General features: G+C 42.7%; 2 protein-coding genes across 2 annotated transcripts in view; both read right to left on the bottom strand.

The window, feature by feature from the left end:
* Positions 1 to 1,946: 1,946 nt before the first annotated feature.
* Positions 1,947 to 31,091, bottom strand: LOC113973402 (gamma-aminobutyric acid receptor subunit rho-1). Its single transcript, XM_027695459.1, has 10 exons — positions 30,827 to 31,091; positions 17,686 to 17,739; positions 15,861 to 15,967; positions 14,447 to 14,514; positions 10,866 to 11,089; positions 7,352 to 7,434; positions 6,037 to 6,177; positions 5,439 to 5,591; positions 3,550 to 3,746; positions 1,947 to 2,710 (listed from the first exon to the last, which is right to left on the bottom strand). The coding sequence occupies exons 1-10, from the start codon at positions 30,946 to 30,948 to the stop codon at positions 2,423 to 2,425; spliced, it is 1,437 nt and encodes a 478-aa protein (XP_027551260.1). The 5' UTR covers positions 30,949 to 31,091; the 3' UTR covers positions 1,947 to 2,422.
* Positions 31,092 to 60,676: 29,585 nt separating this feature from the next.
* GABRR2 (gamma-aminobutyric acid type A receptor rho2 subunit) overlaps positions 60,677 to 62,151 on the bottom strand; it is a 34,524-nt gene continuing 33,049 nt past the window's right edge. The window contains exon 9 of the mRNA XM_027695439.1: positions 60,677 to 61,748. Within this exon, the coding sequence (XP_027551240.1) occupies positions 61,440 to 61,748 (309 nt within the window). The 3' untranslated portion in view covers positions 60,677 to 61,439. The remainder of the gene's footprint in view (positions 61,749 to 62,151) is intronic.

The raw sequence follows: 62,151 nt of genomic DNA, 5'->3' as shown, positions 1-62,151 counted from the left end.
AGTGTTTCTAGAAATAAATAAAAGCAAACAAATCTCTCTGATTCATTTTGGAAATGGAAAGGAGCAGAGTGTTAATGATTGGATACAAAAAACATACACTGAAAGGTTAAAAACCAAAAAAATGTGTTTGTAAATATGTTTAATGAATACAGTTGTTGATAGCAAACACTGTATATGACATATCATGTACTTATAGAATACATCTATTTACACATTTATATAAGAAAAGGCACTAGAGTTTCCCAAGTAAAACACGAGTAAATTAACAGTATAAATCCAAATACTGAGGTTGGGGAATCTGGTTAGGGAGTTGTACTGCAAGGGAAACTTTGAAAAATTCTCATGGTAAGTTAGAAACCAGGTTCCCACTGAAAGCCAGGGAATTCATAAGTCCAGCTCCCATTTGTATCTTCAAAATCTCCCTTAATATACTGATCAGATGCCAAATAATGTATGTAGTATGAGATTAATGAGTCTATAAAGGAATGTACAGTACTGCAGCAAACATTAACATAACATTAAGCTTCTTATGAAGCTGAAGAGCTTACTATAGAATCTGGCACTCCTGTTCGTGCTATTCTTAAATTGTAGAAATAAATGGGTTCTTAAAATACTGAGAATCTAAATACATTCCTGTGCAAGTAGTGCCCAAGAAATCTTGGAGTTACTGGTCATGGAGGGTGCCGTTAGAATAAGGAAAAGGTAGGGTGGGCAAAGCTGGTGGCCAACCTTTGATCTGCTTTTGCCAGTGACCTTTCCACTTTCATTTGATTGAAATGTTTATGGTTTAAAAAAAAAGGTATGTTTTTAATATATTGAAAAAACTAACAGGAGAATAATATGATATGAAGGGAACTTGATAAAATGAAGCTATGAAAGTTTATGTATGTGAAAAAAGCAATTCTGTAGAAATGAGTAGTAAAATCTTATGAGTGGGTGTCTTCTAATGATTTTTAGCTTTTGTGATTTTACTGCCTTACCTGTGGAGTGTGGGCTATAAGTGCAAGATGAGTGTAGGTACTTTTTCACGTCATGATTTTAGCAGTTGTAAGAAATGCTGAGTATGTTTGAATGACATTTATTTACATCAGAAATGACAACAACCAGCAGTGTTGAAACAACTGCAATGTCTGTGTCACGTGCCTGATGGCAGTGGCAGAACAGGCAGGCCAGGGCAAATGTCATGTAGGAAGATTCACTCTCCTTTTGAAGTCACAATTGCTTTGGTCTGATGCTCAGAGCAGCTTCACCTGTAAAAGGCAACAGCATCTGTTGTGCAGGGAATAATTTGCAATTGTGTGCAAACTGCATCTGCAGTTGAGCTGCTGTCTTACCGTGGAAGCTCTTTCTTACTTAATTCCAGAGTTTTTGACATAGTATCTCTAGTAACTCAAATATAAAGTCCTTACAACGGCTTTGTCAGCTGTTGAGCACCTTTCTATTATGCTTTTATTAAGAACAGATGAACTTGGCTTTTCCCACAAGCGAGTACAATTACTGGTAGCTTTACAGGCTGCAGCAGGTTCTCAGGCTGTACAGACTGGTAATGCTCAGATTACCTCAGAGGAGAGAGGCTTTTCCTGGAGTAGTTTGGAAGGTTTTTTGTAGACACATGATTGTCTTCACTGGATTACTTTGTAGAGAAATCTGTTTCCTCTCCCAGGAAACTCAAGAGCAAAACTTCCAGTGACCCAAATAAGCACATCCAAGGACAGCTCCTGTGTTTCCCAAAGGATTTGGTTAGCATTGCAGAAGTCTGGCTTTTGTTCATTCCTTATTAAATGTGCATTGCAAGTCATATTTTAAAAAGTTAGTCAAAACAGTCTGGAAATATTTCCTCGTTTTAAATACAATCAAGACAAAGCACAGATCTGAAAGTATTCCTACTTGGACTTGTCAGTACAGTACTGCTAATGCGGCATGCATTAAGCTGTGGATATTTTGTGTTTGTAATTACCATTTCTGACCTCATCCTGCAAACATGCAAGTATTTGCATTTCTTGTATTTATTGGTATTGAACATGATAAGTCTACTGAGTTGAGAGATGTATGCATGTGCTCAGATACTCAGAGAATTAGGATTTCAGGAGCACAAAATGGAGGATGCACCATATATAAGCAACTGGCAATTATAGTCACTTGTTAAAATAGTTTACAGTGGCCTGCGAGGCACAAGAAGGAACATAGCACAACTTCAAATAAGTATAAAATTTTAGATTGTATATCCTATATTTTGCTGACATGTGAAACTTGCACAATTATTTATGCCACAAATGAGTTGCCTCTAATAAAAAAATTAAATCTTGAAAAAAGTCAATCTTCCTTCCAATTAAAACAATTCTCTATTTTCTTTCTGTTAGCCTATAAGACTGTACTTTCATTTAATGTCACAATGCTCTGTGACTACAGAAGTTATGAATACCTATGAAAAAATGGACCAGTATATCAAATTAAATAGAATGTATGCACCAGGGAATATTATCCTGGAGTACTTGTCGATGGCATGGGTGTCGATCCGCATGCTGACGTATCTCTGGTTTTTCCTCCTGCCCGAGCCCCTCTCAGACCCCAGCGCCAGCTGCACCATCATTCGGTCCTGTTTGTCTCCGTTCTCAGACATGTAGTGCCCCAGCTCATTCACGTCCCCATCGTTGTAGCTGCCGTCCATCATCATGGCCCGAGGCTGAGGTAGGCTGCATGCACAGGCAGGCTGTGGGCACAAACAGGTGCAGGGTGGGTTTGAGTTGTGTCCAGATATACACACATCACTTTCCTCCTTACAAAAGCAGAGGAGAGGAAAGGCTGGGAAAATTCAGGCAGCTGGAACTCAAAAGGGAGAACAAGAGGGTGGAGCTGAACAGCAGCTTTCTCTGTCCCTATTTTCATGTCTGCAAGACACAGGCACAGTCAGGGAGCGAGTAGGGTTGTCTGTGGAAAAGCTCATTTGGCTTATGCAGAGGTTTTCAGGGTGTAAATAAAGGTTGGACCTGTACCTTGAAGCTGAGAAAATCAGAGAAGAGGACAGAGGGAAACCACAAGAAGGAATGTATGAGGCTTGTCCCATTTGAAGAGAAGATTTTAGGCTTAAATTTTAGATCGTTAAAATTTAATGTAATGTGGGCAAAAGGGGGAAATTGTGACCATTGTGTAAGTTTAGACTGGGCATGGAGAAAGGTGGGGCATATCTGCCATGTTGACTGAAACCCAAAACACAGTGTCCAACTAATTCTATTCACGTTTGGATCTTCAGTATAAAAAAAGTATCTAAAGGTAAAATCCCCAAACCTATCTCATCTATACAGGCAGTGGAGGACTATATGTAGAGGGAGTTTGTGTCCATAGACTCCAAAGAAAGAACAGAGAACTTGGATGTGGGTTGTTTGTGGCAAATCTTTATAACCTGGAATGACTTGGTGCTGATGTTTTTACTGCATTCTCCCCCCGACAGCTGAGAGCAGCACACCGTAGTTGCAAAGTTTTGAATACTTCCAGACTTCTGCCACACCTTTTCCCAGGGGTATGAAGCTGTTTGGAGATAGAAAACCTCACCTTGTCCCGCAGTTTCCTCTCCTTCCTCTCTTGCACTGTTGTCAGGTAATTCACAGCTGCATATTCCAACACCGAGAGGAAGACAAACACAAAACTGACCCACAGGTAAATGTCCACGGCTTTGATGTAGGAAACACGAGGCATGGAGGCATTCACCCCAGTGATGATCGTGGACATGGTCAGCACAGTGGTTATCCCTGGGAATACACCAGCAGAGAGACCATTTTCAAACCAGACTCTTAATCACAAATACAGCTGTTGTTACAATTTCCTGACATCTGAATTTACTTTGCAGAATTGTTTTTCTCATTTGGGCGATAGATTTCACTGCCTGAGGACAGTCCAGGCAGCTCTAATCTCTGACAGGGGTTTTCTTGTCTTTTTGGTGAGCACAGTTATGCTAGCCTGGTTGCTCACCACACCACCAGCCTCCCACCCCATGTCCAGGCAGCAGCACTTTGACCCCATGCTGGCTTCACTCCACTCCAGACTCAGGACAGTCCCTGGAGGGGTACAAGTACATGGATTTGAACTCAATGATCCTTATGGGTCCCTTCCAACTCGAATTATTCTACGACTTACAAGTCTGAGTATCTCAGCTCCTGGTTCAACTCTTCCAGAGTGTGGACACAAGCAAAGCTGCTGCTTCCACCAGTTTCCCCTGTGTTTTCTATATGCTGAACTTCTCCTGGGAAGTCCTGCTTCACGGGAAGTCGCAGAAGTCATCAACCGACTCTTACACTTGGTCTGTGCCCTCACTGGAGCAAAAGTAAAGAATAATGGAGCTCCACATGGCAATGCTGCCCCACGTTACCCCATAGATGAGCACAATGGGCCCATCAGCAAGGACAGGAGCCCTGTAGTTCAGGGTTATCCTGGCTCTCAGAGAGGCTTTCTGTGGCCCTCTTATTTCAGGGACTAATTATGTCACATTAGTGATCACTTTGGAAGTTGAAATTATGTATACAAGCACAAATGACTGATTCTACAGGAGTATCTAGGTGCTACAGAGCTGCTAAGGCAGTGCCTGTATCTTCTGAAAGGCCATGGCTGAAACCCTTGAACTCCTTTTATTTTCTTAAGGCAATGGGTGCTGTTTCTAAATTCAGATGTGGACAATTGCCCCATTTCCATATCTGTTATGCCTCTATTTATCCTCTCCATTGAAGAATATGATTTTAAGAATAAATAAAATCCTGAGGTGTATTGCCTAGAATAAGAGGAAGCAAGCTTGAGCTGAGAATCTGCAAAAACACAAACAGCACTTTGCTAAGGGCAAAGCATCCACTTAGAAGATTTCTGCCTATATCATAGTTCTGCTTCCATGATGACTCCTCTGACATACAGCTTCATCTGTCTGAAAGATGCTGCAAAAGGGGAAGCTGAATCCCTCACATTGCAGTGCAAACTCATTTAACACATTAAATGGCACAGCTCAGTTGGCTGTGTTACCTCCACCCTCCCTCCTCTAGCAAAACTCAGTAAACTGAAATTTTGTCAGGGCTGCTGATACTGATTTTCACCTTCTCGCTCACTGAGGTCTCTGAAGGATACTGAACACCTTGGCTCTATATGTGCCCTATCTCTGTTTAGAGCAATAAGAGCAGAGTGGGATCTTTGCTTCCTGATTTGTACCATGTGCCTCTAGGGCTTGTGTGAACAGGGAAATTCCCTTGGCACTGCAGGGCAGATGGAGAGTTTGCACCAAGGGGAGTTCCCTGCCCATGGGAGGACACATGCCCTGTCCCTGGGAGAAATGTGTGACATAGCTGACTTCTGTGCCACAAGGCAACATGAGGGCAGTGCATAGCACAGGGGATTTCATTTTGGTGGAGGCTATGGTTGCAGCAATTGTCTCTTAGGTCTGCTAACTCCAAGATTGTTTTTACCTAGCGGTACTCTGGCAGGAACTGCTCGTCGATCGATCCAGAAGGACACCCAGGACAACATGACCATGAGGGTGGCAGGGAAGTAGGTTTGAAGCAAGAAGAAGAAGATGTGTCGACGTAAAGTGAAGTTTATATAAAGGCGATTGTACCACCCTGTATGACAAAGAGAATGAAAATATCAAACTACTTTCAGACAAGGTGATGTTGCATCAGGAGAAAAGTGTCTCGTTTTCTTTTAGAAAAACACAGTTAATGACTGCAGATCATGGCAATTTACAGAAAAGACTCCTTACTGAACCAACTATCAAAGTCAAAACATCTCTCAGGGCGATATATTCAAGAGAATACAGCCTGTGCAATTGGAGAGTTTAATTAATGTTAAGGCTTGGTGTAATCTTGAAGAAGGATTGTCTTTCCAGACCACAACTCTCAAGATGGAAGTCTGTGGCAGGGACAGCCACCTTGGCATAGAAGAGTGACAGGTCTGATGGGCCACAGAGAGAACTCCCAGTGGACAATCCTCCAAGACCAAGGTCAAGAAAGACAGTTTGCACCCCTTCTTCCCCCAGCGTACTCTGGCTAGCACTCCAGTACCCACCTGTGCTGCTGTAAAAGGCAAGCTTCGTGGTGGTGTGAAACTCCTGAATGAGGAACTGGGACAGTGATATCCTCTCATCTGTTTTTAGGGAATCGTTCCCATTCTTCCAGTAGAGCATAAGGTCGTCTTCAGTGTAGGCATCTAGGAGAGCAGAGTAAACCTCAGTATTTTGCACTGAGACAATTGCTATCACCCCCACATCCCAGGGTGTGCCCACACAGCCCTCCCAGCTACCTGAGAGCTCCTGGCTGAAAGGATCAAATACCCAAAATGCCACCCACCTGGGTGGTGAGTATGGTTGTGGCAAGGAGTGGACTAGCTCATTGTCACAGCCCTCGGGCCTGATGCCTGGTACGTTTTGTAAACCCTTCTGTTTCTCACACACATGATGTGTGTGTCAGGTAACGCACCGCATCAGAACTTGAAAAATTATCCCTTATAAATCTCCTAAAACCAGAAACAAAAAAAAGGAGACTTAGAGGAAAGAGCCTGCTTGGGGTAATGGGGCGAACAATCTGTCAATGGTCTGAGGCATGCAGGAGGGAAAACTCTTGGGCAAACTTTCTGTCTATGATGCAGACATGAACATTACAGGTCTTGTTTTTTAATGCGGAAATAATAGGAATGTTAATCCTTTCAGATGGGTTTAGTAGCAGCTCTTTAGAGACAGGGAGAAAAAATCACATGTAAATGCATTACAACCAAATTAAGATTATAATTTCTTATTGCAAGCTTAAGAAGAAGAAGAAAATAACTTGTAAAAAGTTTAAAATGTTGTTGTATGAAATCCAGGCAATTCGTATGTGCATTATACTTGGGACAAAGGGTATAAGCTGGGTTTATCTCAAATAGGAGTAAGAAAAGTAAGAGGAAGGTGATTAATGTCTCTGCCCCGCTGTGGTTTCTGTACCACAGATGAGCAGACGGTGCTCACAAAGGGCGTAGGGCCATTTATATCTGTGTTTGAGGGCACCGGGATAAACAGGTGCTATTGGAAACTGCTGGCCTGCAGGCAAGTGGCCCAGGTCCTCGTGGGGTGGGGTGGGGTGGCAGCTTGGCTGGCACTCAGGGACACTGGCAAGATAGTGCTTATAGTCAGTTTTTAAAAACACTGTGTTGCTGCAAACACCATCTAGTTCTAGTGAAAAATATGGCCAAGGAGTTTTCTTAGTGTTGAAGTCTGCTGGCTTTGGTTAGAGCTCCCACGAATGTAGCAGCAGTTCAATTATTGATCTAATTAATTATTGGTATAATTAAATGCAGTTTGGGTGCCCATTGGGTGCCCTTGGTTCCTCAGCATCTCCACTTTACTTACAGCTTTCAATCTCCAGGGAACATGTCTGTGTGTCCAGGGGAAAGCGACTAAAATCCATGTTGCACATTGCTGTTACTGTAACTCTAGGAATAACAAAAATCACTTCATTAAAAACTTGTCCTCTTATATGACTGAAAAATAGTAAAGCTGTGAGTTTGGTCTTTTATTAAGCAACTACGGCCAGTACCAGACAACTGAAAATAAATCCCTTCCATTCAGCTAAAGGCATTTCACTTTAGTTAAAGCCATTTCTTCCTCTCAGCAAACTAGTGTTAGAAAACATGACTAGAAAGTTAGGCCACTACAAATTGCTACTAGATGACAAAAATATTGGAGAAGAAAATGGAATAATCTTGGAGAGGACACTTTTCCCCCTGACAATCAACAATGTCTCTGCAGACATCTGTCCTTTCAACAGATGCTTTTTACAATAAAATAATTTCCATTTATCAAAGCCATCCTAGTGCCATGAGGGATCCAAGTAATTTTCTCCGCACATCGTGAATTTCCAGCTGCTCGGTGAGAACCCAGTGTTCACACATGGGTATCAGCCACCAGAGGGCATAGGCAGTGCCTCGAGTTAAGGCTGGTATGCAACAGTGACCACCGAATGCTCTGCCTCATCAATCAAAAGCTCTGGTCTCGCTATAGTCTGATTATCTCATTTTTAATAGCATAATTTTGTGTTTTAACTGGAAACATCCATAAATCTTGACTCGACTGGCTTGAACTCCAGGGAAGTAAATGAAAAGAAAAGGATAATTCGTAATGGGGAAAGAATTAATGAGTTACAGAAGGGCTAATGGTAGACAGATGTCTGTCACATAATGATAAAAATACAATGTAATCCCTTATGTTAGTAGTCCTGCACGTGTGGGTTCTGTCTGATGTTGCTTTCCTATCTGGATTTAGACTTTGAGTGAAATTGCTTGGCTCAGATTGGTTGTTTAGGTGCCTGTGAGGTCTACACTGATATCCAAGAAAAGAGAAAACAAAGTCTGGCAAAGAACCTTAAAAAGGCAGGCACCAAGGAAAAATACAATCTACAGGCAAAGGCATTCAACAAAGGCAGACAGGCAGTAATGAATGACCTGTTGGCTCTTAAGGAGAGACCAGCCTTTGTATTTCCCTATCATTCATAAGGCACTGCAACCTGCAGTTGCTGCTGAATAAAATACTGACACTGCCAATTTGCTATTGAAGACATCCGTGACCATTTTGTACAGGGCAATTGTTTAAGCACAAGACTGTACATGGTAGGGTCTGAGTAGTTTGGTGTTCTTCTGTTCCCATCTTCTTTAGATAATCATAAATGCTTGCAACACAGATGCTTGATATCGTGCTGCGAAATGAAAGAGTATATAGGCATGTATGCTATAACTGAATGTTACATCATATTATTGTCCTTTTTTTATTGTACTGACGACCTGAGCAAACTTTGGAAAGGCCTAAGGAACACCTGAACCTTGTCTAATATGCTGAGTGAAGAAAAACCTTTGATAATGAGAAGGTAGACACTGTTCAGGCTGTGAATCCAGTGGACAGTAAGATAAAAATATCAGAGAAAAAAGAATTCTTGTCAAACTAATGCCCCCTAGGGAATCAAGAATTTCTTAGCTTGACTTACTTTCCTAGAATCATAAAACACCTCAGCAGGCTAAGAAGTTGATCTCCTCACTTTGTGGCAGGCTCAGCTCTACCTCTGCCACTACTGTCATTCCCTAAAGACCTCCACAGCTTTCCCAAGCAGTATATTCTGCAACTTCATCACTAGTTAAATCTATGAAGCTTGGTGAAACTGACCTTCTATCAGTCAGATTTTCCTTCTTTTTGTCCTTCAGAATATATTATCTATCATCTGATGCTTTCTTTATCTATCAGGTATTTTGTTATTTCATTGTTGTGGAGGTGATGTCAACATTCTTGCATCAGAATATTGTGCAGCAATTTCCTCTCTAAAAGGTTTTTATGGGTCGTTTGGCAATACTTGTTTTCTAACTGGATGGAGCTGCAGCCAAGAAAAACAGAAGCACAGATTTTAGGTTTTTTGGGAGATAGACATATCATGCTGGATTTGTCTGGTTAATTTTTTTCACAGTATCTAGTGTGGGGATATGTTCTGGATTTTTGTTGAAAACACTGTTGATAATACAGGGATGTTTTTGTTATAGCTGAGCGGGGCTTGCATGACATCAGGGCTTTTTCTGCTTCTCACCCCACACCACTAGTGAGGAGGGTGGGGTGCACAGGGAGTTGGGAGGGGACACAGCCAGGACAGCTGACCCCAAGTGACGAAAAGGACATTCCACACCGTATGGCGTCATGCTCAGTATATAAAGTGGGGGAAAGAAGAAGGAAGGGGTGGAAGTGTGTGGTGACGGCCTTTGTCTTCCCCAGTCACCGTTATGTGTGACGGAACCCTGCTTCCCTAAGGATGGCTGAGCACCTGCCTGTCCATTGGAAGTGGTGAATGAACTCCTTGTTTCGCTTTCCCTTTGTGTGGGGTTTTTGCCTTGCCTATTAAGCTGCCTTTCTCTCAACCCACAAAGTTTTTCACTTTTACCATTTCAATTCCCTTCTCTATCTCACCGGGAGGGAGTGAGCCAGCAGCTACATGGAGCTGAGGTGCCAGCTGGTGTTAAATCATGAAACAGATGCTCCTCACATAGCATCTCCAAGTATGAAAGTGTTACTTATTAAAAAGAAAAAAATGCTGGTTGAATAATGCTCAGATTTACATCAGCTGATTAACCAGCTGGAAAATAAGGGAGCAAGCCTGGCCTGGGATCACTCCTCAAACTAGAGGACAAAACGTTTACAAAAAATATCCCCTTCAAGGGGCTTTCAGGCATTTCACATAAAAAGTGAGAAAAAAGCAGGAAGATCCAAAGTCAAGTCTTTGGGTTGTTCTAGCCATACATGCAAGTTACCAGGAACTATATACACTTGCTCTGAAGCTTGTCACTTCATATGCTGGAGGATGTTCCTTCTGTTTTCTTGCATATCATAAAGCTAAAGCTGTGCTCGGTATAATTTATATTCTTCTTAATTTCATATAAGAATAGAAATTGCATGTTTTGCTAGTCACAGAGGCTTGTAAAATAATGAAGTGGATAACTATAGCTGCCCTGGGCTTCTCCTTGTTACCAGACATTGCCCTTTTACTTAGATTGTGCCCTGCCTCTTCATTGCAACCCCCTGGTCCCTGTTGAGCTGCCCTAAGAGACTGCCACATTTGACTGCAGCTTCCCAACAGGAACAGGGGCTAACCATGCATACAAGGCAAAGGTACAATGGTGGAATCAACAACATTGGCACAGAAATCAGCACAGAGGGCCTCCTGCAATCAGCACTTAAATGAACTCGGACTGGGACTCAGATGTCTGTGAGTAGTCAGCACATTCTTTTTTTTATGTTTTTTTTTGTATGAAGTCATGCAAAAACACAATATAGGAATCAATTAAATGACTTTCTCACTCCACTAATGGCTTGCATTGACCAAATGCAGCTTTACCTGAGGCTATAAAGTACCTTCCCATCTGGCTGGACCCGCAGCATGACATTGTCTGTGGTGGTGTCGTGGATGAAGGAACGCTTGGAGTGAACAAAAAACATGTCAGGAACCCAGATCTTCTTCACCAGTCTGCCGTCAAAGGTCATGCTTTGGTTGTTGGTGCTGGGGAAGGACAGCCTCTCATCTTTCCAGTAGTGCCTCAGATAAAGCGTCATGGTGAAGTCCTGCAACAAAGAGGCTTGTGTCAAAACTTATACCTTATCAGCATAGTAGTGATTGCTTCTTTCTGGGACAAACAGTGAACTGGAAACCACTGTTCTTGAAGGCACATCCACTCCTCAACTGCAAGGGACATGACTGACTGCAGCTTGTTTATTCCTCAGGTCAGACAGACTTATGGGGTTCAGAAATCAGAGACCATCCAGGTGGCAAATCCACCTCTGAATTGCAAATGTTGCATTTTAGTGTCTGAGAGCCACTCCAGGGGCAAAAATGAAGACATGTCAAGGCAGCAGTGGGTGTGGAGTGCTGCTGACTGCCTAATTCCCCAACCATGAGATGCTGTGTTCCTGGAACAGGGAAGAAGCATTTGCTGCCTGCACTGCCATCTCTGCTGCTCCAGCAACTGCCTTACCACAGGCAGCTGGAAGAATGTGCTGCAGTGGGACTTCTTCCTCCAACCTTGACTCTAAAGTCTTTTTGACTTGATATTTGACCAAAATGTTTTGGGTTCTTTTTGTTCTTTCTCCCCATGTATTGTACTCTTAGATCTGAGGCATGCTCCTTGTCTTTGAGCTCTATTGTATTTGGAGTCAGACCCCAGAGATACATACACTTGGGTTTGCCTTTTCCCTTGTTTCAAAGGAAGCTGTCACATATCTGAAGATAAGATCACAGAGTTGTTTATAAATATGGTCTTTTTGAGTGTAGTGTAATATGTTGCCCATAAAGTGGGGGAAGTGTCTGTCTGAGCAGTCTGCCCTAGTGTCTGGAGTAGAGGAGGTCAGATGGGTTTGGGGTGGAGTATTTTGACATTTGATTTTTTTTTTCACAGCACTTTCCAAACATTTTGAACTATGGGGAGTTCTGCTGTCTTTTTTTCAATAGAAGTGATTTTTTCTTGCAGCCTATGCTATTATTATTACACTAGAGGCCAATATAAATCTTGGAAACACTTTACATTATATCCAACTGAAACTCCCAAAGCCACTGATCATGTATTATCTTCTTTTTCATTGGATTCACTCTCTAGCATTTGGCAACAACTTTTCCCTGTTTAATTTAAAGATGTTTGGTCTGGGAAAGAAGTTTAAAGATGTTTGATCTGGGAAACCTTTTACCTTGTCTCTTGTGTGTTAATGTGTCCTTTAAACAACAATAAATTGACAGATACTTGTTCTTTACTGAGAAGCTAATGCCTCACTTTTTTGCATAAATTTGTAATTATGGTTGCTGTGGAAAAATCTGGTATTGTCAGCCTTCATTAGGAATGATTTATTAATACTAGTTTTAGGCTATTAAAGTGGGAACCACAATATTTTATAACACATCATCTGAAAATCCCTCAAGCAACAACCATATATCTCCCTTCTTCTTTTGATCCAGTTCTCAGCAACATTATTAGCTCTTCCTGTTATGTTTGTAAATGAATTTCCAAAGCTGAGTGACACTCTGTTTTTTCCTTCTTGTTGTCTTTCATTCAGATAATACAGCTGCCCCACACAACATGCAAAAGCTCTGTAATTTCAAGATCATTAGCCTATAATAATATATAGATTATCTATAATAATAGATATTTATATAATTTTAAATTAGTTAGGAAAAAAATCTGACATCCTAATGAAGTTTTATAATATCCTCTATTATTTTATCACTTTTTTGTAAATAGTCAGAAAGTAACAGAAAAAAAAGAAAAAATGATGTAACTAACTTCTCAAGCTTAAACTTAGTACAGAATAGATAACTGTCCCTGATGTCTCTTCATTTAAAAAGCAAGCAATGATCTTGCAAAGTACCATGGCTTTTTTTTTCTATAAAGCTGCACGAGCAGAAAAGAATTGATTCTGACAATATAAAGTCTTCTCCATCATTATTTTGCAAACAGCCAAAATTGATCCTGAATGGAATTTTTTTAACCCAAGGCCATACAGTTTTGCTGAGCGTTGCAACATGATGTTAGAGGAGGAGCAGGGGCAGTATTCAAAAGCCATGAGAACTAATACAAAATAATAATGTTTGTTTAAAAAAAAAAAAAAAAAAAAAAAAAGAAAAGGTTTGTGGTTTGGGTTTTGTTTGGTTTGGGTTTTTTTTACCTCAAAATTTTCAGCACTAAGTTCTTTCCCTTTAATTTCAAGTCCCTAAGCTTTTCAGGCACTCTCTGGCCACCTTCACAAGCTTTCTCCTCAGCCAGGTGGGCTGAACCCATCCGAGGAGAGGTGAAAGCTCAAAATTTCCGTGGCTATCTGTCGGGGTGCCAAGAGCACCAGAGACTGGGGGGTCAACTGGACGGGTCCCCAGCACTAGGGAGAATGCTCACCCCTGATGTGTTGTAATCTTGCTGAGAGCAAGTGATGGGATGATATCCCAGCCCACTCAAAAGCTGAAACAGTTGCAGTGAGAGGAGCTGGTCTGCAACCAGTGTGGCTGATGGATAGCAACTGTGCTGCTACACGGACATGTTCCTGGCTTAGACATGGGAGATCAGGTGCAGGCTCTTTAACTCTCTGTCTGTTAATTAGGAACACAGAGAATCTGGGGCTTTCCGAGGAACCTTCAGAGCTATTTGGTACATCTGTTGAAAGATCAAAACATTTTTAAAAGTATTCTGTATTGGGGAGTGATTTTTTTTCTCTGTCAAAGCAAAAGCTGAGCTACTGAGAGACTCTGGGGATCATAGAATGGTTTGGGTTCGAGAAGTGACCTAAAGATCACCTAGTTCCAACTCTCCAGCCATAGACAGGGACATGTTCCACTAGATCAGGTTGCTCAAAGCCACATCCAGCCTGGCCTTGAACACTTCCAGGGATGGGGCATCCACAACTTCTCTGGGCAACCTGTTCCAGTGCCTCACTACCCTCTGAGTAAATTTCTTCCTTATATCTGCTCAAAACCTACCCTTTTTCTGTTTAAAGCTATTTCCACTTGTCCTTGGAGCTCTCTGGCCCCTGACCACCTCAGAACATGGCCAAAGTGAGACTATATCTACAGTACATAAAAATGCCTTAAAGCTAACACACTAATTTATCTCTTCAGAGCTTTTAACCGTGTTATCATTTTTTAAGAAAATATAAAAACCCAAATCCTTTGAGACAGTCTTAGCAGTGTTGTATCATTTTGTCCTAGAGAAAAGAAAGTGTCAGATTTCTTCCTTCTGCTTCAAGGGACATGAAATGGTAGCATGAGGTCAATAGAAGTCATTGTCAGAAGATTCAGATCAAGCCTGAATCTGCCTCCTGGAGGCTGTGGAATGTTTGTCTTTGGAGGTATTCAAACCCCGTGGAGACAAACCCAGGTAGCCCACTGTAGCTGGCCCTACTCTCAGCACAGGTTTGGTCTCCAGAGGTCCCATCTGTGACTCTTACCATGTCCACCTCAGAAATACTGTCCAGGCTTTCAACTTGGACATCCACCCCAACAGGAATTGCAGGGCCTGAGGGGAAAAAAATTCAAAGTTGACAAAGTACACATCTAGTGAGACAAAGTAATCCCTTGGCTTTAGTATCTTAGAGATAGAAATAGATGCTTGGTCTGAAATACAAACAACAGTAAATGAATTGAAATTAAAAACCATTGGAATTAATAAAAAAAGCCCCTAATAACAATTAAAGTCAGTAATGAGACTGACCTATTAATGACTTTTTCTTTTTATTGTGTCATCCTACATGTGTCCCTTCAAAATTTAAGAGCCATTTTAATTGCTTTTAGCTCTAGTGCTTGGGTCCAGAACTGGCGAGACAGATGCCTGGTGGCACATCTATTCTGAGGGAAAGCAGCGGCAGCACGACTAAGGAAATGTGTGACAGTTACTCCAATTTTTTCCCTCACTTCTACCCCCCCTTGTAGGCTAATACATCCGTGAGAGCTACTCTGTGTATTTGATTCAGTGCCCAGCTGTGGAAAAGATAGGGTGACAAAAGGGGACGCATTGCAGGGCACAGGCATGTGCCACTGAGCCTGGGGTTCCCAAGGGGAAGGATCCAACTGTGACCCCCCGTAACAGGGATTTTGATCTTTTTTCCCTCCTCAAAGCTTTGACTAGTCCCTCCTATACCTCTGGCAATTACAGTAGAGGAGAGCTGTCAAGACAAATAATGCCCACATTAGCAAACTGCTGTGAAACTGAAACGTTTTTAAATTAATTGAACATGCTGGCATTTGGTATATTGAGCATTTAGCAATAAAATCTTCTTTCATCAGAGTATATAATGGTATCCTGGATTTGAATGACCATCTGTCAGCCAGAAAGGGTAGATAAATTACAACATTCTCTAATCCGACGGGCTGAAAAGAAAACGTGTTCTCCTTCATCCATTTCCCTGAAAGCTTAGGTTGGTCTCACCATAGCCACAAAACTGTAAGCAAGCATTAACACGGGGCAGTCAAAATGGTTTTTTTGGGTTACAAATGAAACGGCCAGTCAATAGGTGTGGTACGTCATTTGATTATGCACACACATCATGCATTTCTGCATCATCCAGAGATAAACATGAGGTGTATTTGCAGATTTTTATCAGAGGAAAGTGTCAGTCCTGAATACCAGGAATATTATATTGTAATCATATTTCCATGCCTTTGACTATGCTTTGACTCATCCAGAAGGCTATTTCTCTGCACCCTATCCCCCTTAGCATATCATGAATCCACAACCCAAAATAACAGAAATTAGAGGCAGAAAAGTCTCTGCTTGCCAATCTGCTTCTTAACCTCAGTACATGTTACAGTACAAAGAAGTGACAGTGTAAAACAGAAACGGTGACAAATGTGCATGCTTCATACCTCCAAAACCTGGTCTCATGCTGAAGTCATGGTCATCTATTCGCAGCAGCTGCTCTGACTTCGTCAGGGGAGATTTGGTGATGTCAGGGCTTCGTTTTAAGATTGGGCTACCAGGAGGAGAGAAGCACAGCTATGAGCTCTGAGCAGATCCTGCGAGAAGTATGCACTCGTTTCATTCCATTACCCCTTAGAACTTTTAGAATATTTACTCCTTAGACCACAACCATGCGACTGCTTGCAGTGGTTGGCAGCGTCATTAAACAGTGATTCCTGCACTCAGCATGTAGCTTAGGCACCTGTGTGAATTCTGGCACTGAGAAAACATTTGTTTGGTGACTTTTTGTCTGTAAAATTATCTCTGCTTACAAAACTTTGCAGACAGTCATTCAAAAGTGTGGGCTGGAGGAACAGTATGTATGGATAAGTGGGGAAATAGAAATGGGGGAGAGGCATTGCTGACATGTGATGGAGTGTGAGGCTAGGAATTAGGGAAACAATATATCAAATAAGCTACTGGCTGTTGCCCAGGAACAAAATGGAGACAATCTGGGAACCAGGCCAGGAGGCAGGCCATCCTGTAACTTGGGATAAAATTATTAGCTCCTGCCCCAGATTTCTATCAAGGATAAAAAGGAGCATTAAAGACCTGGGAGGTTTCTGAGCATTTAAGAGCCTAGGAGGGTCATTTCAGAAGCTTTTGGAGTTGCACCAAATGCTGGAGAGGATGCTCTGTTCCCCCTCCACATCCAAGGTGCAAACTGCTGTTCAGAGCTCCAGTGCTTTGGCTGGGATGATGGTGGCAGCAGCTCCTTGGTTGCTCCCTTGTGTAGGCGAAGCCTTTGCTGGCCTCAGAGCCAGCTGCACACCAGCTGCTCTGGTGGCAGGAGGGCTCAAAAACAGGAGGAAAGGTTTTGCTGGTTCTTGATTTTAGAAAAGATGGCACACTCAGAGAGACACTTGTCTGAATATACACAAGACAAGTGAGGAACAGATTAAAGGAAAGCAGGTCATCAGAGAAACTTGATGGGGAATATATTCCTGAGATAAAGCTTCTCTTAAATGAGACTGTTTAGCCATGCTGTAACTCACGGGCAGTTGTACCACAAGAAGCCAATACAACAATCTCCTAAGAGAGGCCAGCAGTGTTATCAGTAACTCCTCTCTCAAACCCAGAGCTTTATCTATGAAACATCTTGGAAAGATTCTCGGTCTCAGTTCCATAATTTCTAGGAGAAGTGAGTTGTCTACCTTCACCAGTGAGTTCTAGTCATGAATCATCCCTCAGGCATTTTAAAATGTGGACCCTGCTCCTTCTTTAGATTTAATTCAGCCTCTGAAAGACTTGTGAGTTTACATGGGGAAAGGTTTATGCCTGTCTGAGATGGGGAAACAAAGTTAGCAGGCTACTGAGGAAGCCAACATTTGTGAGCAGGTTTGACTGTGCTCAGAAAGGTGCTTTCTCCCTGGCAGTGGCAGTGGGAAGGACAAGTGGAGAGCCTGTGGAGTGGGCTCAACTCTGCAGAACAGATTCTTGGAGGGAAAGTGCCTGCTCACACAGCATGGGCAACACAAACTGCATATCAGTGCCACATGAAGCCCAAAGGGATATGGCAAATGGTCGTAGCATCACACCTCACCTACATAAGGGTGTCAGGCAACAGGACTTTCTCTGGGGCCTGCTGGATCCTACTAATGCCATGACTCCTACCTAAAGACAACTGGCATGTTCAAGTGGTGGCCCCTTCCCCTGCCACAGCCTCAGCCCAGCCATGGGGATGTGGCTGGCAGGGCTAGGCCAGCAGCAACCACCCAAGGTTTTGCTTACCTGCCTTGCTTGTGCGCCTCGCCATGGGCTTCCCGTCTCTGCCGCTGCGGCCGGCTGCACACAAACAATAGGAAAAGGGAAAGCTGAGACAGGTGGACATAGACAGACAGGTGACGATGTTAGGAGGGAAGCACCAGATCCCTGCAGCATTACCTTCTGAGACAGGCATGAAATGGTGCTTACCTTTTTTTTTTAACCTTTTCACCAAAGTCCGGTGCCAGACTGGGCATGGCAGAAGGTGGGGAATATGGGCATGCAGGGGACTTGCAGCTGGGACAGGGCAAAAGGAGCGGACTGATGATTTTTGTAAGGTTGGATGCCCCTGCTTTTGACTGCTTGGAAAAAGACCAGGCAGGAATACCTCCCACCTCCCCAGCCTTGCCTGGCATCGTCAGGGGCTTTGGGGAGAGGCCGTGCTGCCCAGGGGCCTCTGCCAGAGGGGGTACAGCCATTACAACTACACACCAGAGGCAACTGGGTGTGTTCATGAGAAGAAAATCTTTCCAAAGTATTCTACAGGGAAAAAAAATTAAAAAACTGTGAAAATATTTGTTTCTGATTTCATACTGTCTTCCAGCTGGCTGTCAAGAAAGGTTCTCTTGGGTCTTTGGGCCATATTTTATTTAATCATTAAAGGTAAGAATATGCTTTTGGCAATGTAAGTGTTTTTGGCTAGCTTGAGCAAAAGTAACATTTCAAACATTTAACACTTCTAACTCATCTTTAATTAAAAATGAAAAAATTAGCTTCTCTCTGTAACAAACACTAACTGTAATCAACTCTACTAATGAGGCTTTTTACCCATTAGCATACATCTCAAATCCCTTTGTAGAAATTTACAGCAGCAAAACTCCTTTTGCAGTAATGGGTGTCACCACCTGAGCACCATCTTCCCTTTGGTGAGCAGTGGAGGAACCTCAGGCCTTGCGGGAGAGTTCCTCCCTGGGCTGGAAATACTCTGAAAACCAATAGTATCAGAGGGTGGTTCATCCTTCTGCTGCCACAGACAAGCAGATAGCCAGGCTAGGGGTGGGCATGCAGGGCTGTATCACTGATTTACCCTGAAGTAAAGCATTGGCTGTGGGATTGTTTTTTCCGGAATCTGCTCTATGACTTCCGGAGCTGGGAATAAGCCCATAGGCAGACCACTGTCTGGGAGAGCCTTGGACCATGCAGCACCATTTTCATTAGAGAGAGTAGCTTCTTTGGCACTGCTTGGACCTGGGCAACACACAGAAAAACACTTGCAAATGCAAAATGCACTTTCTGCAGTCTTCTGCCTTGGGCTGCTGCTGATACGTCTCGCTACTGCCTGTGTCTCATCTGCTGGTTATCAGGAAGTAATTTCTCATGTTTTGGGCATAAGCAGATTCTGGCAACAAGCTGACCGATTTACATGACTTTAAAGTGCCCTAGTAAACTCTTGGCTGTTCAGGAGTAATTCTGCTATTCAAACAAGGATGAAGCAGGCCATGTTCTTGCAATTTCTAATTTTCATTTCCTTTGTAGAGCTTATCTAATGCTTCATGATGGCCCCGGCCCTATCCTGCCTGTTGAGGGAGACTTCAAGGCATGGCCATCAAGGATTCATGGCCAAATCCTCCCTGTCCTCAGCACTCAGCAACCCTGGGTGGTTCCTTTTATTTCCTTCAGGTGTTTCTCACCACCTCTAAACTGAACTTTATTTCCTTGTCAAAAACAAGCATAAAATGTCCACTGTACTCCAGCCACTGCAGAGTACTGTGTTCATTTGAGCTTTGGTTCAGGTACTTCACTTCTTTTTACCAGTCCCATTCCACTTGTCACAGCTCTGGGGTTACGAGCCTCTCTTACTTTCCTGCCTCCTCCTGTGGCAGCAAAACATTTTTACCTGTTACCCAGTTACCGCAATTTGAAGTCCCATTTATTTCTACTCAATAAATAGCTTTTCTGGTCTGGTTCCTAGGGAGTGCTCTGCTGGCTAAGTGATCAATGACAGCTCCATCATGGGCCCCCATTACTCTGCCCATTTGGGCTGTAAATCAATGGAAAGCTGCTCTGGCTCCCCCTCACATGTCTGCTGTCTCTGGGTGTTTGTGGTAGACATTGGCACTTGGGAGATTCAGCCCAGACATTGCTCACAGATTGCTCAGCATAGCCCTTTGCCACTGTGGCCACGCACTGTCAGTGTTGCTCCTGCCTTTGCTTGGGTGACAGGCTGTCTTTAAACTAAACAATAACTCCTGAGGTAAAATATACTGCATAATGAACAACTTCTTTTTTTTCCAAATGTCAATATTTATCTCCTGTTACAGTGCCAAAAGGCGTTTCATGTCTCATGAAGATCACAGAGACACTTTGTGAAAAAGCAGCAACTGGAACAGGGTGACATTTATTCACAGTGCTCCCTGAGCATTGCTAGAGAAGCTCTCAGGCTGCCATTGGCTGCTGAGGTGATACAAGCGCTTCAAAGTCATTGTACTCCCTCCGATCTACCCACTGCTTCAAGAGATCTTGAGATGCCTCTGCCTCAAAGGCTAAGTCTTGCTGGGGCTGGGAGGCAATGAGGCAACTGAAGCTTAGGATAGCTAGGGAAAAAAATCAGCAGATCCAGTTTTTGATCACTATTGCTATAGACACAAGGCAAAAAGCAGTTATTATTATTATTTGCATTTTAAAGCACGAGATTTCCTATGGCTCTTATAGTGACTCCAACACAGCAAAAAGGGTAGCAAGATTAGGGATAACAGTGTCTGATTTTCAGAAGAAACAGTCCAACCATGACATCTGAAGGTCCCAGCAGGCATTTCCAAATGCCCAGCTTCGCAGGATTTGTGCCAGAGGAGCATCATGTCCACACTTGCAGTGTGCGCCAGAAAACCCATAGTATTCTTCAACTTTGAAATAAGAGCTTTTGGAAGCAACCAAAACAAATGTGAGAAAAGTCATTGCCCATTGTAGCATTTTAATTTGTAATTACTTATGCAGCACACATTTCCCACCTATAAATGGGAGGCAATATACCTGTAGTAGACAGTGACCTATTTCACACTCTTAGTAGAATAATCTAATTAGGATTTGAGAACATTTCTTCCTTGAGGAGTTAAATCAAGATACAATTTCTGTTCAGGAGAAAGCAAGCCCAATGTATTTTCCTTGAGAGTAAAGTGAAAGTTGCTGAAGTAATACAACCAGATTCACTCAGTCTTTCCTGGGTCCAAGGGCTGACATCCTTGAGGAGCAGTGCTGATGGGTTTGGTAGACTGGGCTAATACTAATGTTGTTATTATTATCAGATTTCATTAAAATCTGGGGCAGTCTGCTCTCTCCCTCCCTTCTGGTGTTCTTAGGTCTGCATGAAGGATAGCAGATCAGATTCTGTCTCAGGAAGTATTGTTGAGATGCGGCTATTGCATAATCTTTATCCCTTTATTTACTTGTGTCATTAGCAATATTTTGGCAGGGGGCTGTAGCTGCAACTCCCTTGAGTGGAGGTGCCTGCCACCACAGAAAGCCTGGCAGCCAGCAGCTGGGGCTGAATCTCCCAGGGGGCCCATTTCCTTTCTGCTTATCTCAAGCTTGGGAGATGCCACCACCCCTTCTTTGGTGCAGAGACTGTGGAATCCCCATCATCATCATCCTCTGAGACCACCATATGCTTAATTTTGTCAGGTATGAGCTCTGTAGCTCACTCTGTGCTGCGGTGCAACTGATCCATGGCCTCTCCTACCACTGACACAAAGCAACAGGGAGTGTGGAGCTTGCAGAGCTAGTTTTCAGCAGGACTTTTACCTGGAAAGTAATGAAAGTGGTGAAAACTCCCTCCTCCCTTTCAGCTGTGCCATGGTGCTCAGCTCTGGGCTCCCCATCTCTGGGTGGACAGGGATGGACAGCTTGTGTGGTGCCTCCTGTCCTTCACCTGCTGTGCTTCACAGCCCACATGCCATGCTGAGCAGGGGAATGCCAGGAGCTGTGTTCTCCTTGGTTTTCCCATCAAATTATGTCAGGGCAAGGCAGAAGAGGGCAGTGGAGGCAGCACAAGTCCATGCAGGGAACAAAGTCTTGGTGGGGAGGACCTGGGATTGGCGAAGATGTATTGTTACTAATAAAGAGCTGTGAGAAGTTTAAATGTCTTATTAAATACCTATACCTACATATTTGACTAGGTTTTGTTTCTCCCTCTGTTTTATGAGCAGTTATTGGCTTGGGTTCATACCACATCAACACCATGTTAAAGGCAGAAACCAGGCAGGGGATGCCTTGACTTCACGAATTAATTGGGAAGACCTTCTCTGCAATCAGGAGATGCTGATAGACAGGTGGTGCAGCAGGTCCAGGTGAAGACTGAGAAGCAGTCCAGAGCCCAGAGAAATGTTTTGCAGGAGGGGGAGAAGTGAGGTAACTAAATGGGAAGAAAAACCACACAGCATCTGAGGGAGGAAAGAGCAAACTTGCCATAGGTGGAAGCTGCTTTTACCCAGTGACATGCACTGCATCAGACATGATCCACTGTGCTACACATTATTTCCCAGGGATAATGTAAGATAGAAACCCACTAATTTGTACTCAAATTGAGAGACTTACAAAGTAGTGAGCTGTATCACAAAATGTATTTTATTTTGGCATTTGTCAAGCCCAACTATGTTGGGTCATATTGTTCTTATGATTAGTAGGTTTAAAGATGGTGAAGAAAGATGACCTATTGCTATTACGGGTTGTTAAAATTATGAAAAGAAATTGGAAAATAACACTATTTTTGATGTTTACATCACAAAGTCTGAGAAGCAATGGGATTTGGAGCTCTTACACCATATTTTTTAGTGATACAGAAAATTCAGTGAGAACTCCATTTTAATCCATTATTACTTGAATATGAGTCAGTCCTGGAATGCAAAATATGCAGAGGCAGGAGACATATATACACCTTTTAAATTTTGCACTTCTTTTGTTTGTCTGGACATAAACACTGGAAAAAGAAAAAATTAAACAAGCCTACACATATTGATTATTCACAGAAATGTCATGCCACCTGAGGTGTCTTGGCACAATATCTGATGTTGCAAAAATGGAAGTGCCCCTCTATGGAAGGAATTGCATCCAGTGGGTGGGTGCTTGTGGGGGTTTTGTATTATATATGTTGAAAGGAAGGGTTGGAGGAAGCAGAATGAGAATGACTGAGGTCGATCCTGCCAGCCGAGGAGGAGGCAGGCGTGGTGCCAGGGCTTAGTTAGACAAGAAAGGGAAATGGACGAAGGGAAGGCGAGAAAAAATAGGGCAATGCAGAACGTGCTGAAAGGTTTCATGTCTATCCCAGTCTTTGAAGAAAAGTTGACTTGTAAACAGATATCAGCACAGTGCAGATCAGAGAAGGAAGTTGGAGTTTTGACATTTGGAAATAAATTGTGACAAACTCCAGTGATCCATTTGTCTGCCCCTCCTCTAGGGAATAATGAGATTATAACGATCACTCAATGTGAATCTTCGCAATAATTGACGTCAATCCAGTCTAACGTCCTGTCTGACAGTGTAACTGGCTGCCTTAGTGTAAGCAGGACGAAAAGTAGATTTGAGTGAGGTTTTTAATATTTCATTACTAAACAGGGGAAATACGGTCGAGATGAAACTGTGACTATGAACATGGTTGAAAGACCATGGTTAAAGTAACTGCCATTAGTTGCTGTTGAGAGACATTAAATAACAGCTCACAGATCTGCTAGTCAATATTTCCAATAATAATGCAGATAACAGAACTATAAAACTTGTGCACAATGGCATGCTTGAAAGAGAAACAGGCATTTGGGGATATAGGAATCCAAAATTCAAAGCAGCCTCAGCATGTTGGGGAAAAGGTCTGATGTTGATAAGATGAATTTCAGTGAAAAAGAATACAAAGAACTGCGTGGAATACTGAGAAATAATTGCACAAATTATGAATGGGGAATAACTAGATAAAAAATACAAATTTGAAACAATTCAGTTCTGCTGTTGAGGCAAGGTTAAGATATATATTGACACAGGACCAGGGATAGATTTGAAGTAAATGGACTGAACAGTAATAAGCCACCAGGCTTTTACCCAGAAGAAAACCAAGTAAGAAACTATTGAACCAGCATTTAAATTGTCCTTGGTGTCACAGGAGAGGAAGGTGATAGCTTTCCACTTCCTTGGAACTCTGAGAAGATACACTGGACAAATTAACTACAAAGATAGTAAAAAACACCAGTATTGGACACCAGATAAATACAATTTATATTGAATAAGAGCAAAAGGCAGTTTGCCTTTTCTTTAAAGGATGTTATGCACTATAGAATCATGGAATCATTAAGGCTGGAAAAGACCTTTAAAATCAAGTCTGACTGTCAATCTAGCACCACCAACATGTTCACCAATAAACCATGTCCTCAAGTGCCATATCCACATGTTTTTTGAACACTTCCGGGGATGCTGACTCCACCACTTCCCTGGGCAGACTGTTCCAATGATTTATAACCCTTTCTGTGGGATTTTTTTTCCCCTGGTATCAAATTCAAACCTCTCCTGGCACAACTTGAGGCCATTTCCTCTTATCCTTTCACTTGTTACCTGAGAAAAGACATTGACACCACCTCACTGCAACCTCTCTTCATGTAGCTGTAGTAATTATAATAGCCTTCTCTAAAAAGCTAATGACCATGTAGACAAGGGTGAACAAGATGATACACTATATCTCAAATTCCAAAAGAGTGTTGACAGGTCCTTCTTGTAAAGCTTCCCAAATGTGAATGGTTGCAAAACAAGAAATGGAGGAATAATGGAGAATTTTCACCACAAATGAAGTTCTTCAGTATAGTCCCATGAAACCTATGATAGGATCACTATTGTTCAATAGCTTTATAAATTATTTTGGATAAAAGAATAATTACTGTAACCAGTATTTACTGAGGATATGTAACTGTTTAAGGTAGTTAAAATCCGAACTATGGATGGGGAATTGCAGCAGAATCTCACAATGCCAAATGACTTCAGAAAAATTCAGTGTTAGTAAATTCAGAAAAGTGTACATTGTTTTCCATTGTGCTTTCACAAACAATGTTAAGATGCTGATGACCTCCAAATCAGCTGTTGCTGCTGAGAAAGGAGGTCTCAGTATCATTGTGGTATTTCTCAGTAAACATCAGCTTAATGCTGCACAGTGCTCAGCAAGAGAAACCGGAGATTAGGCATTATTGGGAATGGAGAAGCAAAACAGAAAGCATTTTGATGCTGTTAGTAACACCAAGGCATGTCTACATCTCACGTATCCAATGTCCAAGGCTGGAAAAAACAGCAGAGGGAGAGAAGAGATCTTGGAGGTGGGGAGGTCTTCCAGGCAGCCTGAGCAGGGCTTTCTTAAGTGGGAAAGGAAACAATGGCCAAATGATACAGTGCAAGGATTATATCCTAGTTTTACATAATCAGGAAAAGGTGAACAGGAATCTGTTGCTCAAGACTTTCCACTACACATACCACAGAGAAGATATTTGAAACAAATTACAGAAACACAACATGTTTTCACTCTCACCAAAAGCTGTAGGTGCTAAAAATGCAAGTGAGTTTGGAAGATGACTGAGCATTTAATAGAAGAAAGACAATCACCATTTCAGATATGAACCCAACTCTGGAATGCTAAAATCAATTTATATTCACTCAGGAGGGAGGAAACTACCTTGCAGCATCTTTGAGTTGGGCTGGTTTTGCTTTTTTTTCTTTTTTTTTTTGGCTGTGCTGCACACAGGATTTTGAAGCCTGTTATGTCTTCTCACACCAGCTCATAAAACACATTGCAATAATGGTGGGCCAGAAGACAATGTAGAGCTGCTGATTCTGAGCAAATTACATGGTGGCATTGTTGACTGAAGATTTTACCATTGGTGTCCCTGTAAAGTTGCACAGTACATGGGTTTATGAACGCAGCTTCAGAAGTACCAGTAGAGACTATGTTCTGCCATGAATCCCCTGAAGAAAAGTAGGAAGCTATGTGAAGCATAGACCCAAAGTAAGTTCTAGAAGGGATAAAAAGAACCTGGTGATAATGATGAAAGTAGAAAATATAATTTTCAAAGCATCGTCATTTGCAATGATAAGCAGACAGAGGACAGTTTTGGCTGGGCCAAGAAAAGTTGTCATGCAGGAATGAAGTTACTTGAAAGAACAACGAGGTGGAAAGGCAAATGAGAGAAATAGCAACACAATAATAAAAAATAAATTAATGTATAACAGGATAAAGAGGAGGAGCACTGTTGGACAGAAAAAAAGGTTTTGAAGGAAGCCACAGAGTAATGCGAAGTTAAAAGCAACAGGACTAAACTTGGCAGAGATGTGTAACAAGGGCAAGAGATGTGGCTAGGGGCAGATAAATGAGGCAGGTGAAGCAGAGGGATAAAAAAAAGAGAGAAACAGCTAATTTGAGAAGAGGAGAAACCTTGAATGAGGAAAAGAAAAGGAGTGAAGGAGATGAAGGTAAAAGAAGGAAAGGGAAAGGCAAGTTACCAACAGGAAAGATGGAGATACCAATTGCATTGTCCCGAAGCCCACAGTGGGCCTCTTGTTGCTCTCCTGAGACCCAGCACTGCTGGAGCAAATTCCAGCCACAATGGAAATTGCTGATCTTAGAAAGCAGTGCCTTGGGGGCCACAGGTGGTTGGTGCTCACTGGGTCTGGCTCAATAATGATAACGTGCCTCCACAGGCAATGCTTTCAAACAGGCATTTTACAGGCTTACTCTGCACTCCCAAGATCTGATCTTGCATTAGTAAAATTCATTCATGCAAATGAATGCTATCAGCATCAATCCTGAATGTACAAAAAGAAACTCTAAGACAAGAGAGTAGCATAAGGATTGCTGGAAGGTAAAGGAAGAAATCCTGTTAGGGGTGAATTTATAAGGCCAGAGAAAGCATTAGGAGGCCACGAAGGTAGGAACTGCCCTACATATAAGGGACACCCTCAGTGAAGGTACCAGGATAGCCACGTGTGATTTACAGACCACAGACAGCTTGCACCCAGTGTGGCCAAGGCGCAGAGGAGCTGGCAACAGGGAAGTCCTATCCAAATTCAAGAAAAGCAAGAGAAGGTAACCTTAGTGTAGAAAATGTTCACTATGCTGCCGGGTGGCACCTATCACTTAAGAAGAGTGTCACTAATTGTAATAACATCTGAAAATGTCATAAAGAGGAAGATCTTTAGTCATGAGAGAGACGCTGTGATAACCAGCCCAAGCCTTATTGTAGAGGATGTCGTTCAACTCCAGTGAGAGATAGCTCTTACTGAGAGAAACATGGTTGGGGCACTCTAAAGGAGCAAAAAATTAGTTACTGTTTGGAGACCAGAGGTAAAATTGTTTTAACACAGCCGAGAAGTGGTAGGGATATGACTAAAAATATGAAGTCAGTCTCTTCGCTAAGATTAAACAAACGTGTTCCTTAGCTCTTGTAAAGTGAAATTTCTTCTACTGAGAGCTGTTTGTCTGAAAGGTGGTTTTAATGCTATCCAGGGAGATTTTACTGTTAAAAGAGATTTTTTTCCCCTAGCAGTTAGTTTCTGGCAGAACAGTGTGGCTCAGCTCCAGGTCAGTTCTTTTCCTATAACTCATCCTCTCTAGCAGATTCTGCAACTCTAATTAGCAACACAGGCTTTGGCCCTTTTGTTGGCACAACGATGTTGTGACTTTTAGTGAGCCTTTGCATCATTCTAGTGCCCCCCCCTACAGCCTGGTGGCTTTCCAAGAGCCTGAGCAGTTGGGAAAACAGCAGACAGCCCTTTTGCCAGTGCTCCGGATCTCAACTCCTTCCTGTAGGAGTTTTGGCACTTTGGGTTTAACAGGAGTAAACAGCCTTGCAAACACAGCAGGATTTGCACATGGCTGACTGCAAACTGAGAATAGGTCTGCAAGGTGAGAAAACTTTTATTTTTGTATTGCTGTTCTTTGAAGTGAAATTCCTTTGACATGATTTGTCCTGGAGATTAGCAAAAATAAGTAGTTGAGTCCTTGACTGGCACAGACATTTTTATAGTGAATTACAATATTGGAGGGCTCTGCAGTAAGTCCCATGCAATAAAGCTATCTACTATGCTGCTTTCACTGTGACTTTGAACAAGACTGGTTTGCCATTTTCTTTTCACACTCTGCACTATGTCCCAATGCCTCAGGAGCTTTATTTAAGGAATTATTTGTGACCTTTTTCAAAATTCTTGTCATACTCCTGTCATGCAAACGCAGTCCCCTCAAGACTGTGGTGCACGCATGAACTCTTATGTGGAAAACCATGCCTGTCTGCTCACACTTCTTTAGGGCTCTTGTACCTCATGATAGAATGGCTGCCTTGGGGTACCTGCCAGAAATTGTGACAGAGGTGTCTGACCCTGTGGGGCCTCATTCGCCCCATCCACCATATCAGGAGGAATGCAAAGGCAAAGTGAGTGTGGGCTCAGCTGGATATGAGCAGGTAAAAGATAAGTCCTGGGACTGAAAACTGCACATGCAGTGGTGAGTTTTAATTTGAAAGCAGAGTTCAAAGCAAGTGACTCTCCTTGGAGGAAACTAATACAGAATCCAAAGAAACAAGCTAAAAACCTATGTAAGTCCTCTATCAGTTTTACCATGAGAATCAGGAGTAAAGCTGGACATGTCTTTCAAGGACAGCAGGATGCTGGCAGCACACCCAATGTGGCAGATGTCTACAACAGGTGCCTATGCCACCTGCCAACACTGATGGCTGATGCTGGGCTCTGGCAGTGGGGCATATGGATGGTCTTGTGGCCCTTCTGGACACCCTTCTGGGAGAGCATGGGTGCAAATCAAGCCACCCTGAGCATCCTGTGGTAGTGTGGAGCCAGCCTTTTCCACTTCAAATAGATTTCCCCAGCAATCTCCACCGATGCCTGTGACTCTCTCAGAAGGTAAAGGCTGCAGTGAAGGAACGGAATTCCATCCTGGTCCTTACAACAGGCCTTATGGAGCAAGAGGTAACAGTGTTTGAAGAGGAGTAACAAGTCAATTATTCAAACTTCTCCTTCTGCATAATGGCTATTCAGGGCTGAGTGTTGAAGGGAGGGGAAACAGAGTCAAACCCAAAATGTTCAGGAGCAATGTTCTCTGCAAGCTTTTTGTGGCGTTATATAGCATCCCTCCTTGATGCGTTTTGAAAGCAGGATCTAACTCTATAAATTAGGGGGTTTGTGTATGATTCATACAGAAGGTTTTGTTGTTTGTGCTTAGCAGGAAATTAGATAGATGACCATAATCATCCTTTTTTTACCTTACAAATTATAAGGCTGTTGAAACCATGGGTCTCTTGCAGACTATCCCATCCCACAGCAAAGTGAGCACTGGGCACCACACCACTGATGGACAGCTACAACCACAGGCCAGCTTTGTTCCTCTCTCCCCATCAGCCCTCCTCAACATCACTAGGGCTTTATTGAGGGAGAAATAGGCCAGAAATCACCTCCCAGGCCAGCATAGGCACGCTGGGAAGGCAGTGGAGCCAGCTTCCCAGAGCCACAACAGCTCAGGGCTTTCTAATGGGCTTATCCTGGCACAATTACACCTTATATACAAAGTACAAGCGAAGAGGCAGTTCCTACATTAACCAAATAGGTATTTCTTTTCTGTTTTCACACATTTTTAACACTCTGGTGCTGTGATTTGTTATATTATCACTTCATTGCACTGACACTTAAGCGTTTAGCATTTAGTGCAGTGGGAGTTTTTGTTAAAGATGCTAAACAAGAACATGGCTACGTGTGCACATTTCTCTCAGCTGGATGCTTTCCAGCTCAAATGGTGGTACCTTACTTCTCATCCCTTTATTTTGCTACAGCCAACATATGACCTCTGCTGCCACTACCATGAAGCCTCAGTGAAAACAGGGCTTTGTGGCTGTTTTGTATCCATACTGTCTCTGGTGATGCGTCCCCTGGGTGCTGGTTAGGAACAGAGCCACTGCATTCATTTTGCCAGTTATAATTCCATGAAGGTGATGTCACTGCTAAAGCCACTTCCTATGTATAAAATGGTTCAGGGACCCCCAAGTGCCAACCAGGACACTGCAGTCACTCTGTAATGTAGCCCTCACTTGCTACAAGGGGCTGCAGGAAAATAAAAAGGCACTTTCCATCCCTTCCACCTTTCAGTCATTTTTTCTGAAGGCTAATAGGAATGGTTTGAATTCCTCAGGACTGTGACATTCCTGCATTTCCACATCCTTATACATTTTACAGTGTTGATGCTGATAGTCATTAAAGAACAGACATTATACCAAAGCATAAACAACATAGGTTCAGTCTGTCACAAGCAGAAGTATGCAGCATTTGGACAGAAAGATTCATGTGTGAAACATGATAAACATGTCACCTATATTCTTACCAAAAAAAAAAAATTTTTCCTCCAGGTGTACCTTGTTGTGTACCTGAGTATAAAAATCCTCATACAATGTTCCAAATATTCCCCAAAATAGAATATAAGTGATCAGAACTCAGCTGTAGCAAAAAACCTTCCTTAACTCAAAACCTCCTAAAATGGCTGTCTACAAGATAGTGGAAACAAAATATCACATAGTCTTTTTGTAAGAGAGAGAGAGAGAGAGAGAGAACAATAGACCACAGGCAACATTTTAAATAATTTTAATATCTTAATTCAATAACTGAATGCTCTTTCTGTTTCCTCTAATAACTGAACATAGCCTTGAAGTTTGCTGAGACTTTAATTTTTCCTCTCAAAAGCTCTATAAAACAAATGACATGGAAACAATAAAATAAATTCTGAATGTTTTCATCTGAGATCTCAAGTTAATCTAATCTTCAGTGAATGCAAAAATTCTCATGGACCTAAATTTCATCTTCACTTTCATGTAAATATCCTACCAGATTTTAACCACCACAAATATAAATGTTTCCTTTTTTGCACCCCTTCAAAGTTTGAGATACCTCACAACCCCTTTTTTTTGAGAGAAGCAGTGATTTTCACTGTAGAAAATGCATTAAAACTTAGTCATTGGCAAAAGCAACAACAGAAAATATTTTTGCCTGAGAGATCACAATCTGCAAATGCAAGCTCTAATTATCTGTTAGTCATTTTATCATCACTCAAAACATTGCATTTGTCCAAACTGTAGCTATTTGAATGTAAAAAAATGAGACTCACCTGCCTTTTTTGTATACCTCATGTATTTCTTTTCCTTGTCGGTGGGTTCTGCACTCAGTGGATAAAATCCATCCCCACAACAGGAGGAAGATGCTAAAATGCATTTTATGGACAGTCAACATGTTACCTTAAGGTCCTGTATCCAGAAATAGTCCATATAAGAAGAAGAAAACCTAAATGTAGATCCTTTTCCTCTTTTTAAGACATTATCGGTCTGATTGTTATTGGAAGGATGTTTACTCATACAAAAAATCATCCTGCAGTATTTAATCTGGACAGTGGGGAAAGCAATTTCCACTAAACCTATAAATCCCTCTACGTCAGATGGCAGGGATTTTCTAGCAGTGTTGAATTCATGTATTCTCAGAGAACAATTATTTTTCGTCCAAACAGGCTATTTTATTAATTGGTTTAAATTGAACCCTATTTAAATACCTGTGACATGCCTTTTTAACCAAAATAGTGCAGTTGGTGAGGCAGGTGACATTAGTCATTCTTTAATCACCAAACTTACCTATGTATCAGTAATGTTTTTTTACAAACATTGCAATAAATTGAAAAGTGTTAATAAACGTGTATCAGTTTCCAGCAAACATTAATTTTTATTTAGCTCTATAAACAGAATTTTGATCTTTTGTGTTCTTCTAAATTACTTTAATATACAGTGGTGCTGTGACCAGAGTAGTTGGTGCTTGCAGGACTTGTGCTCTGCAGAGCACTGTGTCCGGAAAGTATCCCAGTGTGCAGAGGAGTAGGAGAGGACAGCATGGGGGAGATAGCACAGGGCTGTTTGGAGGGATGCTGCCGAAACAGAGCAACAAACACCCACCAGAGCTGCAGGAGAGCTCAGAAGCCTGTTGTGCTAGACAAGATCCTCGTTAGTGGTAAAGGTAATAAAAGAGCATGGGCAGAAATATGGTCAAGCCAGTCACTTCGCCTATCACTTCAGAACTCAACCCCTCCTTGCAAAACCCACAGCTCTGTGTTTACCCTCCTTCTCCTCTGTGCCTTCCCTCAAGGCCTTACAGTTCTGGTCCTACTTGTGCTTCATCATGGAGACCTTGCCCCATGCCCTGCTGACACCACCAGCCTTGTCCCATCCCTTTGCTGACAAGGCTCTTCTTCCTCTGCCTGTTACCCGTGGATTTCTGTTTCGGAGCAGTTTGTCAGGTCACCCATCTCTTTCTAAAAACCCTGGGAAGCAAATCTCTACCTGGTCTAAGCTGCTGTGGCTTTATTAACTTCAGTGAGCATTTATACTGCTTTGGGATCCTCAGAAACAACACACTTGAAAGTCAATAAAATTTCATTCAATCAAACAAGATTTAATTTTGTGATTTGCTGGGGTACACAAAATCATGCAGGTCTTAAGAGATGGGCAATCAGTCACCAACAGTTTGTTGCAAAGATTAATCAAAGAAATTGTATCCATCTTATCTTTGAAAATTATCTGCATTCCTTTTCCACTGATTCACGTAAACTGTGCAAAGAGAATAAAAAGTACCTTAATAATTGTTCTTTTCACCTGTGGTGATATTAGATATACTCTTCTCAGTCTTTGCAACAGTCTACATAAAGTTTTACGATGTCTTTCATCAAATTCTCTGAAATACATTTTTGTTGCTTCATATGCGTAGTTAAAAAATTCTAGTCCCTTTCTTATGCAACAGGGGAGATTGACAAGCAATGGATAACTATGAATTCACTTAGCTGCTCTAGAACAGCTGGAGGTCCTCTAGCACATGAGAGAGGGGAAATATTTGTCCTCTCAGTAACAGAGGAAATTTGCTAAAGGAATATATCAAAAAGGCAAAAAATGTATTCTATTTCCCTTTTTTTGGATTGTTGCTCACAGAGAAGTTAAAATATGAGCAATTCAAAGGAAAATCCTGGAACAAATCATGAGACTACTTCTAAACTCCTGAAAAAAAATTACTAGATGAAGATGGGCCTATGAGACTTGTTTCTCTGGCAGGCCAACAGGTTTCAGAGCTTGGGAAGAAGCAGTAGATTTAGGTAAGCTTTCAACACCATCTCATGCAACATTCTTATAAGCAAGACAGGGAAGCATGGTCTTGGTGAAGTATTTATAGGACTGATGCAAAACATTGCTAGTTCAGTTTATCTGCTGTACATCAAGAGCACTTACCCGTGACTCACTACCGATATGCGAGAAGGTAACACGTGTAGCAAATGATCTGCAAGGAAGCTGTGAACCACCTGGGTTCATTACCAAACCCAAAGTGAAGGCTTGAAAGGGTAAAAGTGGGAGAGTACACCTCTTCAGGTATGTAAAAGTCACTTCAAAGAGAAAAATACACTGCTCCAAACGGCCATGATATAGAGAACAAAAGGCAACTGATAGATTAGTAAGGGAAAAATGAGGTTAGTCACTCGATTAGATACTAGGAATATTTTCAAACAATAAGGACAGGGAAGCATTGTTGTAGATTACATGGAAAGAGTTTGCAACTGCTGTCATTAGAAATAATTAAGACGGTGTAGCAGATCTTGTCTTAGGACCAAAGGTTAGTCTACATGACTTTTCAAGGTCACTCTCAGCACTATTTCTTTCTGGAATCCCAGAGGAAAAATTATGGAAAGTTCACATATCAGAATTAGAAAAAAAGTGGCAATTCAAACATCCAGGAACAAGAAAAGAGTGGGCTATGTGCCTTATACATGAAAAATAAAACAGAAAAATTGAAAAAATTGAAAATTTTTGCCTCAAATTTTGTTTAATCTTGAGCTTGAGTAGATGGAGAGTTGATTTTGCCTGCTTTCTCCATTAGAACAACTAGAGATTAAAGATACAGCACTATTTTAATTCAGTAGATAGAAACCCTCTGGATACCAAATATGAAAAGAATCAGTAATTTTTGGTGAACTGTATTTTCAACAAGTTGATCTGCTTTTATGGTTTGTGGGCTAGCTGTGAGCTAACTGAAGTCTCCTCAAAAGACTTTATTATTTGTCTCATCAGCTGATATATTTGGAGGGAAGATCCTAGAGATTTGTGTCAAAATATTTTCATTTTGAATTATTATTTTTTTTATTTGGTTTGGGAATCCCTTAGCAATTTTTCTGTTCACTAATCAAAGATAAAACTTAACACACACTCCACTTTCCAGATACCCAGCTAGTAATGACATAAGTACTAACTTTCCACCCAGATCTGACATTCACTAGATCTCAGAGCAAATTTTAAAATTGAAAAGCTACAATACCATCCACTTTCTTAGATTACCCCTTACTTTCCTAATTTTAACACCAGTTCTATGGATAGGAGATAGCCATCCAAATGCAAAATGATAGCACCAAATCCCTCACAGACAGACAGTGCTGATCCAGGAAGAGATCAAGAAATGGAGATGGACTGTAGACATGAAGTCAACTGAGCAATGTTGACTTTTGCATCAGGAAAGGACAGCTGTTTCCATTCTACAGCTGAAGCCATCTTTTCTGGAAGGCTTTTGTGCTTGAAGCCAAATACCAGGCTTATTTGGGTTAGAGTAGGAGTTGAATATAGACAACAGGTTAGCAAAGGCATATAGCGCTTTTCAGAAAACTCCATAAAAGAGTTTGGTGAAATAAACACCTGAAGAAAAGTACAAAGATCAGTGTTTACAGAGCCATAGTGTTGTCTACTCTTTTATATGGGTCCGAATCATGGGTCGTCTACCGCCACCACCTGCGACTCCTAGAACGCTTCCATCTCTGTCTCTGTACAATCCTAAACATCCACTGGCCAGATTATGTGACTAATACGTCTGTTCTAGAACAAGCAGCAGTTACGAGTATTGATGCCATGTTGCTGAGAACACAGCTGCGATGGGCAGGACACGTCTCCAGGATGAAGGACCACCGCCTCCCCAAGATCGTGCTTTATGGTGAACTTGCCACCGGCTGCCGCAAGAGAGGAGCCCTGAAGAGGAGATATAAGGACTCCCTGAAACAACATCTCAGCCTTGGCCATATTGATCTTCATCACTGATTTACTCTGGCCTCCAATTGGGAGGTCTGGAGACACACAATCTATGACGCTGCTGCTTCCTTTGAGAACGCACGCAGGATCACTCTCGAGGAGAAAAGACAATGCAGAAAGAATCATGTCTTGCGGATACCACCCAAGGAGTGGGTCTTTCTGCTGTGCCTTTTGCAATTGGGCTTGTCTATCTTGTATTGGCCTTTTTAGCCACCAGGGCACTCGTAGCAAACGTGGGTAGTGTCCTTCCCACATCTTCGTTCATGAAGCCTAGCCATGATGACGATGAGGAGCTGAATGCAAATGATCATCCACCATCTCAGGCAGTTGCAACAAATTATAATGAACAGGAAAGGTAAAAAACGTTTTTGAGCACGCTGAAATGAACAAGGTTTGAATCCTTTGTGTTGAAGTCCCCAGCAGCCACCCTCCTGTACAGCAGCTTGGCCTCTCCCCAGGGATGCCACCACCAGCTCCTGCTGAGCTCAGCTCAGGGACCTGTTCAACACCTGCTAGCTGGTGTTGCTTTTCCTGCTCCAGGACTTTATCACTTTGATCACTGTGTTCCTCAGAGAAGTTCAGTGGGACCTTGGGCTTTTACTTAGTTACTGAGGCCATCAAAATGCAGATTTCCCAGACTGTTTGGGACTCTAATCCCGGATTTCCTGGATTTTCATTAACAAAGGATGATAGGAAATGTCACAGAAGCAAACATTTCATTCAATTTGGCCCAACTATATTATTATAATTTGTTAAATAAAAAAGTTTTGGGACAACCAAAGATGCACTTTTTCCTTTTGATCCCAGAAAAGAAACTATTTGTTCAATTCTATTTATAACTCATCTATCTCCAAAATGAGAACACAGTCAGAAAAACAAATTGAGACTTTTTTTGAGTCAACAGTGTACTGAGATGCTGAACTTGTCAGGAGCAGAAATCCAGTCTGGAGAACAGTCACGCAGGCCTCCAGCTACCATGGGAACCCAGAGTGCTTTCAGTGCCCAAGAGGGCAAGGCACAATGCAGTGTAAGTGTCTGCCACAACCGTAACTCCAGTCAAATCATGAATCAGGCCTTCTCTTGTTTAACTAACCACCCAAAGCTTCAAATAGTGTAGCAATACACAGCATATATCATGTAAATACCTCTGGAGCTACAGCATGAACACATAAAAGAGCTCATAGTGTTTACATTTTCTAACCTGTTCCTAGCAGGTATCTGCCTTTATCTGAAAGCTTTTAATGCAGTCATGGACTCATGTGTATCTTTGTTGTGATTTATGTTTTCAGGAGCTGGAGGAGCACAAGGGTACCTGTGTAACAGATAGCACACTGCTGTCCCCAGGGCACAATGGTCAGAGCATAGTTTTTTACTTCTTTAGTGCCTTCAATCATGGGTGTTATTAGAGACCTTACAAATCAGGCTTAATATGAAGTTAGTGGGATTTCCATTACTTGTGTCCCTGTTTAAGAAGTATACTTCCATTGTTTGGGATGTTCACAGAAGATCCATGCTCGCTTTGTGGAAAGTGAAATTTGTCAACTGGATCCTTCATGTTTGTTGGATTATAGGAGCATATCCAAGGATGATGTTAGTACAGATGAGCAATAGAATTTGAATAATCTGGGAATAAGTGGGAATCCGCTGAGTTTCACTATGGTGGTGTCAGCAAAGCTGGTGGCTATTCATAGCACTCATAGCTCTGTTCTTTGTATTACGCAAAATCAAACTCTCCGGGAAGCTGACAGGATGAGAGAGGTGTAAATATACAGCTTTACACTGAAATGATTAAAACTAAAGAAGCCTACACAGAAAGGGGCTGTAATAACAGAAAGTTATTTGCTCTGCAGGCACAAGAGGAAAATACACCTTTTCCCAGTCTGTAACTCGATGTGCTCTGATTGTGGAGAGCAGAGACCACTGGCCTGAGTGGGGCAGGGGAAATGTCCAAACAGGAAGGTTTTAGTTTTCACTGTTAAAGATCAGTGTATGACCTGGCATAAGTGTGCACCAAGATGGAAATCATGTCACTTTGTACTGGCCAAGGTTTACACCACAAATAGCTTTTGCACTTTGTTATCACATTTGTTTTTATGTAGGGACCCCTGGTGGCCTAGTGGTTAGTATGCGGGACTCTCACTGCTGCGACCCAGGTTCGATTCCCAGTCCCTCCCGGGCAGATGGAACCCGTTAGCCCTGTGAGGCCATCCATCTATGAGAAGGACACTCTAAACAAACCTATGTCCTGAGGACCTCACTGCCATTGTCCAAGCTTGCTTGGCCCCGGCAGATGAACCTTAGGATTAAAGGGTGGGCTCAGTTCAGCGCAGGCTGTGTCTCACCTAAAAAATCCATTGCGCAGGCTGGAAAGGTAAAAGACCTTTCCCCAAATCTTCGTTCGCGAAGATGGGCCATTATTATTATTGTTTTTATGTCCTTGCTCCCTTCTAGTCTCACTTGCACCGCTTGCTTATAATATCACATCAGAGCAGATTCACATGCTTTTTGTGGCAAACCCTGGAACTTCTCCAAGTAGTGATGAGGACATTGGTGGACCTCAAGAAATCATAACAATTAATGAATAATTAGATTTCCATGCAATTTGAATGACAGGGAGGAGAGAAGTGCCAATGAACCCATGACCCCAAGCCTTCTTATCACAGAATAAAAATCAGATAGAGGCAAGGCAGTGTACATGGGCCTCTAAGCCGCTATAAATCCCTAAATGGATTGTGCACTGCATGAAAGGAAAGGGAAATAGGCCAAGCCTGCACTGGGCAGAAACCTGAATGGCTACAGCAAACAATGTGCCTGAGTGAAATACACTGCTTCAGGACTAATGCATTCAGCTGCCACTCTTCACTGCCAAAATTAATAACAATGCTACAGCACCCCAATGAGGCATATCTTTAATACCACTTTGGTTTCATTAGAGCTCTTACCTCAGGGGTGTCTTTGTTCACCAAATACATCTTTTCTCCTCACATGATGTGTCGTTGTTGCCTGTGGAGACATATTTGAGTTTGCAACTGTCTCTATGTGGCCTTGCACTCTGTCTGAGAGATTATGTGCATTGCGTGCTGAGCTGTGTCCTTTTGTTTCAGTCCCTTCTGCAATTTCCCGAAGCTGGGCTAGCTGGATTAGGCGGCTTTGTGTGTACTTGGCTCTGGGGCACCTGGCCTTTTTGCATGGAGGTTCTGCTGCTAAAACTCAAGAAAAGATATCAAAAAAAAGTAAAAGATAAATTAAAGATAAAAAGACACTTTTAGAAGTATACTTTGCTGTTATCAGTTTAACAAGGATGAATTAAAATATTGAAACGTACTGGTGCCTAGTGCAGCCTGGTAGAAAGTATTTTTGTCTGCTACCAGCAGATTATACTAGAGAAGGCAGACATGGGATGCTACAGGTGAAAAGGATTTCCCTGATGCTTCTCAGTCCAGTCCCCACAGCACACAGCACACAGCACGCTCATTTACCAGGAGGGACTGCTCCCTTAAAGGGATCTCTGTTGGCAGATCCAGAACTAAGACATATGAAAGCATTCAAACTGGATTGAAATTATGTTCTGGACATCCGGATAGGGACTAATTTCACTCTGCCAACTAGATTCTGGTCCTTAGCCCTCCTATCCAGCTCATGGCATTTCAATTCTTTGCAATAAGTACGTTTCTTACACATACAACCCTAGCTAAAAAAGCTTTCCCCGTTTCCTCTACTGTTCTCACATCCCATCTGCATCACCCCACGGGGAATTTCATCAGTAATATGGTAAGGGGCTCTGCCTGTCCACCAAGAAATAGTTCAAAATGCTTTTCAAAAGACAGCAACAAAATGGAAGAAAAAATAATGGTGATGAGACTGAAATTCTTATACACAGAGATTCAAATAGGCCCATATCAAGGCAAAAGCTAACACAGGTATGAATAACAGCTACAGAACTGTCAATAGCAATTCAGAGAAGGCAGTAGTGCTTAATAAGAGAGTTGTTCTGCCAATATTCAGAGGGGATTAAAGGAACAACTGGACTAATTACAGCCCTCAGCCTGACAAAATATTGGAAAGGCTGATATGGCACTCAATAAATGAAGAGTTAGAGGGTAATTTGATTAATGTCAATTAGCATGGCTTTAAAGAAAAATAGATCTTTCCAAGTTAATCCTTTTTTGATTAATTTAAAATGTGTTTGCTGGAGGAAATGAACCAAAGCAATGTGCTTCTGTAAGGCGTTTAATGTTGCAGCACATGGCATTTTTATTAAGGAACTGCAACAATACAGTATCAAGATAAAATAAGAATAATATTTTAAAACTGGATAAAAAACCCATAATGAATATGACTGCAAATGGCAAATCTCCATCCGGTAATGCAATTATCTCCCCAAAAAGACTGGTTCTTTATCCTGCACTGTTCTTGACAATAAGTAAGACTAAAACAGAGACTGCTTCCCGAATAAGCATGAAGTGGCACAAAGTAGATCAGAAAAACTGAAGGATTGCTGACAAGGAGCAAATGGAATATCATAGGGAAAGGCCCAGAAACTACTAATGTCATTTCACTACAGGTTACTACAAAACTGTCCTGTTGGTAGATACTAGACTGTATCTAATAGTCAAAAATGTGGCTCATAATTTTAGGATAAGAAGGAGAAATTGTGAATACCAATGGAGAGTTTTCTTGGAAAACTAGCTGACCAGTACCTTCCTACATACATATATATATATATATATATATATAAAAGAAGGCAAAAATTTGCTACCTTTTGTGTTTAAAAAAAGGAATATTGTAAGAGTATAAAGGTTGTATTACCTCCTTATGTGCAAACTAACTGAATCTTGAAAGTGAGAGTTCTCTATCTATCAAGCTAAATATTTATTAAAATATCCTTATTAAATCTTGCAACATTCCAGTGGCTGGAAGGCCACAGAAGGCAAATTTGAAATATAATTTTTAAAATTATTTTTAAAAAGTAGCAATGAAATTTGTCTCATTATGAGTGTATTTATTAACTGAAGATACTATGATTTTCTGGAGGATATGGGCTAGTTCTCAGACAAGATTAAAGTTGGGGAAGTCCAATTGCCAGCGGTATAAGGTAGAGCTGATTAGATAATCAAACAGTCAATGAGGCAGGCTGAGAACTATCAATTATTGGCACCAGTTAAGTGGTAAATCTGAACAATGCTTTGAAAGACAAATTTGTTTGGATCTGACAACCTTTTCTGAATTTGGCAGTGAATTAACTTCAGAGGGCAATGTGTTATACTTTTGAGTTTACAAAAGTATAGGTCAAAAGGCGGTTCTTAAATAAATAATGGATTATAGGAGTGTGTATTTTTTTTAAAACAAGAACAAACATCACAATATTCTTCCTTGATCGATGTACTCTGAGACACACGGTGGTTTTCAGTAAGCTGCTTCTTGGAGTCACTCACTTTCATGGGTGTCCCTCCAGTGGACCCACCAGCCAGCCACAAGTAATGTCTTGTCGTTGTGCACAGGACTCACGCAGTTCATATATGGCTTCAGCGTCACTTTAACACTCTCAGTCAAGCATTCGACATCTGTATAGCTTATCTTGGATTTATTCAGGGATGAACAAATGAACAGGAAAACTGAGAAACTCATTTTAAAGCTACATAGTTTCTGGCACCTCTGGACTGTGCCTGAAGCTCTCTGCACATCCCAGTGTGTAAGGAACTGAGGGGTTTGCCTGTCCAAATTCCTTACCTGCAATATGGACAACTACATCTGAGCCAGCCATCAGGGGCTGCCGGGGAAGTGTTTCTAGGAAACAGTGAGTTTTATCAGGATGTAGCTGTCTAAATCAGCTGGATGCATTGCCTTTCAGCAGAGGCTGTCTTCTTGGGGAGAGCAGCCCAGTGCGGCCGGCAGGTGTACAGACCTGTGCCATGGAATCCTTCTCAAGGGTGTCTGAGAGTATTTTTTTGAAGTGTGCAGGGTCAATGATGTGATAAATGTCAGCAAGTCTCACCTTTCTAGTCTTCTTTTGTTCTGATGGAGTCTTGTATGTGGAATGCCCACGGGCAACCTGTCCCAATGGCTTCTTGCATATTTCTTCTCACTGGACTCACTGCAACCTTTTAGTTTTGGCACAAAGAAATCCAGTAGCGTTTGGTTTTCTCTATGAATATGCTGCAGCTTCTCCAGCTCTGAGATATTTCAGAGTTTTTCCACTAACATCGGAACATGACTGCAGACTGGGACAGCTCTGAGAACGATATTCCTTGAATTTCAGAGCTGAAATGATGTTAGCTGGCATTTGGATGTGCTGAAGCTCTGTGAATTATACATGGTCATTTGGAAAATTACCATTTGGCTTTTCTGCTACTGATATTCCCTATAACAATGGTGCCTCAAAATAGCAATAAAAAGTAATCTGAGAAGGTATTTATTATGAACTGCATTGACACACGAGGAAGAGAACAGCAAACAGGAGCCACAAATCTGTCACATGCAATTCTGGTTTCAGTGGCCAGCTTCTAAAAGCTGCTACGTGGGTTATCACAAATAAACTTCCCCAACACAGTTTTACCAGCAAGTCTGGTACTGATTACTGCCTCTAGATCTCAAACTGCCTGTAGTCCTTCTAGATCTTCAGATCTGTGATGAAACAGAAATGCCTCAGCAGACTTTTCTTACTGTGTCTATTTTTAGCCTATTGCTAAAAGTAACCCGCTGGTGCTCAGTTGCTCTGTCCTCCAGATTTACAGAGGCGGAACTGTAGTTACTTTAGACCATTTTCTCAACCAATGAATTCCCTGCCAAAAACTCTTGTAGAGGATACAGCTGTGATTTGTGTTGATTTTTAAAATTTTCTTATAACTGAAAAAATTGACTTCTTTATTGTCTCCCAAGATCCCAATTTAGCAAAATATTCATTTAGTCAGTTTGCCTTACTGCTGTTGCTAGTGTTTTTATAGAAAACATGGGCTGAATCCACAGTGAAATACTTTGTGTTTCTCCACCAGATTAGTTTCTGTCTCTTGTCTGCAGATACAATATGGTGTAATATGGGAAGAGACAAGACTGGACAAGACTGTAATTAGTGAACCGTTAGTCTGATTACAGTATTTAACTGAAATAAAATGCTAAGAAGAGGTCTTGTTTTGCAGCAAGAGACCACAAGTGTACAGGAATCAACAGATGGTTGTGTATCATAGAAGTCACTGCCATTGGCAAATAAGCAAGTTTAGTACATCTCTAAATATTCTTGAGTATCAGAGCATCTTGCTTGTCCCTCTGCAGAATGAGAGAGTTCCTCTGGTGTCAGCACAGATGGTTCTTGGAAGCGTCTCGTGACACAGAGGGAGACAAAACAAAACACCCAGAAAACTAACAAGTTGTTCTGCCAGTAATATAGGGGAAAGCTTCCTTTCAGATTACTGAACTGGTGATCAGGCTAGTCCTGGGAACACATGAAAAACACATCAAGCAGACACTTGAAAGCTTTCCAGAACAAGTCTGAAGAGGAATTCTCAGTGCTTGATGTCCTGCCTCCATCTGTCTCAAATCTCCACTGCATTATCAGAAGGAAAAAAAACGCCTCCCTGCCCTTTCTCTCTCCCAAGTTAAATGCATGAAGAAGAGCAAGAGTGGCAGTGTCGCAGCCTTTGAAGGTGACTGGATCAGTACTGAAATATGTGTCTTAAATCCATGTAATCCAAACAAATTACAAACATCAGTTTCCCTTACCACCAACCTTCCTTGCAGCACCTTGTAAAGTAAACGAGCAAGTGGAGCGATATGCAAAACCTACCAACTCACCTCCATAAACTCATAAAGCCCCATCTTGTAACATTTTAGCTTCTCTGACTCACTTCTTGGCGGGTAGCATAGGTCCTCAACACTACTGATAGCTAGAAATCTTCTGGTTTACAGTTTTGTATTATTCAGTCCTATTCATTTGAACCTGTAGCAGTTTACCCTTTGACATCAACAATTCTTCTTGTCTGGTATTTATTCTTCCTGAAGTGTCCACAGGCTGCAATCATATGCCTTTATAGTCATGATTTTACAAGGTTCAACAGGACAAGAGCTTTAATTCTTTTCTTGTACAACAGTCTCCCTAACTACCTTAGGAGTCCTTACCTATACCTGCACCTCTTCCCATGCATATTTCTTCAACATAAGTAACCAGAATTATACAAAAATGAGGTATTACCAAATATTTTACACCTGGTGATAATATTTTCTACCTTTACCACAGAAGTCACCTGCTAGAGCATCAGTAGCAATCTATTTAGTATTTAATATTTCCAGTGCCTTATTAGTAAGGAAGGGAGAGCAACTCACATCACTATTAACTATATGGAACCTCTGCTTGACCAGCACAGTCATTCCTCTCTTCCCAGCACGTGAGAGAGGTGTATCTGCCAGTCCACACCTTGTGTGGGTTCTGCAGGTACACAAGTTTTATCAGCAACAGCAGGTCTTAGCCTGATGCCACACACTGGTAGTGGAAGAGGATGGCTAAGTAATGAAACTCATCTGGGCTCTCAGTGGACCTCAAAATGGCACAAATGGTGAGAGGGGGTTGATGAAAGAAACACTGTGTGGCAAAGCCCTAGACCTGGATGGCAGGGTCTGTTTCCACTGGCAGTTTCCACTTACGGGTGTCTCTGCTTAAGGGTGATGTGCACAGTGCTGTCCATCCCTTAGAGGTGCTCCATCAGGGTGGATCTTCTGGTGTTGGGAAGCTTTACACACAGTTAGGAGGTGTCCCTTTGCCCAGCCTAGCCTCTTCTGCTCCTAGTGTTAAGAGCTCCATGGAGGCTGCTGAGATTTCCCAGGGATTCAGCAGAGACACCAAGTCATGACTTTTAATCCTGTCATTTCCCAGACTGCATGGCCAGAAGCAACTATTAATTGTCAAGTCTTAGTGGCATAACAGGTTTGTATTTGTAACAGAGCTTTTATTAATTTTGGTCTTCACATAATTTGCAATTTTTTATTAGTGTCATTTTGATGTTCCTTTTGCAGCACAAATTATCATTGATCTATTGAGATATAATTGAAGGATTTGATAGGCTCATTTCACATCAAAGTCATAAAGCAGTGGGGCTTGGGTGTGAGACTACCGGCCTTGGTATGTGGTTTCTTGCTATACCAAGATATTATTTGGGACATAGACTTGTTATTAACACAACCACTGCTTAGAGCTAATGTATTTATCCCATGCCATTCTACTTTTGGTTTGTAAGAATATTTGAATTTAGTATTTAGTTCAGCATGAACTAAGCCTTAAGAGGAAATCCTGATGTTTGCATTTCTTTTCTGATGAGCATACAATGATGAACGGTCTTATTTTCCTGTGCAATCTTCTAAAAAGTTTTCATGGTACTTTCTGGTCTTCAACCCAAGTGATCCAACTTAGGCCATGCTTCTCAGGGCCCTGTAAAGTTGACTTTTGGATACCTCCAAGGGTGAAGTTTCCACAGATTCTCTGAGTAGCCTTCTCCTCGTACCTTGCTGCAGCTTGTGACTATTGCCATTTGCCTTTTGCTGAGCATCACCAAGAACAGGTCAACACCTCATAGACATCATAAAAGCCTCCTAAACGTGCTGTCACCATTACTGGGTGAAACAGGCCTTCCTGCAATGACCTGGTAACTGTGATTAAGCAGTGAATGTCCAGCTCAGAATCACAGAATCACAGAATGAGTAAGATTGGAAGGGACCACAGTGGGTCTGGTCCAACCCCCCTGATCAAGCAGGGTCATCCTAGAGCACATGGCACCGGATTGCATCCAGACAGTTCTTGAATATCTCCAGTGAGGGAGACTCCACAACCTCCCTGGGCAATTCCAGTGTGTGGTCACTAGTACAGTAAAGGAGTTCTTCCTCATGTTCAGGTGGAACTTCCTGTGCACCACTTTCTGCCCGTTGCCTCTTGTCCTAGTGGTTGGCACCACCAAGAAGAGCCTGGCTTCATCCTCTTGGCAACCTCCCTTTAGATATTTATACACATTAATGTATAATATTAGTTTTATATCAGTCGTGTTGTCTTGGGGCTGAAAAGTCTCAGCTCCCTCAGCCTTTCCTTGTAAGAGAGATGCTCCAATCCCCCAGTCATCCTCATTGCCCTCTGCTGGACCTGCTCCAAGAGCTCCACGTCTCTCTTGTACTGAGGATCCCAGAGCTGGACACAGCACTCCAGATGTGGCTTTACCAGGGCTGAGTAGAGGGGTAGGATCACCTCCCTTAACCTCCTTGCAATGCTGTTCCTAAAGCATCCCATTGTCCTTCTTGGCCACAAGGACACACTGCTGGCTCATGGACAGCTTGTTGTCCACCAGGACCTCCAGGTCCTTCTCCACAGAGCTGCTTTCTAGCAGGTCAGCCCCCAGCCGGTACCACTTCTCAGGGTTATTCCTCCCCAGGTGCAGGACCCTGCATTTGCCCTTGTTGAATTTCAGAAGATTCTTCTCTGCTTATCTCTCCAACCTGTCAAGGTCCCTCTGAAGGGCTGCACAGGCCTCTGAGGTATCAGACACTCCTCTCAGTTTTGTATCATCAGTGAACTTGCTGAGGAGGCATCTGTCCCTTCATCAAAGTCATTGATGAACAAGTTGACTCAGAAGGGTCAGAGATGCCTTGACTTTCTGTGAGCAGAAGTTGCATAGGAAACAGAGAGCCAGATGTTGAAAAAGAAGGTGTACAATGTTGGTGTTGTAATGTTTTAGGTGAGCTGCGTTACAGAAAAAGTCAACCCTTTTTTTTTTACCTTTTCCACATCGTTTCATCATTTTTTCTTCTTTTCCCCTTCCAAATCAGGTCAATGCCAATTATATGAATCCGTGCATGTACTACTAAAGTCATCACATGTGCAGGCTATTGAAAAGAGTTAGTGAAGTGTATGAGCAAGCATAAAGCACAGTGCCGAGGGGACCAGGGTACAAAAGATCTATCAGAAAGGTCTCAGCAGTTCACTGAGGGGGAACAGACAGAAGAGGTAGCATTTATTTTATGTGGTTCTATTTCCAGATAAAATGGAGAAAGCTGGATGTGCACTTCATTGCAAGCACACTAGCAGAGTGGTGGTGGAGTTTAAAATGTATTAGATAGACTCATGAAAGAGGAAAGCCTTGACAAAAGCATAAACAAAATTAATACAGTTTTTTCTACAACCATTTTGGTTTCTCACATCACTGCTTTCTGCACATTTGTCCTTTTCCAGCATGTTTGTCCTCTTTAGCCTCTCACAGGCAGCACCTTCCCTTCCTAGTTCAAGCTTTTGCTCTCATTTTGTTCCACATTCAAGCCAAGGTAAGCAGAAGAAAACAGTCCCTGTCCCCAGCATATGTGTCCACATCGTTGCTGCCCCAATTCTGCCACCAGTGCCGTTTGGTTGTGTCCCACTTGGGACTGGCCTTAGGGAACTTTGGTGATGAGACAGGATGGGAGATGGGCCTTACATCTAGCACTGCAGTCTGTGACTGGTCCTCTAATTGCAGCCAGGGCAACAGGATTATCTGCGATTTTTATTTCCATTGGGGTGCAGGGACATAGAGGATAAGGAAAAGAGAGGAGGAATTTTTGTTATTGTTTACTTTCTTTTTCATGTGCTTTTCCATCTGGAATACCGGCTTGGGGTTTTTTTGTTTGCCAGAGTCTCAAGCCTCACCATAGGCAGCTGCACTGGGAAGTGACACCTACCCAGGATGGGTCTCTGTCTCTTGGAGAGCAATGTGGGCAGTAGGACACGCAGGGGCATGGGAAGCAGAGGGGACAAGGCTACAGGCAGGCAGGCAGTGGTTAGGGCTACAGAGCTGAGTGGTGCAGGCAGGCAGGCAGTGATGGGACTGTGGGGAGGCAGTCATCCAGGCAGGCAAACAATGGTGTGGGCAGGCAGCGGTGCGGGAAGTGTTGTCGGTGGGTAGTGGTATAAGCAGCCGGGTGGGCAGCAGAGCAGGCAGAAAGCAACGCAAACAGGCAGCAGCAGCTGTGCAGACAGGCTCCCACCTACTGGAGACAAGCAGCTCCACAGCTACTTTTCCTGGCTGCCTGACACGACGTTGCCCAGCAGATGGGGGCCTGGCAGGAATGTGAAGCCCAGCATCATCGCCCAGGGGCCAGGGTTGGGCATGGAGGAGGTCTTTCTCATGCAGTTAGGTGTATCAAGGAGTTTACCCCCCAGCATGAAAAAGATCACAAAGAGATGTGTATTGTATCTGGAAGGAAATGACACCTTCCTCATATCCTCTGAGGAAGGAAGAGGATTGGGGACATCCCTCACTGCTCAGAGTGGGGGAAGTGTAGAAAAAGTCCAGGTTGCTAAAGTTATGGGGAAGATTATTGTGGTAAGTATTGAAAAATACCTGAAAGACAATGCTGGTTTTGGTCATAGCCAGCATGGCTTCATGAGAGGAAATCCTGCTTATCAAACCTGATTTCCTTCTAGGACAAGGTAACCTGCCTAGCTGATCAAGGGAAGCCAGTTGAAGTAATCTTTCTGGATTTCAGTAAAGCTTTAGATACTGTCTGTCACAGAATCCCACTGGACAAAATGTCCAGCACACAGCTGGATAAACACATCATGTGGTGGGTGAGCAATTGGCTCACGAGTTGACCACAGAGGGTAACAGTGAATGGGGTAACATCAGACTGGTGATGTCATTAGTGGGGTTCCACAGGGCTCCATCTTGGGCCCTGTGCTCTTCAACATCTTCATAAATTACTTGGACACAGGACTGGAAGGAAGGGATACGAAGCAAGTTTGCAGATGACACAAAACTTGGAGAAGCTGTTGAGTCTATGGTAGACAGGGAGGCCCTGCAGAGAGACATTGACAAGTTAGAGGACTGGGCAATCATCAACTATACGAAGTTCAACAAGGGAAAGTGCCAGATTCTGCACCTGGGATGGGACAATCCTGGATGTTTGTACAGAGTGGGGAATAAGATGCTGGAAAGCAGTGCCACGGAAAGGGACCTGGGGATCCTGGTCCAAAGCAAGCTGAATATGAGTCAGCAGAGCCCTGGCAGCCTGGAGGGACAGCCGGTCAAGGGAGGGGATTGTCCTGCTCTGCTCTGCACTGGGGTGTCCTCACCTTGAATATTGTGTGCAGTTTTGGGCACCACAATATAAAAAAGCCACTAAGCTCTTAGAGTGTGTCTAAAGGAGGGCCACAAGGATGGTGGGGAGGGTGAGGAGCAGCTGAGGTCACTTGGTTTGTTCAGCCTGGAGGAGACTGAGGGGAGACGTCACGGCAGTCTACAACTTTCTCTTGAGGGAAGCAGAGGGGCAGGTACCGATCTCTTCACCCTCATGACCAGTGCCAGGACTCAAGGCAATGGCATGAAGCTGAGTCAGGGAAGGTTTAGGTTGGATACTTGAAAGAGGTTCCTCACCCAGAGGGTGATTGGAACAGGCTGGAACAGCACTGGAAAAGGCTCCCCAGGGAAGTGGTCACAGCACCAAGCCTGATAGAGTTCAAGAAGCATTTGGATGATACTCTCAGGCACATAGTGTGACTCTTGGGGATAGTCCTGTGCAGGGATAAGGGTTGACTCGATGATCCAAGTATGGGTCCCTTCCAACTCAGCATATTCTGTGATTCTGTGGTTCTGTGATGCATGGGTAACTGGAGACTTCAGGGGAGTCAGCTGAGCATTTCCCATGGGTGGTAAAACTCACGCAAACATGCAAAAAACCCCCAAAATAAAATATACCTACCCCTTCTTCCCTACTTCCTCTTATAAAAGGTATCACTCTCTAGATATAGAAAGTTGCCAGCATTGGTAGGTTTGGTTTGAATGACAATTTCACTGAACTTTCACCACCTGAAAACAGGCTCTGATTTCTTAGGCCAAATCCTTTCCACTCCCTCTCTGGCAACAGTGAATTTGTTATTGGAGGTTTGATACTAATAGCTTTTGAATGGTTTATCTTTAAAGGAAAATAATGTAATTATTTCAGAGAGAAATCCGGAGCAAATAGAAGAGGAGACAGTGGTTTGAGATACTCTGGGCAAGAACCCAAAAAGTAGACTATTAGCATTTGCAGTATAAAGTTTATGGCTTTGCAGCAGTGTGCTAATGTCAGCCCAGAAATAGTCCAGGAAAATCAGAAATCTTCTCTAGAAATTCAGTCCATGATATGTAGGAATACAACGGATGAATTTTGTGCTGAATATATAAAGCATATTATGTGTGGGAAAACATCATGCCCTTGCCATGATTGTCGTCAGTGGTCAGTGCATAGTGTCCTATGCTACCACCCAGAGCTGAGCCTTGAGAATGCTGCTTCTCCAACATTAAAAAAAAAAAAAGGAAAGAGAGAGAAATCATCTTCCCCTCTCCATTAAAATATTTCTTTTGAAGCTTTTTCCTCAAAAGTCTTTTAGACTTTTTCCTTCTGTTCACTTCCTTCATTTCCCTAGCTTCTTCTAATAGTAAGGCTGAGGAAAGAAATGAAATAAATCAAGAAAAATTGCAAAGCAAATATTTCCAAAGCAGCATGTTTTGAGACACAAAATATTGGTGAACTTTTCTTTAGGACTTTATTCTTTTAAAACCCAAAAGCCCAAGAATATATTTGGATTTCTGCAAAATGTTGTCTGTCCTTTTTTGTCTTTATTTAATGACGGAGTAAATAAAAAAAAATTATTGTCATTAGTCTGTACATGTTTTTTGCACATGTTTTTTTGTACATGGTTTCTGTAGCTCCTTGGAAGAGCTTATCTCTCCATTTGGTATTAAAGACATTGTCCAGTGTGCAAGAGCCAAAAAAGCCATTAACAATCTCCAAACTGGCATTCCTTTAACAGTCACTTCTTTCATAGCCCAGACAAAGTATTAGAAAACACTCAGCATTTTTGAGAGATGATTAAGATGATCTAATGGGGCTGTTTCATCTCTGATGTCAATAATCGGATGTTTTCATCTTGTCGCTCACTTTGTATTGGTGTCACAAAATTCTCTGTTGGAGATAAATATGCCCTGTAATTTCCATTACAGTACATATAGAGTTGTCCATGAATAAGAAGTAGTTGGATTTAGCTTTGTGCACAGAAGCTGCTCGGGGAATTTAGTGATAAAAAACAGTGTGAAAAAGGCTCAGAGAGGGGGTGATGACCATTTTCTCTGCTCACATTAGTACCCAATCCCCATTGCTTGCATGGCAGCCTGCTGGGAAGCTTCATTTGCATAACGTGAGTACTCTCAGCTGACAGACCTTTGGTCGTCAGGGACTTCGGGACATGTATTCCCTGGGTAGCAGCCCCATGGAGTTTCTTTTCACCACTCCCATCCGTCACAGGGGCTAGCTTAAGCTGGGGAGAGGTCTGGGAGTGCTGCTGGCCAGGCTGTTGCACTGGAAGCACAGTCCTTCAGTGGTGGTGCCCTTGCCCTCCCATCCTCGGGAGCCGGGGAGATGGGAAGCCCTTAGGGGCAACATCACACTCTCAGACATGAGCACAGGGCTCTTCCAGGTCCCCTTAACACAAGTGTACGTAAATGGCAAAAACTGCAAGGAACCATTTAAATAGAAATTTGCAGAGTTCAGCCTTGCTCTCGCAGCCTGTGTACTATGCTCTGGCTGTGCCGATTAGTTGCAAATTTAATAACCTGCTGTGTCTCTTTTGAAGTCTCTGCCTGTGACAGTATCTCCACCACCAGCCTTTCTCCCCGTTTGAAGTCCTTTGCCTTCACAGAACTTACTTTGTTCTCACACTTCTTATAGATTTAATCTGCTTTCCACAGCTTGGCATCACTGCAGAAAAGCAGGTGAAATGGAAAGGAGATGAAAGAAAACCCCAGCATCTGAGAGACCCCATTTTACCTGCTGAGCATCTGTGCTGCTCGGGAGATACAGGTCTCCTTTGCCTTTTCCTATTCACATGTCACAGCTTGTGGGGCTTCTCTTGCTTTGTGTGCATTTATTTTGTGTAAGTCCATAAAATATAAAATGCTCAAGTAAAGTGGAATAATTCTTGCTTTAAGCCATTATTGTAAAATTCCTTCCAAATTTTTTCTATAAGATCATCAGTAAATCAGTAGGAAGATTCTTATCAGATGATGAGTAAAACTAGACATAGTAAAAAACCAGTCCTCACAAGTACAAATCACCTTCCCGCATGTGAAACAATTTTACTATATCTGTATCCTTAAGTCACAGGACAAATATAGTGATTTTTCTTTCTAACTGGTGGAGTAATTATTGACACTATTAATTGATATTCTAGTGGATTTAGCTTTCCAGTGAGTTTTGCTTTTGGTCTCATGACTTCGGGAGAATATCTCAGACTCTGCTGGGGTGGAGTGCAAATGCCTCTGTAAGTTCCTCCTGCAAGGGTGACACTGGCGCAGCCAGGAGAGACAGTGTCACCTGCAGAGGAGCCCAGGAACCAGCTCCCAGCCCTTAGCTCAGGGAATGTCTTAAGGGAAGGAGAGGAAAGTCAGTGAGTCAGTGTGGAATGCCTTGCTTTCTTGCAAGTAGAAATAAATGTCTGTAGAGACTCCTGATGGCTGTGAGGGTGAAAATCTCTATGTGTGAATCCATCACAGCATTGGCTGCTGGGATCCAGGCAGCTGTACCGTCCCCTGCCAAAACCCCTGCTGCTTAAAGTGGGTGTGACCTCTTACTTTTCACAGCCAGTTTCCTCCTGGCTGATGGAAGGTGAGGGCTGGATACCCCGGCCCCACATGCAAGCACAGCCTAATACAGCTGCACCCCTGCTTCTTGCACCTTCCCAGGACAACTCCCTGTAATGCAGACACACACAAGCAGAGGTCAGGGAGTCGGCATCATCCCTCCAGATGGGAGAGGCCTGGTGTGCCTGGGACTGCACGAGGCCATCTCCTGCATCCCTGGGGCACAGGGTCCACACAGTGGCCCCCTCCTGCCTCACACCACCTCCTCTGCCACATCTGCATCACCAGTCTATGGTACAACATATTGTACTCTTTAGGAAACAAGCTCAATGCTCCTGGAATTAGGATCTGAGTGACGCTGGCTGAATCATAACCTTTAAAAAATAGCGCTTTTTTTTTTTGTTCTATTTTTCCTGCAGTAGAACAAAGCCGGATTTAAAGGTCTGCTGTGGGTGGATGATTGCAACCCTTGATCCCCAGCCAGAAGCATTACATTACATAAAGAGTTTTTTTCTTCATTAGGAATTAATCTGTGCTAACCAACTGTCAAGTGCTGGTAACGACTGTTTATTAACATGCTGCCCTCCCCAGACTTAGGGGCATTTAACTGACTTGTTACATTAGATGTAATATGAAAATGCACTTATCCATATCCCAGGCATTCACGGAGCCCAGTTTTCTGCTTGCCTGCCCACGCATGTGCTGGTGCAGGGGAGTGAGGGCAGCCAGGCAGGGCAGGGGCTCAGCCTTCCTCCTGCCTCTCCGCTGCCTGGCTGTGGGATGTAGCCTCAGCCCATCAAAGCCTTCCTTGCTGAAGAGGTGAGCTGATGAAACAGACCTGTCTGTGAAAGTCCTGCTTTGGATTTTACAGGGGGCATTATATGCCACCACAGAAGGAACCAAAGTTCGCAGAAATGCCATAGGCATGGAAAAACCCTCTATGCATTTATGGAATGCATGAGTTCACTGATGATTAAGTCAGGAGAAGGGTTTATTCTGCCTGGTCGGATTTTTGTAAATGTTCAAAACTAGTCAATCTTAGCAGGTGTTACGGAAAAGATAAGGCTGTTGTTCACGAAAGAGTTATCACCTCTATGCAGCCTAATGAAACATTTAAAGAAATAGCTGAAAACATATACTCCCCTTCCCCCCCCCAAAAAAATCATGCCGCTTCTTCTGCAGAAGGAAATGTTGGGTGCAAGCAGGGTTTGATAGTGGTAGGACAAGGGGGAGCAGTTTTAAACTAAAAGAGGGTAGTTTAGATGTTAGGAAGAAATTCCTTACTGTGAGGGTGGTGAGACACTGGAACAGGTTGCCCAGAGAAGCGGTGGATGCCCCATCCCTGGAAATGTTCAAGGACAGGTTGGATGGGGCTTTGTGCAACATGGTCTAATGGAAAGTGTCCCTGACAATGGCAGGGTTGTTGGACTGGATGGTCTTTAAGGTGCCTTCCAATGCAAACCATTCTGTGATTGCAGTAAGGCTGCTGTGAGATTTTTCTGTAAAAAAACTGGGGGGCTCTGAGGAGGGTCACAGAGCGGAGGTCACTTAGTCCAGGGAAGTGAAGAGCAGAGGAAGCCTGAGATATATCTGCACAGTCTTAGGTACATAAACTTTCCTTCATATCCACAGGGCGTAACAGATCCAGCAAGGGAGATTCTGCCTGGCTACTGGTAAACATTTTCTAATTTTAAGGCTGTTTAACCACGGGGGGTTGCAAGTTTTTAAGAGCAGTCTGCACAATCACCTGCCAGAAATGGTTTAAATGCAGTCAATGATGCCTTCAGGCACAGGAGCATTGGCTGCCTGGTCTCCCCGCAGCCCAGCTAAGCCCAATTCACCTGACCATTGTGGCAGCACTAGGCAGGGCAGCCTCATCCTGCTGGTGGGGATGTGCCCCAAGATTATAATTTCTGACTCCAGAAAGGTGTCAGTGCTGGAGCCGGGTTGAACTTCGCTGCTCTGTGCCAGAGACCTGGCACACACTGAGCCCTTGTGCCATCTGGGTGCCCTCTGCTCAGGCACTCAGGGACCCAGCTCAGCAGCTTTACCCTCTCAACTCTTGAGAAACATTTTTCAGCCTCTTGTATCTCCTCTGTGACTGCCATCAGCTTCTTGCTGTGTGATTCCCAATCTCCTCTCCCAGCCTTGTGGAGAGCAGACACAAGGATCAGGATAGACCTCAGGAGGCTGCCGGAAGGGTGTCTGCTTAGCAGCAAGTGTGAAGTCTTCGACTCCGTTACCTGCTCTAGTGACAGCAGAAAACGGGGAGGCTGGGCTGGGAGATGGGTGACGTGCTTAAGGTGTTGAGGCACATCTGGGTTCAGGAGGCAGCTGGGAAGTGGCATCGGGGTCAGTTTAACACCACAGTGCTGAGTAGAACTGGAGAGACAGCTGGGTGTGTGAGCATGGAGGTTCATGAGAAATGAACATCAAGGCATTCAACTCCATATAGGCTGAGCCAGGGACCAGAGACATGCCTTGGAGCAGCCATGAAGCTTTGGAACAGGCTCCGTACTGGGAATGGATGTGCCTGGAAGAAACTGTGAGCATTTCAGGGCTTAGATGGCAGCTCAGCAGCATGGGATGGAGAGACTGAGGAATGAAACTGGGTCTAAAGTACGTCCTGAGTGGTTGCTCCAGTCTTGGGTGCACTGGTAGGTCCTCCTGTGGGCTGCTTCTTGGACCTGCACCCACTAGTCAGCTGGGCCATGATGCATCTCACAGCTGCGTGTCATGCAACTGCATGGCCTTGATTGATACCTGAAGTGAGGGTAAGCCTTGGACTTCTTTCCAAGGCTGCTTTCTCCTCCATGAAATCAAACCTTTTTTTTTTTAAATTTGTGGCAGGCTGTTTTACCTCTTCCCAATTAGACTTCAACTAGTTGGTTTATTGGATTCACAGGGTAAGTAAACATATTACAGGCAGCATTTGCACTTGCAAAGCAGCCTCAAATGTTCCTTCCTTTGGCAGAGCATCAACACAAAGGTGGTTTGCACTGGAGCTGTTAGTCACTTATTTTCATAGCTTTTGTCACCAGCTGAGATGTGGGAAGAATACTGACATGCTATAATGTTTACGTCAGCTGCCAGAGAACTAAGGAAGAGAAAGCACAGACATTACAGCCATGATTTAAGGAAAGCTGGAGAACTGAAAAGCAGTTAATGGCTTGGTAAAATACTGCCTTTGGCACAGTCACAAGAATACTTTCATTTTTGGGGGGACTTTTTTCCTCTTCTTGCCTCTTTCCCTACTTTTCTCTCTTTTTAAAGGAAGTCATGTCTGGCTAAGCACTGCATGGCTGCATCTGCACAAGGATGAAGAGGACATGGGGAGAGCCCTTCTGTGGGAGGCTGAGAAGGGAACGGAGAGCTGACAGGTAGCATTGTTCCTAGGCAGCATCACTGATGGATACCATCATCACCAGGCATCAACACTGCCAGGCTCCAGGCATTCCTGTACACGTTAATGAGGTACAGAATGACACACACAGTGTTCCTGCCCCAGCCTTAATGTGTGAGTGGCAGTGAAGGCTCTCAGCAGCTCTGCCAGTGCTGTTTCCATTTAGCAGCTCAGTTCAAAATAGAGTTGCACAGCTTTTGTGTCCTCTGTCACTTAGGGCACAGAGTGCCCAAGAATCTGGGACAAACAATTTGATCCCAAGTAATCATCAGGGCCTCCAATTTCAATGCTTTCCTTTGCTTTCTCTTCATACACCAGCACTTCTCCAAACAAAGGAGCCCTTTGAATCAAGGGCTCCTCCTCCTCTCCTGGGTCATCACTGGGATTAAAGGGAGGTCTGATGTGGCAGGAATCTGACGGGAAAATCCTGCAAACAGATACTACCTCTTCAGACCAGAGCACCAACCTCCCTCATGGAGAAAACACACATGGAGAGCACTCATCCCAGCCCCAGAGTAAGAGAAATGCTTCCTTCAGTGTGCCATCCTGGGGCCGGATCAGAGCCCTCTGGGGAGGGGGGACACTGACCCCATGAAAAAAGTGTCTCATAGAGGCAGAGAACATGGACCAAGGCCTGAGGAAATGTCCTTTGTTGCCTTCCCCAGGGTGGCAGTTTTCATCCATGACTCCATCATGGATGGGGGTTGTGGTTAGGGTGAAGACCACCTGAGGTGGTTAGTGTCTCCAGATCTGGCCCAAATGGCAGTTTCCTTTTCTCCTCCTCACCTGAGCACCCAGCAATATGTGTTAGATGCCAAGGTTTCTGTCTGGTGTAAGTGACATGGTCTTTCTCTTGTGCAGCTCCTCAGAGAGTGTCTTGTCTCCCTGCCTAGCAGCTGAACAACTCTGCCTTTCTTGTTTTATAGAATGGTAGCTCTCCTGAAACTCTAGATGCAAAAAGAGCAGTAATTTTACTTGGAGGCTGCTGCAGTTACAATCTGTGCACAGCACTGAAGGTCTCCTCATGACTGAACCTATAAAAATGTGGTCATTAGGCACCTTAATAAGAAACGTTTAAAATTTCACGGTTGAAATTAATTTGGATCCCAATAAAAATCCAGATAAAATGGAAACAGCCAGGAGGCTAGAGAGTTTTACAGCTCCAGTGTTCTGTCCCATTTCCCAAAATATATTTGTTCAAGTAATTCAAACTGTCGTTACAATTAACTTGTCCTTTCATTTCCCTCTCTGAATTCCCTCTAAGCTAAACACACAATTTTCTTTTATAAATCTGTGTGACAAGTAGAGCATTAAAATCTTTCCTTTTTTTCCCCCCCACATCATTTATATGCATTTTGCACAGGTTGAGTTGCCAGGCACTTTTCCTAAGCTAATTTCTATGGTTGCAAGTCATATATCTGCACTCAGAAACTCTCTAAGAGACTTGTGGAAGAAGTCCAATTTGGACAACTGCCCCAGAGGCGTCCTCAGTATTTTCTCAAAGGGAGGAAATCTTAAAAATCAGGCACCAAATTATCTGGTAAGGGTTTTGCTGCTTGCTCCGAAGAGCGGGCAGTGCAGGGCTGTCCTGGTTCCTGAGTACCTTGTAAAGGGAGGGCTGGGGGACACATTTCATGGCATGCCGATGATGTACTCCCCATCTCTATGGTGCTGGCTGGATGAGCCGAGAGTTGGGGCTACATCTGGGAGCTGTGCAAGTCTCTTTGTGTTGGTGTGCAGGGGACTCTGCCCATGGCTGCCACAGGATGTGGCCACCGCATTAAACCCTGGCTAAGGACCAGCTAATGACACACATGGCCAGAACTGAACCCAAATCTCTAGCCAAAATGGCTATGTCACCTGCACTGCACCATCTCTCATGATTACCCTACAGCTGGTGGGGATCCCATCACTTCTGGCAGAAGATATCGTTTTCATGCCCAAATCAAGAATTGCCACATGGTGACATGATTCCCAGGCACTGAATGCCTTGGGAAATTTGGATCCTCTGACTCTTGCCTCTACAGCAGGCTCTGCTCAGCCTGGCAGTTGCCTCTGTCCTGCTGCAAGAACTGGATATCAAGAGCAACACCTTACCCTTGTTCGTGCATGATTTCCCTCCCCACCCTTCTCACTTCATCTGAAATGATAATTCCTCTGACCAGGAAAGTAATGACCCTGATATATTATTTCAAATGTCATTTTTGCAAAGGCATTAATCAGCTTAGTGTGAGACTGGATTACATTTTAATTTTAATAGTGCTAAATTCTTGCTGTTTTTAAAATACATTTTCCTGATCTTTAAATTTCAGCAGGGCAGTATCTCACTAATTTAGACTGTACCTTGCTGTAATCTCTCCATTGTGAAAATTTGACAGATGACAGCCATTATTAAGCCTCACCCGTGCACATTTACTTTAGTTCCATTGTCTGTATTAGGGATAATAGATGAGATTGGGCAGACGGAATCTCAGAGCAGTTTTATCTTCCATCGGGATGTGTGGAGACAACAGTTTCAAAGGCACAGAGGAAGAATTAAATGACAAGTTCTTATTTGTAGTCAAATGGAGACTGAGATACATACCTGTCATTTGGGCTTTTGAGAATGTGCCACTAATTGTAAAGAAATTATTACAATTTCTTCAGTTGTGGGCTGCAGTTTTCACAAAAAGTCTCCATAGCTTATATCTGTAATTAACAGCTCCTTTTTCCTGAGGAGCTTTGCATGCTTCAAAATCTTTACATGTTTACACTACATTTCTTCCACCTTTTGAGATGCTTTTTACCTAAAATCAATTAAAAGTGAGGTGTTTATTCAAATCTCCAAACAGAATTAAAATCAAATTTAAAGGTCACACCATGAAATGGACTCTTTTCCACCCTTTCCATCTGTTATTTTATTACCAGGTTTGATTACAGCAATCAGCACAGTGGATTGCACCCATTGTACAAGTTTAGCATCAGCATTTCTTGCCTCCTTCTCAACACCTCCTCTTTCAGAAGGAAAATGTGAGCAAACTCCTATTTTTTGCTAATACCTCATTTCTTGGGCCTTGGCTGACAATAAGAGCCTTTTTTCCATTCAACATAGTAAGTTTTCTAGGCATAATAAATGGTAATTTACATACAATATATTACAATTTCACATATGTACACTATTTAACATAGGTACACATCCCAGTGTCATCCTATGTTATACATTACACCTGCATATACATTATACATACGTGTACATATCTATATAGTTACTTTTTTTTCAGAGACATGATTTGGTTAAAAGTAAGTAAAATGACAGTGGAGCCAGATGTACAAATAAGCAGAGCTGAAATTTTCTCTCTTCAGAGTTGGACAGGGTTGTCTGGAGAAGGCATATTCATCAATGACCCCAATCTCCTCTGCTTAGATCTCCTGTGCATTTCTGAAAATCCTGTCCTTCAGTAGGTTCATTGTCCAGATGCTTAGTGCTTCACAGAATTGGGTTGTATCCATCAAACAGTACTCAGAGCCTAGCTTCAGGCACTATTTCTCAAAACATTGGTTGGATCTTGCAACTGGAAGTTAGACAATGCTCGTGGAATCTCTTGTAATCCAGGGGAAATCAAGGGTGAAATATATTGTCAATCTACGCTTCAAATATTCGTTCTACCTCCATGTCTAGCCACTCTCCTCTTCATAAGCAGAAAAATACAATTCCTAATGCTGCCTGAAGAAGTCTCAGCTTTATTTGTATCTACGTTTTTCATCTGTTGTTTTAATGAATAATAAGTGTAAATGGTGCCTAAGTTTGAGTATGGATTTTTTTTTGCTTTAATGGAAAAACACCCACTTGATGGTTTTATAGGCTGTATAATTGTGTCTGGCAGAAACAGACATCAATCTCTATCAGTTATGTACACATGCAAATAAAATAACAGTAAGGTATTCTCTCCAAAAGATGCTTATTAGACATTTAAACTACAGGCAATGCTAAAACAAGGATGATAGATCTAAAGGACATCTTTGTCATAACTTCTAAGGGAACAGGAGGTGTAATAAAAATAAATGGCAAAGTAAAGCACTAGGACTCCTGTTTTTTGTATGCAAGGAGGCATTATTCATTGACAGCACTCACTTTTTGGCTGTTTGGCTACATTTATCCCTGGTTTAATATCATTATAATGCAGGGGAGTTTTAATAGCATTATAAGGCAGGGGAGAAACCTGCTTTCTTCCACCTGAACTGATTCAGAGGATGCATTTGAACAACTTGCTGGTAACTAAGACAAAATCAGATTCCCACTGGGTGACCTGCTCAGAAATCATAACCATGCCCCACACGTGCTGGCTGAGCAAGTTAAGCCCCTTGGCAGCTTATGAGGTAGGTAAATCTTACTGCTCCTCACTTTCTAGATGGAGGAGACAAGGCACTGAGAGGTTAAATGGCACATGCCATGGGCAATGCAGGAAGACTGGCAAAACAGGAGGGCACAGGAACCAAGTTTCTCACTCCCTGTGCTCTCTGGTGACTTCATGGTGCAGTTCTGCTGCCTTTTCCCAGCAAAGGTCCCTTTGCTGTGCTGTCCTGCTGCCAGCTGGGGCACTGGTTCCTGTTTTGCACTCAAAACTGCTAATGCTGAAGAATGCACTGTTATGTCCAAACTTTAACCTCTCAAAAAAGGAGTGGTCTATTTCTTTAATATTTTTTACATCTTTCTTGTAGTAATCTCCACTTGTCAATGTGAGAAGTATCGAGGTTTCAGCTTCAGAAGTGATGGGTGGTAAATGCACTGACCTGCTGTATCAGGAGACAAGTGGCAGGCTGGGGTACAGCACAATCCATCCTCTCAGACACTTCCATGTCCTTCCATGGCTCCTCTTCTTGTCAGCAATTTCAGGGATGTATTTTCTCACTTTCATGACCAGACAGAACCCCATTTATGTCAGTTATTAACAGGGCTGACAAAAAGGGAACATGGTTGTTAATTTTAGTTTCATTAATTTCATTTTCAGTAAATCAGTGTCACCATTGGCTTGACTTAGGCAGTAATATTTGAGGGAAAACCTGGGTTTTGTTGACAGCCAACACTGTTGTTGACAATTCTCTACCACTTTTTACATCCCTTGAGATTTAGGACATAAGAATAACTGTTAGGGTAAGCAAAAAATTTCACATGCTGAGAAATAGTTATGGCTGCATTGATATTTTTGTTTGCTTTCTCTTTACTCTAACCTCAGTCCTGGCTCTTCACGTTTCAAATTCTGCCCCTACTGCTCCGTTTCAGCTTGGTAAACAAATATTTTGATGTAGATAATCTCCAACACAGCCGAAAAGTCATTCTGTTTTCTAAAAATAAGGAGCACGCAAACCTGAGCATTGTTGTCTTGTTGCTATAATATTTCTACATTTGGGCTTTGCAGTCAGTATTGTTAGCAAAGGAAGGGGAGATATCACAGGATGAGAAAAGAACTGCCAAGTACATAAGCTTGTTACAATGCTTTGCAGCAGCTTCAAAGGCCTTACATTGACCTTGGACCCCACAATATTATTCTTGGCCATTTAATCTCTGCCATACCTCTGTTTCTGCAGAGAGAGATTTTGGCAGACACATCTCCCTTTTGATCCCAAATGCCTGGGAGGACATTGTGTTGACTGGGAGAGGCACATGGGGATGTACAGTTTGTCTGTGGGCTGCACTTTCCTCACAGGAAAACCTTTGAAAACCATGTGTTCTGCCCTCAACACTATTTTCTGTTTCTTGGGAGGGAATGTGAAGGTCCCAGTCCTAGGGGCACACCGTGTGTGTGAATGCTACAGATCAGTTCCCCTTCTCGTTTTAGAGAGTAGGTGCTATATATCATGTGCTGTGTTCCATTGACATAGAGAACGTGTGCCTAAACCTCCCCGCTTTCATTACCCAGGTACCCTGGGAGCCATCTTCTGTGAGTCTGTGGGCTTCTTAGCTCTCCTTCATCATCGCTCCTTACTTATAATCTTACCACTGACACAAACATACCACCTGTACTCTGTAACCAGTCCAGCTGACCTTGGACAGTCAGCTGCCCTAATAGTGTTGATGAAGATCCTATCCAGAGAAAGCAGAATTTGGACCCTGAAAGGAGGCGTTCTTCATAAAACAATTGAAAAAACTACAATGCTAATATGCCAAAGAAAAATAAAATAATTTTCTCAAAAGCAGAGATTTTTAAAGGAAAGGTTCATTCAGTCCCCTTACAGGAGATGCACTGTCCAGACCTTCCATTGCAAGTTGCATTTATCTAATTCCTTACAGCTCACATGAGCACTGTTTCTAGTTGTCCATTGTACAGCAGGCACCACCAGCATGGCCAGCACCTTTTGGGTGTAAGGTGAGTGCATATTTTCAAGTATGAGAAATGGCATGTGTCTTAAAGCAAACAGGAGCTGGGGTGTGGGTTGGAAATCAACCAGCACAGCAGGTTCCTCCGTGATGCCTGTGCACGGAGTTGCCTGCTGGAGTCCTCCCCTTTGCCCTTCAAAGAAGCAATAAAAGAATCAGTTTTCTGGCTTTGCATCCAGATTAGACTGAAAAAGTACCAACAAAAGAGAGTTTCATAAATGTGTTCTGATTCAGTCACTGCTGTGCCAGCATGCTTAGCTAAAGACAGACCAATATATCAAATTAAAAAATATATAGGTGCCTGGGAATATTAATCTTGAGTATTTATCAATTGCATGAGTGTTCTGGATGATGCGCAAGCCCACATGACCCTTCAGGCCTCTCTTCCTTGATGAATTAGATTCATTGCTCATAGCCAAATGCACAACTATCTTTTCTTGTTTTTCTTCTTCTGGTACCATCTGGTTTCTTGTATATCCTGCCAGGCTGTTGGCATCAGATTCACTGTAGTTTCCATCCAGCATCATAGTTTTCGAGTGAGGTATTCCACACGAACATGAAAACTAGAAGCATAAACAAGAAATACAGCTGAACACTGGAAGAACACATGAGCAACAGAAATTATGGCTTTCTACTGATAGACAGCTTGTAAACAGTTGAGCTTGAAAATTTAGTTGAGATGTTGTTTCTCTTTGAACAAAAAAGTCACTTTGGATTTTTGCTTGTGTTCCAAAAGTAAAAAATGGGGTTTAGCTCCACTGCTTGGACAAGCAGCTTCAGAAAAGATTAAAAAAAAATGCTTAGCAGACATTTAATCTAAGCAAAAAGTTTTCTTAGCTAGTTCTTGTTCAGCCTTCCTGTCTTGAGATTCCCTGTTTTTCAGTCTTGATGTTTATAAATATTCAAGGACAAGATGCAGTTTTATCTGTAGAAATGGCTTGTCCAGTACATGTTATGGAAAAAAAA

The sequence above is a fragment of the Neopelma chrysocephalum genome, unplaced genomic scaffold, assembly GCF_003984885.1.
Source record: "Neopelma chrysocephalum unplaced genomic scaffold, ASM398488v2 Primary Assembly neopelma1_23b, whole genome shotgun sequence".
NCBI classification, from domain to species: Eukaryota; Metazoa; Chordata; class Aves; order Passeriformes; family Pipridae; genus Neopelma; species Neopelma chrysocephalum.
Note: the sequence above shows the minus strand (reverse complement) of the source record. Positions and strands in the feature narration are given on the sequence as shown.

Coding starts and splice junctions, on each gene's coding strand:
- LOC113973402 (XM_027695459.1), bottom strand. CDS start 30,948: ATGTTGACTGTCCATAAAATGCATTTTAGCATCTTCCTCCTGTTGTGG. Junction 7,435..10,865: donor AAGGTACTTTATAGCCTCAG/GTAAAGCTGCAT, acceptor TGTTATTCCTAG/AGTTACAGTAACAGCAATGT. Junction 3,747..5,438: donor TCCTGCCAGAGTACCGCTAG/GTAAAAACAATC, acceptor GTGTATTCCCAG/GGATAACCACTGTGCTGACC.